This window comes from Glycine soja, chromosome 8, assembly GCF_004193775.1.
Source record: "Glycine soja cultivar W05 chromosome 8, ASM419377v2, whole genome shotgun sequence".
In the NCBI taxonomy this organism is placed as follows: Eukaryota; Viridiplantae; Streptophyta; class Magnoliopsida; order Fabales; family Fabaceae; genus Glycine; species Glycine soja.
This window is the reverse complement of record NC_041009.1, coordinates 38,971,818-39,043,906: the sequence shown is the minus strand read 5'-3', so window position 1 is coordinate 39,043,906 and position 72,089 is coordinate 38,971,818. Positions and strand designations below refer to the sequence as shown.

Here is a 72,089-nt window from a genome sequence, read left to right as displayed (position 1 = left end):
GGATTACAATGACAGATGGACATGTAGAAGACATAATTATGTACCTAGATTGTTAGACACAACTAATTACTATAGTTTTGTAGTTAAGTGTTCGCCCCCACTCATGGTTCACTTCTTCTTCTTTTCTTTTCTTTTCGAAACACAGAAGTGGGGTTGTGTGTGTTACCGGCAAGGGCACTGGATCGTCAAGTATTTTAAATTAAAACAAAGTGATATGAGTATCTGATGCAATCCTACCCCCCCTCCCCCCCCCAAGGGCATTGGATAGAAGACTCCAAGAAGATTGGGCCAAAGATGCAAGAGAAGGCCCTAGGATTCTCATGAGCCTTAGGGTAGATTTCGGGCTCATGGGCTAAGTATGAGCCCACTTATCTTTGTACATATTAGACTAGGATGTCATTATATTTGATCCTTGTATTTAGGACTCCATATTGTAGGTAGGGTATCCTAGAAATATAGGATTTTTTTCAGCCCTTGTATTTTAGGGCACCTAGACTAGTTTTTGTATTAGGGGTAGTTTTGTAATTTCACATGCACTAAGTGGATATTTTATGTGTGTGGTTGGAAATAAATTTTAGAGGGGGAGGTGAGCATTTGCTTACTACACCCCATTGCCACATCATATAGTCACACTTTGTGCATGTCCTTCATGTTTTTCATGCCTCATGACACCTAAGCACACTTAGTGGAGAATCTTGGAATTGATCTTGTATTAGTGGGCTGAACCATAACTAAAATTCACTAATCATAATTAGTGAAATTTTGGCTCCAAAGTTTGGCTCCACAAATTCAATTTCAAATTCAAGTGAAATTTGAATTTCTCTCCAATTTTGTGTGACACTTAGGCTATAAATAGAGATCATGTGTGTGCATTTTTTGGAACTTTGATCATTTGAGTTTTAACTTCAGATTTCAGAGCTCTTTTAGAGCACAAAATTTTGTGCTCTTCTCTCCCTCTCCCTTCATTCATCTCCTTCTTCCTCCAAGCTCTTATCCATGGCCTCCTATGGTGGTGAGCTTCTTCTAGACTCATCTTCTCCTTGAAGTGGCATCTCCTCTCTCTCTTCCTTCTCCATTTCGCTGCCATTTATCTTCCAAGAAGCAAAGGAATCCATTGATGAAGAAGATCCTAGGCCTACAAGCTCCAATGGAGCGTACATCATGTGGTATCAAGAGCATCTTCATTTAGGTGATGTTCTTTTGCTTCCTCTATCTTTTTGTTCAGTGAATTCTCTTTAATTCCTTGTTCTTCATCTTATTCTCCATGTATATCCTCCATTGTCTTGTGGTTTGGTGCTGTTTAGAGTAGATTCAAAAAATAAATAAACTGATTAAATCTTAGATCTACATTTGTTCTTGTAGTTCTATGGTTCAAATTTTGTAGATCTACTCTTGAATCTTGTTTTTGTGTTGATTTTAGGTTCTATCATTTTTCATTCATAATATTCTTGTGCTGAACTTTAGATCTAAATTTTCTTCCAAAATATTGATTAGAAGAAAAAACACAAAAATCTAAGTGTAAATCACTTAATCCATGTTGTCTTAGAGTCATGTTTAGTCATAGTAATTGTCACATTATGTTCTAAGTTTGTGTTGAATTTTTATTTTGTTGATTGAATTCTAGATACATTTGTTCATGTATTCTTGTCATTCTTAGCCTATCTTTTTTATTTTGAGTCTAATTCATGCATGTTATTTAGTTCATAACATGTTCTAAATCAATTCCTAGAAGTAGTCTTGTTCTTGAACTTTTTTTTTTGTTTTCTAAGTTTCCTACATGATGCCTATGATGAAGTTGAGTTGTGGTGCTGAGTTGTGGCTAGATTTGTGAATCAAAATAAGTCTTAAGCTCTCTTGAATTGTGTTATTCAAGATAATTGAGCATAAGCAAACACAAATTGTAACTATCCAAGCCTTAAGCAACATAAACACTACTCTTGATTCTAGGTTGAAATCGCTGGTGCTGGCAGCTTGAACATACGAACTTGTAAAAATTACTGGGAATTGGTCACTACGTTTTTTGAGCTGAAAGTTTTACTGAATTTTCTAGACATCTGGAACAAAATTATCAAAAAAGAACCAATCGATTTGAATTAAAGGAAAAAATAATAAAAATCACACAAATTGGCAGAAAAATCAGTGTCCAGAAAAAAAAGGTGAAAGGAAAGTGTGCTTGTTGTTTTGGCTCAAAATTTGCTCTATAATTGGTGCCTATTTTATACCAATCCTAGTTCTGAAATTTCAATTGAAAATTATTGTGAAAACAAGTGCCAAAACTAAAGGTTTCTTGAGTTTTTTTTTTTAGTTTTTCTACTCTACTCTAGATCCATTCTAGATTTCTCTTTAAGTCCTATCTTGCTTTTTTGTGCTTTTCATTGATTTAATTGTTGAATAATCCTTGAAAATTTGTCTTTTTAAAACTATATTGGTTTAGCTTTCATTTCATTTTTTTTTGTCTTTGGTTATTGCTTGTCTCTTTGTTTCCTTACTTGTGAGTTGCCATATATGGAATTGGAGAGGAGGATTGGTGTCATATCTTGAAGAATTTGAGTCAAGAAACAAGGGGCCAACCACCTTAAGAGCTATTGGACTAAGAAGCACTCCAAATTTAGTGAAACACTAAAGAGAGAATAGCCACCACAATTGAGGACTTTTTTCTTTGTATTTTTGTAATTGGCAATTTGTTTTGCTTTCAAATTTTGTAACAAAAAGGTATTTCATTGGAAGTAAGTTGGGAGCCTCCCCTAGGTCACCCTACTTCCATTTGTGTGCAATAATTTTAGGCAATTTTCCTTTAGGATAGTGAGTGTTTTTTTGGGAACCTTAAATGAGGTCATCCAAACACTCTTAGGATCCGCCTAGTTTGCATTTCTTGCACTTTAATTTCTTGCTTACTTTCATAGTTTATTTCCTTTACCCTCCATTCTCAAACCGCCTAGATAGCTTGCCTTTTACCAATTAGTTTTTACCTTATCTTTCACACCACTTTTAGTGTTTATTTTGGCTAGTTTCAACCATAGTTTCTTTTACCTTTTGTTTTCAAACCCCCAACAAGAAAGAACCATAACTTAGGAACCAACATGAGTCTTCATTCTTCATCTAGTGTTAATGGTGAGGGTTCTACTCCTAAGGACCCCTTGTATAAGATATTAGATGAGTTGAGATCCCTTAAGTTGTGGAAAGAAAAATAAGAGAGAAAAGAAAAAGGTAAAAAAAGAGTGGAAGAAATAACTCAAGATGAAAGAGAGAAAATAAGAGAGGAAGAAAGAAGAAAAATAATGAAAGAAATGAAAAGAGAAAAACATGCCTCCTATAGTAGTCATGACTCTTGCAAGAGTTTAAGTGAAGAACTTAGCGACTATTATAGAGGGTGCCATTTCACTTTGTTCTCTGGGTGCATACTTGAATGTGGCGAATAATTAGATTTCACTGCTTTCATGTCGTGTACTTGGAGACCAATGCGAAATGCTGTCAAAATTTCGTCAAAATTAACAAATAAACCGTCATACCCATGCGTATGAATGTACTATAAACAATGTCTTCCTAAATGAGATAGTGTCACACCTATAAGGAAAAAAAGTGAGGTTTTCATGCATGTGGGATAACTTACTAAAGTTTCACAGCAAAAGGGAAACATGAATCGAAGTTGGATGAAAGCATCACGTATAAGTGAAGATTATGAGAATGGTGTCAAAGATTTTCTGCAGTTTTCTCAATCTAATGCACCATCTTTACAGGGGAAATATTTATGTCCATGTGTCAACTATGAAAATGGGAGACGCCAAACAGTAAATGACATAAGATCTCATCTTATATGTGATAGGATAGTTCCAAATTACACAATATGGATATGGCATGGGGAGTCACCGAACATGGCAACAGTCTCACAGTCTGAGCCAGTTAATGCAAACATGGGAAATCGTATAGAAGATATGATTCACGATCTTGGGCAAGAGGGTTTTCAACAGGCATATGCACCCTTGTATCACAAAATAGAAAATGATTCAAACAACCCTTTGTATTCGGGGTGCACATCTTTCACAAGGTTGTTTGCGGTGTTAGCTTTGGTTAACTTGAAGGCATGATTTGGATGGAGTGATAAGAGCTTCACTAAGTTGCTTGTGTTATTGAAAAACATTCTTTCACAACATAACATGTTGCCGAAGAATCACTATGAGGCAAAGAAGATTTTATGTCCAGTGGGAATGGAGTACCAAAAAATTCATGCATGCCCTAATGATTGCATTTTGTACAGAAATGAATTTGAAGAAATGCGTAATTGCCGCACATGTGGGGTGTCACGCTACAGAGTGAACGACAGGGAATGCAGTGTTGATGCAATCGCAAACAACTGGGTCCAGCAAAGGTGTGTTGGTATCTTCCAATAATACCAAGGTTTAAGTGATTGTATGCTAATGGTGATGATGCAAAAAACCTTACATGACATGCACACAGTAGAAAATCTGATGGATTCCTCCGACATCCGACTGATAGTCTGCAATGGAAGGAAATCGATTGCTTGTATCTTGATTTTGGGGACGAGCCAAGAAATCTAAGACTTGGTCTAGCATCGGACGGAATGAACCCTTTTGGAAACTTAAGCACTAACCACAATTGCCGGCCTGTTTGGCTGCTGATTTACAACCTCCCTCCTTGGTTGTGCATCAAGAGAAAATAGATAATGCTTTTTATGATGATAGCGGGTCCGAGGTAGCCAAGGAATGATATTGATGTGTATCTCAGTCCGTTAATTGAAGACTTGAGGAAATTGTGGCAAAAGACTACAATGTCTTCATTTACATTTCAAAGACTTTTATGTCTTCACTCATTTACGCTTTCAAAAGACTATAATATCTTCATTTACATTTCAAAGACTTCAATGTCTTCAGTCATCTACGCTTTCAAAAGACTACAATGTCTTTATTTACATTTCAAAGACTTCAATGTCTTCATTCATTTATGCTCTCAAAAGACTACAATGTCTTCATTTACATTTCAAAGACTTCAATGTCTTCAGTCATTTATGTTTTCAAAAGAGTTCAATGTCTTCTGTCTTTTACACTTTATAAGACTTCAACATCTTCTATCTTTCATGGGACTTGATGCCCTTGTCTTTGTGCTTCTTAGGACTCAACATCCTCTGTTTCTATGCTTTGAAAAAAAAAACTTCTTCAAATGTCTTCTGCCCTACAGGATTTCAATGTCCTCCATTTTACATTTTATAGGACTTCAATGTCCTTTTGTTTACATGTTTCAATTCCATGGTTTTTGCCAGTTGCCCGGTCGAATAGCAAGATCGCTCGAATGAAATCAGTGTCCTTATCTTTACTTACCTTTTCATTTCCAATAAAAGATAAGTAAAGAGGGGCAACTTTTAGACCCTAATTTCGTCCGGGGACTATCATTCATTGATGTTTTGATTCTCGCTAGCTGAACTGCGTTGTTCGACGCCAGTTACTGCACAAAATGAAGGATCGTTCAATGTTTTGATCAAGAATGCAAAAAGGTCTTTTCATTGAGTTTCCTAGACCCTAGCTCGCCCAGGCTAGCCTCTGGCTCGCTTGGGCCCCCAAATTACTTAAGCCTGAAGGAACCAGCTCGCCTGGGTGAGCTGGAAGTCCACCAAGTGCCCTTTTTTGTATAAATAGGCATGAAAGGGAGCTGAGGAAGGGGTTCCAAGGTTTAGTAGTGAAGGAAATTGAGAGAAGAGAGAAAGAAGAAGAAGAAAGAAGAGGAAACGAAGCTGAGGCGCCACCGAATCGCGACTGTGATCAATCTCTACGTTGTTCCCTGTTCGGTGTTCTTCATGCGACCATCAGTTAATTTTGTTGTTAAGATTCGAATGTGATCTATACACCCTTAGGAGTCCCCCTTGTTGTTTCATGCATATTCATCTCCTCCTTCTAGCATTGGTAATCTTATTTTCTTGGTAAAGTTCAATCTTAACCGATCACTAGTGTTGTAAAGTTGGCTTTAAAAATATTGAAAGTTAATAAACAAAACCAAGATCAAACCAACTCATAAATAACTTCTTTTTATCAAAATATCACTTGAGATCGTTTCAAGGTCCAACGTCTTAATGATTCTCTCCACTTTTCAAATTTAAAAGATCGTTTCAAGGTCCAACGCCTTAATGATTCTCTTCGCCTTTCAAAATTTAAAACATCGTTTCAAGGTCCAACTCCTTAAACGAATTTTTGTTCGCAATTAAAATAAATCTTTCAAAAAACATAAAGTCAATTTAACACACAAACATTCAGACTTAAAGAACTACGTAGGTCTAAATTCCTTATCGCACCTGAGGATATGTAGGAGCAAGGGCAACACCCTTATCGACCCCAAAAAAATAAAAATATAAAAAAGGAAAATAAATAATATTGAAGTCACGTTTTTGCACACTCGATTAAAGGTTGTCGTCTCTTGTGACGAGCGCGTGGGGTGCTAATACCTTCCCCATGCGTAAACAACTCTCAAACCCTTCTTTTCAATATTTACAAACCCTTTTTTGGTTTTTCTAACGTTTTTCTCGAATAAACGTTGGTGGCGACTCCACTCGTTTGCTCCCTAGGAGACGAACGCTTTGGCCCATTTATTTGGCTTTTTGCCCGCACTCCCGTCGAAGGGTAGGTTGCAACATCTATTAAACACTTCAAAGACCCAAACGACCCTTTGTTAAACACCCATTTAACAATCCAAATATTAAAAGTTTTGCAACCCAAACAATTTGGACACAATTTACATGAAATAAAAAAAAAATTGTACTTGTTGATCCTAGGGGTTACACCTATTGGGATTATATGGATGCCTGGACCAAAGTGTTTTGGCATCAAAACAACAAATACAAGCATTCATGGCTCATTTACTTCAAGACTAACACAGTCTATAATTTTCCAAATTGGTTCTTTCAGTGGTGGGAATTTTTTGGTCCAATTCCAGAAATATTCCTAGAGCAGGTTCAACATGGATTTGCTCAGTTCAACAAGATGTTTAATTCTCAGGAATCACAAATTCTTGCAAATTTAAAATATTTTTCCAGTTTTGCTTTGTCTTGGATATTTTCCTGGCAATACAAATATAGCAAGACGAAATACAACAAGCAATTTCCATCCCTTCAGCGACATGCATTTGTCAAGTGGTGGAATCAATTTGATGCATCAAAGGCCAAACCAGATAAGGTGAAAATCTGGTTTAAAGCCCATCCAGAGTTCCTGAAAGCTGCTGATTTGGAAACTTCCTTATTCCTCAATCAGAAGTCCCAACTAGCTGCTTTCCTGGCAGGATCCAACTCCAAGGAACATCTCACCAAAAACTTAAAAGAAGTTTTGAAATTACTCCAAAGTCAAGAAGAAGGGAGTTCTTCCTCAAAGAAAGAAGATATCAATTCTTCAAAAAATGATAATGATTTCTACCAAAACGAAGACGATTATTTTTGTATTTGTTTGGATAATGTATAAAATTTACTGGTTTCTATAGACATAGTTTCGATTTTGTTTGCTACTCTATAGCTACAATACCCCAAAATTTTCTATAAAAGGAGTCTTCAACTCTATTGTGAGACACCCTTTCAGATAGAAATAGTTAGACATATTGTAGAGAGAAAAGTTCTAGAAAACAATGTTTGTAAGCTTTTCTTTCGTTATCAAATAAATTTTCAAGTTTCTTCGTTTATCTCCCTTCTCCCTTCTTACTGATTCAGTGCGAATTACTGTCGTTTCAGTTTCTTCTCTTCTTTCTCCTTAACTGATTTTGCAGAGATTACTACCATTTCGGTCTTCTTTTATGGTTTTATTTACTCTTTAAGTTTTTATTTTTCTTTAACCGCATAATTTACCTGCATAACTTATCTGTTGTATTTTATATTAAATTGTGTCTTATTTGATAAGTTTTTAAGAGAGTTATATTGTACTGTGTTAGTACATTAAAGTTTGATAAAAACACGCTTTCTAATAAAATCTTTACTCTCATAATTTCTATTGCATTTCAAAGGTGCATGCACCACTATTTTTTTTTTACTAAAATGGATAATTCTGTAAAATTATTTACCAATATGGGTAATTTTGAAAATTATTTACCTATAATGAGAGTATTTTTTATCAACTAAGATTTTGGAGTGGCAAAAATCACCCTTACACGTAAATAATTTTCTAAAATATCGATACTGATACATAGTTTTGTAAAATTATCGATTTTAGTAAAAAGAATCGTGCATGCAAGGTGTCACCCGAACATCTCCCATGCGCAAAGCAGAAACACGCTTTCTGTGTCATTTGATACGAAGCTTTCAGTGTGAAATTTATTGAAGGATCTAAATGGATTTGGGAACTTCGTCCTTTTATCCGGTTATTTTCAGGTGCAATGCTAAAACCAGCTTCTAGTGGCCAGCAACTCATCACGTTGCTTTGCTTGTCATGACAGTAGAAACCTTTTTCCGCACAAGAACAAAACGAAGGTGACGATAAAAACGGATCAGGAAAAAGGAATTAAAAATGACGGTTATCTTGTACTACTCAGAGCAGTATGAAGAGAGGAGAAGACAGAAATTAACAAGGATATTTCTATCAACATGCTGAAGAAATCTATAGTCAGAGACAACAAAATCCATAAGATCAAAACCAGCTTTTTAACCGCTTGGTTTCGAGACACGGAGACAACAACCGCGACACGTTGTAACCTTGATGGAATATACTCAAATTTTAACATCCTCAATCACTTCTCCGTGAGAGTAAAATTTATTATAAAATTTTAAATTTACTATAAAAGTTTATTTTAATTCAAAATTATTAATGGTAAATTCATAATTATTTATAAATTTTAATTTAATGTAAAATCAAACTTATAAAATTATATTTAAAATCAATTCTAAACGTATAATTAATTTTTCAATCTCAAACCAATCTACCATTACAACTCTCCTACACCAGATAAACATGTTTTTTTCACCACTTATTTCCTAATTAAGAATCTAAGATGGAATATAAGAGATTGCGTTTTTTTAATTAGAATAACATAAAGTAGATATTAAGAGCATAAGAAAAATAATATTTTGAATAGTGTTTGATACAAAAAGATACAAGACAAGGTGAAAAGTAAACAAATTTAGGATATATTAAATAATTACAAAATTACATATTTTTAATATAAAAAGTAAAGTCTAGGTAACTTTTTTTATATATAAAAATGGGGAAATGGGCCTATTTGTTTGCCTTGCCTTTTTGTTTTAGGTTTGCATGGATCGCTTTAATTGCTTGCCTTGCCTTTTTGTTGTAGGTTTGCATGGATTGCTTTAATTGCGTTGTTTCCTATTCTCACGTTTGAATCGGTTTGATCATCCTAACTGAGACTATGCTATTCTTTTATTTGATTCTCCCTATGGATAAATCCCTATTGTCATACTCTATATCATTGTTAAGGAGTAAATTTCGGTTACAAATTCTTCTATATTGTTATATTGTCATGCTCTAGTGTATATTCTCTTGTTTGAAACTTCCTTACTCTTACGAAGATCAGTGACAAATTTTCTCCTCAAATAATATGTGTGTCACATGAGAATGTCTGTAGAAATTTCTGGAATGTAGAAAAGCAAAGAATAAGAAGAAAAGAGAAATAATACTAGATATTATCATTCTCTTTATAATGTTTTTGGGTGAGTATGTGAAAATTACAATAATTTTCTCTTTCCTTCTTTTTCTTTTATTAATGATTTGTAATTATTTTTATTTCTCAGTGTATCTCACTCTCTCTTACCTCTCTTCACTTAAATAAGTGAAACATATTAATCTTCTCAAGTCTTTACTTCACATAAAAAATGAATCTACAAAATCTAATCTAAAATAATAAAAAGACAAATAAATTAATTAAAAAAGATGAGAATGTAAAATAAATGAGAAAAATTATTCATTGACACCATTGTACCAATCTACACTTAGAGGAAAAAAATATAAATATAATAAATGATATAATAAAAAAATAAAATAAAAGATGTTACGAACATATAGTACTCTATTTTTTTTATATTCGGCCAATCCAATTAAATTATTTACTTATTCAATTTCAATAATTGAATTCTTAAGTTCATCCAAGACATATTTAAAATTTCAATTGGATAAAATCTTTTAGAAGTTTTTTATTTATTTTTTTCATTACAAACAATATCATTTATATTCTTTATAGAAGTCGAACTTGAATCTTATTTACATTTCTTTTTCTTTCAATATCATCACTTTCGTATTTTATGAGTAGATAATTTATACTTAACATTTTTTACCTACTTTTTTTTTCCGGGGTGAAGTTTTCCTATTTTTACACCCAGGGCAATATCAGTGTTGCCTCTTCAATTTCTGTCTGTCTATCAGTATTTATGTCTCCATCACTCATACGAATCAGCTTTTAATAAAATCCCTGTGCATGCTTCTGATGTATGTCATGACTGCTAAGTGACCCTTTCTGTGAAAATCTGCAACCTATTTCCTTTCATTGGCATTGAAGACATGCAATATTGACGACATGGTTTATTAGCTTATAGCGCCTATCATCATCGGCAGCATATCCCGGTTTTGCTGATTTTGGTGAAGAATTGAAGATACGATTTCACTTTCATTCTTACAGTAATTCTTAACTACAATTCCCTGATCACATTTTTATTATATTAAAGTATATATTATTATTTTTACTAAGTCCATTTATACTTGCGTGAGACTTTAAACATATACTTAAATTATTATAATTCAGTTAATAATGAAGGATTTGAATATTTTTCTTAATGTTATAGGCTTAAACTTTATTACCACCACGTAGTAAAAAGACTTAATATGTTTTTCTTTTCATGAAAGTTAGCTCTTTTTTTTTTTTCTTTCGAGTTCATTTTTTTAATTATAGTTCATGAGTTGGGGGTTTTCAATTTTAGTTCGCAAGTTTTTTTATTTTTTTATTTTAGTATTGGCAAGTTGTACTATTTTAATTTTAATCTCTTTCAGTTTTAAATTTTTTTATTTATATTCTCCATAAGTTCATGTGTATGGATCAAAATTTTAAAAAAATACAAACTTAATTAAAGTAAAAATAAACAAAATATCTTATCGGGATCATAATTAAACAAAATACAAATTTACAAAGACAAAAGATGAATAAATTTTTTTACAGCAACCAAAATTTAAAAAATACCAACTTACAAAAATCTAAAACATATTTAAGCGTAATAAAAAAAATTATTGATACCATGATTAAAATAATAAAAAGTTTGGTATTTTTTTAATTACATTATTATTATGAAATATTCAACCATTTTATCAACAATTAATCACTTTTTAATAAAATCTTTTTTAATCCGAAATCAATCTTAATTAAAATTGAGTTAAATTTCACTCAAACTAACAAGAAGGGTGATACTTTAAGTTGACAGTCAGAAATTATGCTGATACTTTAAGTTGATAGTCAGAAATTATATATAGCATAGTATATCCGTGTACAGCTCTTTTACTATGAGAAGATATCCCTAAATTCATTCCTAAAGTATTGTTTTATTTCTTAAATAATGTCTAAAATAAAATTAAAATTATATAAGTAATTCTTCAAACATTAAAATTTAGCAGTCTTTCATATTTTGAAAATTCTATTAAATTGGTCTCTAAACATTGGTAAAACGTACTAACTTAAAAATTAAACTTATGAATCACTACTAGAAAATTTATTTTTAACATTGTTAGAATAACATTAGTTATGAAAGTTTGGTAGCATAATCGTAAATAACGTGAATTCGTTAATATCGATTTTCTGAAAATTCGATGTTAAGTGAGTTGGTTAACATAAGTTTTTCAAAAGTCGATGTTAACATGACTTATTTAACATCGATTTTTTACAAAAATTGATGTTAACCAACTCACGTTAACATCGGTTTGAAAAAAAAAGGACGTTGTATTATCCTATTTATCATATTTTTCGCACTTCTAGCATCTCACTCGTCTCCCTCACGCTTCTGGTAACCTCCAACCCTTTGTCACTCTCACTCTCACTCTTGCGGCGCAGAAACCACTATCGGCACTATCGCTTATGGTCTCACTCTCACTCACGATCGTCTAGGTCTCAGTGTCACTCTCGTTCTTGGTCTCATTCTCGCTATCGGTCTCACTCTCGTGGCACTGAAACCAGTGTCGACACTATCACTCTCGGTCTCACTCTCGCTCACGGTCTAGGTGTCACTCTCGCTCTCACAGTATGTTTTTCTCTCGAAGCTTTGTGGATTGTGTGTATCTTCCTCCTTCTGCACTGTAGGAGAAACTTTTAGGTTTTCTTTAGTCTGTGATTGTGGTTGTGCTGATTGTTGAACCTGATTAGTAGTAGGTGGTCATGGCTGAACAGTGTTGTAACCACCAGCAGCATTATCACTGCCACCTACCGATGGTGATCAGCAGTAGTAATATTTGTCTTTGATTTTTTTTTTCTAGCTACCATGACTACCTATTTTGTTTGGTGAATGATGAAGATTTGGGAGTTAAAGAGATTGATTAATGATTGTTAGTATAGATGTATTGATGTACTACCTTTGATATTTGGCCTATTTTTGTCCTGCCCCAACATGTTTCTTAGGTAAGACAATTATTTTCAACTATTTGACAATTTTTTGGTACCTGTATCATTGGGCTTTGAAGCTTTTTACTTCTAAATGTTCAATCAGATTGATGGGTTTTGTAGGATATTAAGGATTAGAAAGAACTAATGGGAAAGTATTGTTTATTTTTAGCTTTTGCAGCAATAGTTAGTTAAGAAAGTTACAAAAAAGTTGCATTAGACAAGCCTCTGTTAGTTTGGAAGTTACATGTATAAGAATTTTTGTATCAATTACTTATTGTTTGAGAGAATTCTCTTTATTCCTGTGTCTGTGCTAACAAACTCATATTGTTATGTCAAATCTATCATGTATTGGTATCATATTGTTATGTCAAATCTATCATATTATATTAGTTGCATGGAATAAGCTTCTAGATAAACATAGTGCATAGTCAGTTTGTGCATGGATCTATTAGTGGATTTAGTTGGTTTGACAAAATCTACTTAATGTCATGTTTATATTGTAAATGGAGTTTAGAAACGATGAATGAAGATCAACAGAACTTGAAGAAAATGGCTAACATAATAATGAAGATTAACAAAAAAGCAGAGGAAATGTTCAACACTGTTTATATTATGGATTAGGTTAGAAATTTCAGGACTGTTCTAAAATAAACATGACATGATATAACACATTTACTTATATTATTTTGCTTGTTAAATATAGCCTTATGGTGAACTCAGTAGGTCATTTGCTTATATTACAACCAAGATTTGGTGAGCCCAGCTTTACTAGTTGGATGGATAGAACTCAAAGATTTCTATGGGCTCACCGGAAATCATCAAGTGATCTTGACCCACTTTGGATACAGTGTTTTCCTCCTCACCATCTTCAAACACAACTCTGAACCAAAAGCTTACCCTAAATGACACTCCTTGTACCACCAACTTCCTAACTCAATCACTTTTAAAGTTCTGCTGAGTGAGTACAAAGTGACTTGCAATAATTTGATAAATAATTAAGCACTCCTCTGTATGTCAAATTTTAAAATCATATACATATCTAACATGAATTTAATGTTAATTTTAAGATGTCCCGAGTACTATATACTCATTTATGAAAGTTGCAGGATTTATCCATCTGAACTTGAAAGGGATTACGGAGTGTATGATTGTTTATAATCATTGGAGGAAGACTGCAAAAATTGGAAATGGATTGAGGAATTTTACACAATCACAAAATTTGCAAGCTAGAACTCAAATTATATTTGAGTTTCCAGATGCAACTTCTAACTTTGTTTTATTTTGGATTTGTGTGCAATTAAAGTACATTATACCATAATATTATCAATTTGTAATTTTTTTTATAAGTCTTGGAACATCTTGGACACATTTGTGGGAAACTTTTGTTTATAAGTACTCTTGGTGCATGGTATATTTTGTTTAGAACTCTTAGTGATATATTAATTTGTGTAAATTTTTGTTTATAAGTCTTGGTGATATATTTTGTTTATAAATTTAGCTTATTTTTAGTTTTATACAACTTTGAATGATAAGTTGTCATATGAATACTTATAGGTTGGTAATTAAAAAAACAAATATGATATTAAAAAATCCAAAAAACATTAGTTTTTAAACAATCGATGTTAATGTTGATACTTTAACGTCGGTAGTTTCAACATCGATTAATAACCAATGTTAAAAGTCCTTAATAACCGATGTAAAAAAACCTATTTTTTAGTAGTAAATATTTAATACTTCAAAGATTATTTATATAATTTATTAATTTAGGGACTACATATCATAGCTAGATGATAAGAATGAAGATAATATTTAAGGAACTAAATTGATAATTTATTCTATTAGTATATTCTTTTAGTTGAAATATGTTTTAGAGTATCAACTAATTAAAAATAGAGTTCAATGATTAAATATTGATAGTGTAAAATAACATTGTCATTCAATCACAAATCACAATTTAAATTATTTTAAGACAATCATATTAAAAGTCAACAAATTTATCATACAGGCGAGTTGTGATTGAATAACTGTGTAAAATTAAGTTAACATAGTGGTGACTAAAAATGGTGACTATTTTTTTATTTAAAAATAAAAAATCACTAAATAAATGAAGAAAAGATGAATTTGAAACCATGGACAACAACAATCTTCACTCTTATATTATTATTATTCAATCTAATAATTTAATAACAATAATTATTTCATTCACCAATTATTCTGAATCATAATGGATAGGGGCTCCTTCTCCTTCCATCGCTCTACCACTCACCATCAACCCAAAAAGACCACTATCATGCTCCCACTTTCGTCTCCGCCACAATCTCCAAACATAGTCGGAATTGCCGCCTCACATAATGACAACAACCGTCTCATTGTCACCGTCGGCAACAACGTGTTGATGAAGACAAAGAAGAAGATCGACAATGCCCGGTTGTGGATGAGGTTTTACCGATCAGGCGAGTAAAAATCATCTTCTAATGAAACGCACCGTTCGACCCCTTTTATGATGTTTGTCTTAGCTCAGCTTAATTGTAGATGTCAAATGGAAAATTCTTTACTTGCTCAGCCCAACTGTGCGTGACAATAGAAGTCTTGCTCATAGACCTCACATAGAGCCACATTGTGACTTCCTCGTTCAAATCTGGGTTAATTAGCGAGTTAGAGTCATATTTTGTCTTTTGTCGAAGAGTTCCTCTTACTTTGATCTCCCCTACTTCTTCCATTTCCAATAACATAGTTGAATGAAAGATTTTGGTTTTTTAGTGAGGAGTATAAGAAATTTCAATGGTTCAAGTGAGATTTTGTGTTGACATCGTTCAATCTGTATGATATTGTATTTTTTACCTTTTCAGATCTAGGAGAGGTTAGAGACGACAATGACTTTTTTAGTTATTTATTTTTTTTAAAATAAAATAAAAATAGTAGCGATTTTTAGCAATCACTATTTGCTTTGGTACATTAAATTTTAAAAGTTTTATTCTGGTCCTTTATGTTTTTAAAATTTATTATTTTAGTTCTTTTTTAAAATTTAAAAGTTAATAGAACCAAAACAATACATCTTGAAAACATAAAGGATTATAATGAAATTGCAAACTTTCCATCTGCATTAATGATAACCACTCATTTATAAAAACAAATGAGTTTGGCTAACTAGTACCCTTAGGATACTAGTTCATAAACTAAAATGAGAAAATATTTATTATAAAAATCATATGAGAGTGTAAAAAGTATAATTTTCTGTCTCGTAATAAAATTATTTATATTTTAAGTTCCTTAACTAAAAAAAAAGAGAGCACTTTCATTTTACTAGTATTTAATAATTTTATTTTTACTAGTATTTCTTAATTAGTTTAATTTTAATTTTATTTGTAATTTAGTTTAGTCCAATTTAAAATGATTTCTACTTTAATAAAAGTACAAATCTTAATTATATCTGTTTCATTTGAAAATAAAAACTAAATATATATAAATATAACAAGAATAAATTTAGAATATTAAATCATTTTTTTAAAATATTGCACAGTGTGACGATTTTATTTGTATTTCAATTCATATTAACGAAAATTTACGTACAATAATATAACATGTTATTCATGCATATTGAATGACCAAATCAAATTTGTATGTGCCCAAGTAGCCTCAGCTCAGATTGAATTAAAATATATAAAAAATGAAAATTTTGTTAAAAACAACTTTACATAAGGTTAGTTAATATACGTAATTCTTTTAAGTGAAAAACAATAATTTTTTTAACAAACTTCTTGAAAGATTATACTCATACACTAACATAATAGCACTTGTGCTGACAAAAAAAAAAACATAATAACACTTGCCACTACTCAAACTCAATGAATGCTAGCGTGCACAGCAGCACAACAGAGCTCATTAATATCCGATTATTATGTAGCCAACAAAACCCATCTTCCAAAAAGAATTATATTAGGAGTAGTACGTACGAGACAAAATAATACTATCATTATTATCATAGCCTTCAATTAACCTAAATATTTTTTTTTTATTTCTTGTATCTTAAACTACACCCTTTTATAATCAATCTAACTCAGCTATAATACACGTTAAATTTGTGAGAAATAACTTAGATTTGATCTAAACAAAATATACTTTTGAGAATAAGTGAGAAGTTTTAAGTGTGAATAAAGTCTGAATCGAGTGATTATGGTTATTGTTAATAAAAAAATTAACTTTATCATCATTATTCATTGTTGTTTTTTGTTGTCAATATCATTAATATTATAAGGGATATAAGTGAAAAAAGTAATTAATGTTATATTGAAAAACTAAAATGATACTCCAAGCATTCCTATTATTTATAAAAACCAAGTTTGAAATGATGTTTATTTTTTTTATAAGACTTAATCTATAATGTTTGTTACGTTAATTATTTTTAGACCAGAAATACCTAACATTAATTATAAGAAGAAAGACAATATATTGACAAATCATTAGGAGAGAAAAATATTAATTAATGACAAGGATAGTTTTGAAAAAAGTTATAAATTTAAGACAAATCTATTATTATCAACTAAATTAACCATTTTTATTAATCTTGATGAATTAGGTAATTGAATTTTATATATAAGAACATAGAGAGTAATTATTTTGGGATGATTTTTTCTTCTTACACAATAATTATAATGATACGAGGGAGTATTTAATTAAGATCTCTTAATGGAAGTTTAAGGTTTGATTCCCAACTTAAGAATAAAGTCACGATTGAAAATATTATACTACTAGAAAAAATATTTTTCACGACGGTGGGTCAACGACGGTTATACAAAAATTGCCTTAAAAAAATGTGCAGTGACATTTTTGTAATTAACTGGAGTCATTAACGATGATTTTTGGAAAAATCATCGTTACGATTAGTTAGTTTAAGACAATTTTTGGAATATCGTCGTTGAAACTAGTTGGTCAAGGACAATTTTTCTAAAACCTACATGGTTTTCTTGTGTAAAATTTAAAAGGTTTTCATTATCAATCATCAAACTTTTAAGTCTTACTCTAATGCCCAAGCTTTCCTGCCCTAAAACACGTCACTCTCGCACCCAAGCCTTGCTGCCCTAATACTCGTTAGTGTCACACTGTCATGCTTTGTCACTTGTGCCTTTGCGCCATGCCACCATTGTCATCATCTTGTGTCGCCATCAATTATCAACGAACAAGTTGTGAATCCTCACTCTTGCTTTCGCCTTTATCACGCTACGACATCGAATGTAAGAACCCAAAATAGAATATTGCGTAAACTAGGTAAAAGCCTACAATGATATATCTTCCGTAATTTTATGCTTCTGTGTGCATGTATATTTTGTGAATATATTCTAAGTGGAAGAGTTCATTTTTTCTTGACCATACTGTATCTAAATATGTATACCAAAATCCAAAACTTATCTAAAGGCCCTACAGTTTCCAAATTAGTATGGGTAAATTGTATCCGCTCTTTGATTTTTTTTTTTGTGTCTTCGCCATTTTGAGCTAAATAATTGCAATCGTAGTTTTCTTTGGTGAAGTTTGTGCAATGCTTTCTAATTAAGAACTTTTAGCAAATGAGCATACATAACAACATAGTAGTGGATAGTTTACATGAAAATAATGAAAGAAAAAAACAAACATATAAGTGTTGTGGTGGAGTGAAAGTAAGGTCCTGTTCAAGGGCACTTTGATACTTAATATTTGCTTTAGGAAGTTTAATATGCATAGTACATAGAAATGCATATATACAACACAAAAAATTTGTTTATAGACGAAAGTGGCTCCTAAACTAGTGATCCATTTATGATCTTGTCAGAATCTTAGCAGTGTTAGATCTCATTATTTTATAGCATTATCTTTCACTTTAATTATTGTGTTATATATTGGATAACAAAGCAATTAAGAGAAGCTTGCTTAAGAAAGATACAAGAATTTCTCATTATTCTAACGCACTCCGCTCAACAAAGAAGATTAAAGTGAACACTTCAACAACACAAGTCTAGAACATTACATCTATAGAGATCTCCAATTCAACACTTTCGATCTTGCCCTCTTCTGATGGAGCTAGTCCTTCATGTTACAGTACCCAACCTCTTCCTAGCATAACACAAATTCATATATACATATCCTTGATGTGTTCCAACTTTCAATTGGCTTTTATATGATATGTCCTACTCTAATAGAAGCAATGAAACAACAAGTTGATCCTTCATCAAACAATTTTCTTTTGGTGTATTATTTGTTCCCATGCTTGTATTTTGTTTTGGTAATATTTCATAATTAATTTTATTTTATTCTTTAAATGAAAATATTAAAAAATAACAACAAAATTATAGTTCTGACAATGATCTTTTGATGTGCATGTATGCTCAAGTGCATGTATGTTATTACAATGATAACTCTCCTACACTATATAATATGCTACTAGGCAGTAGCCACCTCATCCATATCTAGAATCTTCTTTTATTAACTTACCAAAAGAAATCAGAAAGAAATGGGCATAACAAAAACTACACCCTATTATACTATAATACACATGCAAACAACACATAAGCATTATTGTACAATATTTGAAATCAGTCAAAAGAAGAACCCAATGTTATGGAAACCACAAAACTGCTTATAGGTATAATCATTTATTCACTTATTTTTTTGAACTGTAGCATTCAGCCAAGGGATTTTTCATTTTATATACTTAATAATTTTTAAGCTAATGAAAATAGTACATGAAAGAAGTTTTTTCTTTTTACTTATAATCGAAAATGTTTCCACAACTCATTCAACAAGTGAAAATATGCCTATACCTTGTCCATATATGACCACTTTAGTTTGCTTCTTGTGCAAGAAATACAATTTCAATTTCCTGAAGTGACTTCCCTTTTGTTTCCATAATATATTTCTTCACAAAAACCACCACTACCAAACAACATGAACCAAGAATATTATACAGGAGTTGTGCCCCAATTAGCTCCTTATCATGTTGTTCTGCCTGCTACATAAAAATTTCAGCATGGTTATCTATCATAAGTTTTGCTTACATGCATTTTGGATCTAGTTAAAAGCAACTCAATTAGCAAACTCCAATAAATTAGCTCTCATATAAACAAAAGTATAGATACCATCAACTGTGTCGGCTAATGTTTTTATAACATAAAGGATGTATAAGGCCGAGAAGTGTACATGTTACAGTTTATTGGTTTTTTTTTCTGTTTAATTTTATTTCAAGTGGCTTAGACTGTATTGTTTAGTTGCATGGATTTAATGTTGCTTGTCTCACTTTGCAAATTATATTTTGGATTGATCAACTTCTACTTTCTTAATTTTTTATCATCATCATTGTCATATAGTATACCAGGTTCTGCACTACAATTCAAGTCAGTTTCTACTTGTTATTATTTTCATATATAGATGGTTTGATTGGTATGTACTATTTATAATTGGTAATTAATGGTTTATATTTAATGCGTATTGTTTTAAAATAAAGTTTTGTGCCTTATGAGTGAACCATAGTTTCTCATTTGAAATTGAATACATGGATTAATATGGATAGTTTGGGTTAATCATTGTATTTAATATTGAATTGTCCATTATGAAAATTTGGGAAAATTATTTTTTTTCTACATGATTATTATGCATAGTTTAAGCTCTTTTGTTAGATTTGATAAAATTTTGGTTTAGTGCATTTTGTATTATTCTTTGGTTGCATATTTGATTGTGGTGAAATTCATGTCACTATTTTTAATTCGTATACTTGGATACCAATGAGAAGTGCTAGCAAAATTTTGTCAAAATTAACAATAGGAGACTTAGCCTATACGTAATAATCAAGTAGAAAAAAACATTTTCCATAATGGGATAGGACCACACCTTTTATGAGAAAAAGTTAGATCTTTATGCATATGTGTAGTAACCTTGTGAGCATGACAGAAGAGGAAACATAGATCAAGGTTGGTTTAAAGCATCATGCATTAGTCACGAGTATGAGAGGAGGATTGAACAATTCTTGCAATTTGCTGCACAAAATGCACCAGTTGTAGGTCGTAAATTTTTTTGTCCATGTGTCAAATGTAGGAACGGGAGACAACACTCAGTGAATGACATAAGATCACATCTTATATGTGAGGGGATCATTCTGAATTATACAGAATGGATATTGCATGGTGAATTGCCAGACATGCCAACGGTGTCTCACATTGAGCATGTTGATGTAGACATCGGAGATTGTATAAAGGACATGTTACATGATCTTGGGCAAGAGTGTTTCTGGCAAGCAGATGCACCTTTGTATGGGAAATTACAAAGTGATTCGAAGAAGCCTTTGTATCTGGGGTGCATAAGCTTCACACGATTGTCAACGGTGTTAGATTTGGTCAACTTGAAGGCAAGATTTAGGTGGAGTGACAAAAGCTTCATTGAATTGTTTGTCGTGTTGAAGAAGATGCTTCCTGAAGATAATGCGTTGTCAAAAAATCACTTTGAGGAAAAGAAGATATTATGTCCTATGGGTATGAAGTACCAGAAAATACATGCATGCCTTAATGGTTGCATATTGTACAAAAATCAGTTTTCCGAAATGCACAAATACCCCACATGTGGGGTATCACGATACAAAGTGAAGGATGACGAATGTAGTGATGATGCAACCACAAATAATGGTCTTCCAAAAAAGGTGTGTAGGTATCTTCAATTAATTATAAGGTTTAAGCAATTGTTTGCTAATGAACATGATACAAAAAACCTTACATGGCATGCAGATAGTAGAAAAAGTGATGGATTACTCCAACATTTAGTTGATTCTCCCTAATGGAAGACCATTAATCGATTGTTTCTGAATTTTGGGGAGGAGCCGAGAAACTTGAGGCTTGGACTTACTTCAGATGGTATGAATCATTTTAATAACTTAAGCACTAACCACAGTTCATGGTCTGTTTTGTTGATGATTTATAATCTCTCTCCTTGGTTGTGCATGAAGCGAATATACATTATATTGTGTATGATGATAGAGGGTCCAAGACAACTAGGAAATGATATTGATGTCTATCTCTCTGCCTTGATTGAAGACTTGAGAAAATTATGGGTAGACAAGGTTGATGTGTTTGATGGGATCTCTAGCAGACCTTCAGGTTGCATGCAATGATATTTTGTACCATTAATGACTTTCCATCATATGTGAATATAAGTGGATATAGTGTTAAAGGACATCACACATGTCCTATCTGTGAGAAAGAGACAAGCTTCATCTAACTAAAACATGGAAAAAAGATAGTATATACTAGGCATCAAAGATTTCTCAAACCTTATCACCCGTATTGGCGATTGAAAAAAGCTTTTAAGGGAAGCCAGGAGAATCAAAATGCATTAAAACCCTTAGTTGGAAACGAAGTTTATTATCGAGTGAAGAACATCCTAACTATCTTTGGGAAGACCCAAAAGAAGGATGCATCTGAGAAGAACATATGGAAGAAAGGTCAATATTCTTTGATCTTCCATACTGATCCGATCTAGATGTTAGACATTGTATAGACGTAATGCATGTGGATAAAAATGTCTATGATAGTTTAATTGACGCCCTTCTTAACATTACAAGCAAGACAAAGGATGTTTTGAAGTGCCGTCAAGATTTGGTTGACATGGCTATAAGTGAGTAGTTGCATCTGATTTCACAAGGTCGGCGAACGTATTTGCCCCCAGTGTGTCACACAATGTCAAAAAAGAGAAAAAATGTTTTTGTCAATGTCTGTGGAGTGTGAAAGTCCTACAAAGATACTCTTCAAATATCAAGAGCCTTGTATTTGTGAATGACTTGAAATTGGTTTGATTGAAGTATCATGATTGTCACGTCTTAATGCAACAACTCTTGGTTGTAGTCATTCGAGGTATCTTTCCTAACAAACTTAGGGTTGTGTTAACTCATTGGTAAGTGCACCAAATTATCCCAAGTAGTAAAGTACTCGGAAGTCTGAGTATCGAATCCACATAAACTTCGTTTGTACTTAGATTGATGTAAACCCAATTTACAAGCAAGAGATAAGAAATTTAAATGTAAAATTTAAAGAAAGTAAGAGATAAGAAGGATAAGAAATTTAAAATAGAAGATTAGGAGATAAGATAAAAATTTAAAGAGATAAAAGATATGAAAACATTAAGTTCCTACCACTATCTCTCATTTTTTTTTCTCTCGCCTACTCAAAGTCATTTTCTTAGTTCCTGGTGGAATAAGCATTCTTAACTATGGATTCTCTAATCCTCTCTTCGCGGTTTGTTCGAGAGCTCTATGTTTGGACGAACGAACGTGAACCTAAGAGATCTTAGAACAACATTGCAAGAAACTAACAAAGAGATATAGATAGGTGAGGGAAGTTTATTGTTTGTTTATAACTTTTGATGCCATAGTTGGGGTCAGGGAACCTAATTATGGGGATGTATGTTTGTCCCTATGCATGCTGGTTTTCAAGAAAAACAATATTTTTAACTAGTGGGATGTGATATATTTGTTATTGATGTGCATGCTAGTTTTCAATAAAAAAAATTGTTTTAACTAATGGGATGTGATATATTTGTTATTGATGAATGAAATTGTTAATGATGTTGTCATTGTAATGATTGAAATTTTTGGGAAAAGTCTTAATTACATAGGAGACTCTGCCCCAAATTTTATATTTGTTCTTCTATTTACTTCTTTATTAAATTTTAAATGGGCATAAGAGTTTGTCTTGAATACCATAGTTTTCCTCTTTAATTTAAAATTTTCCTTAAAATATCAGTATAATGATATTATGGATGGTTGTTGTATGAGGTTTATGTTGTCTGAAGACCCGATAATGTGAATCCTAAGCATGCATTTATAAGTATGTATGTGGAATGTGATTGCTTGTCATGTTGATGATTATATTGATTTGAGATGATGTTGATGTTGATATTGATAATGACATTAAGATGAGATGATGTCATTATTATGATGTATGTTGTGTATGTATATGAGGGGTGTAGTGACCATGTTGGATATCCCTAGAGGGGAAAATAGAGTGTTTAAAAATTTTTAAGCATCCTTGGAGAAAGAAGGGGATGACTTAGAATCTTTAACTATCCAAGGTCAGTGCATTGATGATGCTCATGTTTCATACTTCATATTTCATGTAAATAGTATAAACTTTGTCAATAAGTACTCGTAGTTTTCCATGAGCAAAAATACTTGTACGTGGGGGCATTTCACTCGGTTTGGAACTTCCTTGAGACTCAGGTTGGTCACCATGGGGGGGGGGAGAAGTTGCCTGTGCACGATAGGGTGACCTTGACACTTGCTGCCTAGTTTTCCTAAGTGAGAGTGTCATGTGAACATGTTTAAGTTATTTCCTGATGAATGGTATCACATTGCATTTTAGAGTTTAGTCAGGTGCTTGTCATTGTGTGTCCTAGGAACGACCTTGTTGTTTGGTTATGTTCCTTGCTTAAGAATCCGCAATTAACAAGTTTTAAATTATAACTCATTTACTCTATTATTAGCATGGATACGTAAATCTTTTTATCCTTCTATATACATTGATGTTTATTTTAAACCAGTGCATTGAAGAGATTAAAGACTAGTTTGGATGGTAAATCTGATCAACTTACACCTCAGTGGATTGAAGTAAAGATTAGTCATTTAATCAACACTTTAATCCGACAAGTGGTATTTTGTAACTTATTGATTATAGGATTTAAATATATTTCATACTGAATTTAGAGTCATGTTCAAAATGGAGGCTATGAGTGTGGTTATTATGTCATGCATTGGATGTGGAGCATATTCATAGGGGGTTTCAAGAACGAATGGACTATGGTATATTTACTTTGACAAGTTTCAATTATTAGTTTACTATCACTTTATAATCAATTTACATGTACTTGACTAATTTGTATATTTTATATTTTATAGTGGTTTGGTGAAGGAACACCATTAGACATGGAGACCATAACAAGAAATGGGCAACATACTTTTTAGAAGTTAAAAACATGCGATTTAGAAAAATTTAGATGATATGTGAGGAATTTATATATTGTATTAATGTTTATTGTAAACATTATAATCACTTGTTAATTGACTTTGTATTCTTTCCATTTATTTTCAAAATTCAAATTGACCCTTATGGCCTTCTCATCCTAACTATCTTTGTAAGCATGATACTTCTTCTCTCCATTGTTTCATTTTTGTTTCCAATTCTTCAAGTGAAAGGAATATAGGAACTTGAGGTGATGAAAACAATCGAATGTTAAATGAAGCTTTGATGTCAGGTGAGGTTTTAGTTGTTTGAATCTGTTAAGTTTGCCTTTGGGAGCTAGCTATGATATGGTATAATTGCAGTCAAACATAATCTGACACTAGGCCTAGTTTGCATCACATCATAGTGAATGATATGATGATATCTGAGGAGGTGACCTACAGGCCTTAAGCCGAAGTTGATGGGCTTCTTCCAAAGGATTCAAATGTAATGTCTATTAAATAAAATCGAGTTTGATATTCCAAACTTGTGCAGAAATATGATTTCATCTAGATCTTGTGACAGATGGTTGTTGTTGTTACTATTGGATTTGTCAATGATGTACACTATGTTGATGATTCAGGTTTTAATGTTTATCATAAGAATCGACTCATTAAGCTAGGGTTTGTTATGATTAACAATGATAAGCATAATTATGTTGTATGTGAAGCTTACCTTCTTTCTCCCTTTCAAAATTTTTGTGGCCCAAGTGCTTCTGAGATTATGAAGAATATCTTTTCTATTAACCTAGGTTTGTTGATTTTAATTTGTAGATTGAACATTTGTGAAGGGTACAAAGACAACAAATGGATGGTTTATTGTACATTTGGTATGGACTATCTCTCCATTTGGTTTGTATTTTTCAAATTGGTTTATTGTTGTTGTTTTATTAAACTTAGTGGCAAAGTAGATTTAGTATCCTAAATAAATGCCTAATAAGCACGTGCTAGATTTAAATATCATTTGTGTCTTTTGTATGTACAATAATGTAGCAAATCATAATGTCTTGAGTATTTGCCAAAAGTGTTTGCGACAATGTTGTTTGAATGAATTTGCACAAGTTTCCTCTTTCTTTTAAAGCTAAGAAATGAGCATAAGGGTATGTTTACTTATGTTTGCAATTTTTTTTTCACTTTTAATTACAAAACTACCACCTTGGTTTTAATTGTTTCCTATTTTCAAATACTACATTTGTATAGGAAACATGGAAAACCAAAAAAGTTAAAAAGTTGTTTTCACTGTTTCCTATACAAATATTTGAAATCAAGAAACAAATTGAAAACAAAGTGACAATTTTGTAATTAAAAGTGAAAATAGGGAGTGAAAACAAAAAACCATTTCTCAAAGTAAATGTCCTTAAATTTGAGGTCCTTTAGGGTTTTATATGTATTAGCCTTGAGGATATAATCAAGTCAGGTTTGGAGCATGATTGGCTCACTTAAGCCTGCACTTGCATTGGGTGGGTTTTTGTTCCTCAATTGGACTCTTTTAAAATATCCTTATCAGATGCGGAATACAAATAACAATTTTTTTTTACATAATAAAAGAAGCAATATATACGGTTTTCTCTTTTAACACTACAAGGTCCTATTCATATAAGTGTTATGTTATGCTAACCTTGGCATGCTAAAACTAAATTTTGAAGCCTTCTCTTGGATAAGTTAACCTGAATGTAGTGAACAGATCAGACATCCATCAAATTGGCTCTTGGATCCTTTTTTTCCTCTAATCCATGATAGAATTTCAGTGTATTATCCACTGAGTTAAATTTACTAGTTGTTTATCTTTCTGCAAATGTGTTTGATATCTTTTTCTGACAAGTTTTATGGATGCTTTCTAGATGTTTTGAAGTTATTGCTAATCAAAATTTAGTTTCATAAAATGTTTATAGAATATTTGTTGTTTGTTGTCTTTTATTGTTGTGAAGTGAATAGTGCTTTAGTGTTTATCCTTGTAATATGCTGGTATCCTTCATATGTCCTTTCTTGGATGAGTCCTCTATAATGTTCATCTAGTCACCTAAAGTTCAATGACAAATCCTAGACCTTAATGGATGGTACACTATATTGAGCATGTTTAGTAAAAAAAAACTTCAAGCTGCAACACAAGGCATTATATCCTCTCAAGTCTCACAACCTGAAGATATATTGGTTGACCAAGACACCAAAAACAACCTCTTTCTAACATTTTTTTTACTTTGTTATATTTGTTGCTAATTGTTGACCCAGTGGAACTATTTCTCCTCCAAATTTTACATAATTCAAACTGGGAAAATGCTAGACATCATTGTTATTTCCCCATTTGTTCCATTAGAGTATGAGCTTATAAAAACGTTATGACATGGTTGTTATGCTGCCACTTTCATTTGAAAAAGTATCCCCAATAATGTGTTTGGTTTAGAGGAGAGAAATAAAAGAGAATTTTTTGAATTAAAGTATAGTGTAAGAGGTGTGGATCCCACATAATATTGTACAAAATTTATTTGGTATATTATTTCTCTCTTTCTAAACACACCTTAAATTTTGCATAGAAATCTATTACATATGGTTGTTATAAGTTCCTAACTAAAAGAAAATTGTGATGGCAGTGTTTCTCGTGTTCAACTTTTGGGAAGTTCACTATCACCACCATTCAATGTGGATATTTTGTAGCCCTCTAAAATGTTTGCATTGAAGAGGGACCAGTTGGCTGAGCATCAATCTGTAGTGATATCTGCAAATGAATCTCAAGAAATTTCGATCGAGCATAGAGAACTAAGAGATTTCCAACATATTATGACTATATTGTGTGGACAAGCATTAGGAATCGTGGAAGATGAGTGGGATGAGGAAGAATACGATGTTGATGATTTTGATCCAGAATATGTCCTCTTATCTTTGTTGGTATAAAGTACTTTTATAATCCTCCCCCTCCCCCTCCCCCAATAAACAAAAGGAAAAAAAATCTCCCCAGATGAGGCGTGATTGCATTCAAACCAATTTTCCTATTTTTTATGTAATGGTTGTTACCCTTAAAAAATTTGGTCTTTCTGTGCTTTGGCCACTAATTTGATTCCTAAGTATTTACATCCTTCACTCCTGTTTGTAAAACAAAAAAAAATAACACCCTTTCTGAGACATTTATTTTAAAAATCATCTTAGAAAGTCTCTACTTTCTAAGACGGCTTTTTCGACAACCGTCTTAGAAACATCTTTTTTTTAACATTTCTTTAAAAAAGAATTAAATTCTAAGATGGTTTCGAGAACAACCTCTGTGGAAAGAAGAAATCTAAGATGATTTAAAAATCGTCAAGGAAAGTCAACACTTTCCACGACGACAGATTCAAAGACAATTGTAAACCGTCGTGAAAAGCTACAAAGAATCATCTTTGAAAGCGAATTTTTTAGTAGTGTTACTTCATATTTTATTTCAAGATAGGTTGATCTAATAAAAAAATTAGTTGGGTGTCAAATAAAAATTATAGGTATCGCATAGTGACAACAACGAAAAGTATTCTCTCATTTCCTATTTATAAGAGTGAATTACTTAATTCATAATAATTAATAAAAGTGGTTAATTTAGTTTACAATAATAAGTTTATCCTAAATTTTTATCTTTATTCCAAAATTACTCATGTCATTAATACTTTTATTTCTCCTTTTTTTGGTATGAACTCTTTTTTGTCTTCTAATTAATAATTTATTTGTATAATTAATTAGAAGAATTTTAGTATAAAAATAATTAATACAAAGGATAATATGGATTGAATCTTACAAAATATTTAATAGTTTAGAGATTTATTTAATAATAAAAAATAGTTTGAAAATATAATTTTAAAATAAAAATGACTTTAGATGAAAAAATAAAATTTAAATTTCATTTTATTTGATCTAAAGTTATTATATTTTGGAATTATATTGTGAAACTATTTTTTTAAAATCTTAGAATTGTTAATCATTTTGATAGAAAGAGAGAGATTCAATTGAAGTGAGTTCATAAAATAAATAGGAGAGAAAAAATTATATCTTTATCATAATTATAATTAATGCACTAATCAAACTAAGGATAATTATTTCAGTTCAAGTCTTCCTGGCTTCGCACATTTCAGGCCCAAACTTGGTCAAGTGTGCATCTTGCAAAGAGATAGAGAGACACCTTCAAGGATCGTCAGGCGACATAGCATGGACAGGTCAATGATTCCATCAGTGGTTAAGGATTCTATAGGTGGTGGCTCTTTAAACCACAAAGGGTTGATTGCAGCATGCTTGTTAGAAATGTATCCAACCAACAAGGTCTTGTCTGTGGTGAAGATGACGAAAAAAAAAAGGGGAAAGGGCTAATCTGACTTGTGGAAAACAATTCAATCATTAGGGATTACTGGCAATGAAAGACACAGACTCTTCATGGCATACCTGAAACACTTGGAGAATAGGGATATTGAGGTGGAAAGAATCAAAGAGGGAAATTCAGGGGTGGTCAAATGAAGATTGTCTCTAAACATTAGAGGGTCAAGAGATAGACTCAAGAGAAGAAGGGTCAGAACGCTGGGAGTAACTAATAAGGTCTATTGCATCCTCTTACCAGAAACAAAATGTGAGTCTTTATACAAGTGGGAAATCAGAGAATTACGGGGAAACACTGAGTGCAAGTGGTTAGTGAGGCCTTCGATGGGTTTATCAGGGGGTGGGATGTAATTGGAGAAAAGGTTGTTTGTCTTTGCGATTTAAATTTTAAAGGGTAGGCTTTTTGGGGATGGGTTTTGAGTAGGAGAAGTTGAAGGAGGTGTGCATTTTGGCCAATATTTATGCACCTTGTTCTTTAGAAGGAAAATGAAAAATGTAGGAGGATTTAGTGATGTCTAAGAGAGGTTTTTGTTTTGCTAAGGCGAATCACAAGGTGAACCACCAACCAAACCACCAGTCAGGTTTGCTTTCACTCTCTCTCTCTCTCTCTCTCTCTCTCTCTCTCTCTCTCTCTTCAAATTTCCTTTTTTTATATGACGAGGGCGCCACCATCAATAGAGAAGCCATCACCACTGCCTTCTTTAGTCACCGTCGCAATCCTCTTTTAGCAAAAACTCTTTTTTTCTCATGCATACTCTCACACCCATATTTTCTCACACAAAATAATAAACACAACACAACACCAACCTCAATGGCACAAAGTGATAACAATTCAAAGAAACAAAGAAATACATAGACACAAATAATGGCTGGTAGATTCTGTGAGCTGAGGAAAATGGGTTTTTGATATGTAGTAATCATTTTTTTGTTTCTATGTTTTCATTTTCCTATTATATTTTCCATTTTTATGTTTCAGTTTGATGATCTATTATATGATTGCTTTTTATTATATTATATTATAGGAGTATTTTACTAGTCTTTATTTAATTTAATATTATCTATATTATCGATAATTTAGTATTTTGTTTTTTATTAACAGTAAACATGGCTTCCAATAATTCTAATGTTGGTAGTGGAAGTGATAATTTTGGTGGTGATGTTGTTGCTAATAGGAGTGGAAGTGGGTCAGTGTCTTCTTCAATATCAAATGAAAATGCAGCTCCTTTGTGAAATTTTGTTACAAAATTGGATAAAAGGAGAGAAGTAGGAGGAAGTTGGAATTTTAAGTGTAATTTTTGTGGTGAATCTAGAAATGGAAGTTATTCTAAGGCGAAGGCTCATTTACTTCAAGTTAAAGGTCAAGGAATTGTTATTTGTAAAAAAGTGACCCGACAAAATAGAATTGAAATGACGAGCACGAAAGAAGAATTTGAGAGGAAAAAGAAGGAGTTGAAACCTAAAGATGTTCCTTTACCTTTCCAATCTCAATTTCAATTGGAACTTGATTCCTCCTCTAAAAAATGAAAATATGATTTTCCACCTATTTTGATATCATTTGACATTCCTACTAGGAACCAATTAGATCAAGAACTTGCAAGAATGTTTTTTATGGGTGATTTGCCATTTAATCTTGCAAGAAATCCACACTATTTGAGGTCTTATTCTTTTGTGCACCACATTACTTCATCAAGAAAAAACCAATGTTGAGTTGTCGCTACAACCAATCAAAGCAACTTGGAAAGATAAAAGGGTTACAATTGTGACTGATGGTTGGAGTGATCCTACTAGAAAGCCTCTCATTTCATGGAAACTTGTGGAAAAGGTCCAATGTTTTTTAAAGCAGTGAATTTTTTTGGGCAAGTAAAAGATAAATTTTTCATTGCCAATTTGATGAAAGAAGTGATTGATGAGGTGGGTCATCAAAATATGGTGCAAATTGTAACTGACAATGCAGGTAATTATAAAGGGGGTGGGGGAAATAATTGAGAGCATGCATCCTCACATATAATGGACACCATGTGTTGTTCACACTCTTAACCTTGCTTTGAAAAGCATTTGTGCTGCTAAGAATATGGAGGGCAATGAAGAAACATTAGAATTGTGTAATTGGATCATTGACATTCATGGAGATGCCATACATATCAAGAATTTCATCATGAACCATAACATAAGGTTGTCAATCTTCAATTGATTTACTCCTCTTAGATTGCTTTCGGTTGCTAATGCTCATTTTGCCTCCATTATCGTGATGCTAAAGAGGTTTAAGCTAATCAAGAAAGGTCTTCAAGCGATGGTCATTAGTCCAGAATAGGGTTCTTATAGAGAGGATGACACGGGGAAAGCAAACTTTATGAAAGAGAAGATTGTGAATGATGATTGGTGGGATAAGGTAGACTACTCATTGATTTCACAAGATCAATCTATGACATGATTGGGTTTTGTGACACCGATAGACCATGCCTTCACTTGGTGTATGAGATGTGGGATTTCATGATTGAGAAGGTGAAACTTGAGATTTACAAGAAAAAAAAACTCCCTCACTCGGAGAATTGTCCATTTTATGATGCGGTATATCAAGTCTTAATAGCTCGTTGGACAAAGAGCTATACTCCTCTTCATTGTCTAGCCCACTCATTGAATCCAAGGTATATATTCTTTAAAGTTAGATTTCTATGTTAATAAAAATTATTCATTTTGATAAATGTGTAATGATTATTTTTGTTTGATACTTAATGAAGGTATTATAGTGATGGATGACTTCATGAGGATCACTCTAGAGTTGCTCCTCTCCTCATAGAGATGTCGAAATCTCTCGTGAAAGAATGAAGTGCTTTCAGAGATTATTTCCTAATAGTGATGATTTTGATAAAGTCTATGATGATTTTGACAAAGAAATACTCTTCAGATTCCAGGAATTGGTGGGTTAATTTTGGTGTTGAGACTCTTTTCCTTTAATCTTTGGCTTTCAAGTTGCTTAGAAAATCAACTTCTTCCTCTTGTTATGAGCGAAGCTGGAGTACCCACTCTTTCTTTCACTCACTTAGGAGGAATAGGTTGAATCCAAGTCGTGCCGAAGATTTGGTTTATATTCACAACAACCTCTGTCTCCTATCAAGAAATTTCGATCAATATGAGAATCAGAAGACCAAAATGTAGGATGTTGGTGGTGATGCATTTGATTCAATGAAGGATGTGGAATTTTTAGAGTTTGTAGAACTCTCTGTTGGATCAAGTGGCCTCAGAATAATTAAGAAGGAGGGGTTGAATTAATTATTAATGAACCTTTACTAATTAAAATTTACCCTTATTAGGCTTTTACTATGTTGTTAAGAAAGTAAAGAACAGAAATATAAACTTAACCAAAAGTAAAAGCGGTAATTAAAGTGAAAAACGGAAATTAAAAGAGTAGGGAAGAAGAAGACAAACACACAAGAGTTTTATACTGGTTCGGCAACAACCCGTGCCTATATCTAGTCCCCAAGCGACCTGCGGTCCTTGAGATTTCTTTTCAACCTTGTAAATTCCTTTACAAGCAAAGATCCACAAGGGATGTACCCTCCCTTGTTCTCTTTGAACAACCTAGTGGATGTACCCTCCACTAGAACTGATCCACAAGAGATGTACCCTCTCTTGTTCTCAGTCACAACAACACAAGTAGATGTACCCTCTACTTGTACCACAAAGGATGTACCCTCCAATGTGTTAAGACAAAGTTCTCAGGCGGTTAGTCCTTTGAAACTTTGTGAAGGGGGAAACAAAATAATTCTCAGGTGGTTAGTCCTTTAAAATCTTTTGTATATGGGAAAGGGAAGAATCAAAAGAATTCTCAAACTGTGTCGTTTTGAATTCTTTGACAAGGGAGAAAGGAGACACAAAAGAATTCAGGCAGTTAGTTCTTTGTTCTTTTGGAAAAAGGAGAAGAGAGACACAAAAAGAATTCAGGTGGTTAGTCTTTGGCGAATTCTTTTTGGCAAAGGGAGAAGAGAATGAAAAAGATGAATAGCACAAGTTTTATTTTCAAGGTTTGGAAAATCAGAAAACTTAAGAAAGCTTTTGCAAAGGAAGAAGAAGAAGAAGAAGTTCAAAGAGATTCAAGGGTTGTAAAGGATTGTAATGATTGTTCTGAATGAATTGAATGAATTTATAAAATAAAAATCAAGGTCTTGCTTTTATAGACTCTTCATGTCTGGTCAAGAAAACAATTAGAAGAGTTATGACCTTTAGAAAAACTTGAAAACCATTGGAAGAGTTACATCTTTTGATTTTTGTTCAAAACTTATCACTGGTAATCGATTACCAAATCATTGTAATCGATTACACAAAGCATTTTTGTGAAAGGATGTGACTCTTCACATTTGAATTTGAATTTCAACGTTCAAACACACTGGTAATCGATTACCAAATTATTGTAATCGATTACACCATTTTGAAATCAATGGGGACATTGTAAATTCAATTGAAAGCTTCTTGAAAACAATCTTTGCTACTGGTAATCGAATACAATAAACTGGTAATCGATTACCATAGAGTAAAAACTCTTTGGTAAAAGGTTTTGTGAAAAATTCATGTGCTACTCAATGTTTTGAAAAACTTTTTAGTACTTATCTTGATTGAGTCTTTTCTTGATTCTTGAAACTTAAATCTTGAAACTTGATTCTTGAATCTTGAAATCAAATTTCCTCTTCATTCTTGAAGAGTTCTTGATTCAATCTTGTACTCATTCTCTTGGGCTTTTTGTCATCATCTTTGTTATCATCAAAACTCCTTGAATCAATCTTGATTAAACATCATGAAGCTTGCTTCTACACTCTCACTCGATGAGCCAGAATTGGAGAACGAGTTGATCACCAAGAATGTTGACAATGCTTGATGTTTTATGTTATTTGTTATTTTAGACATTGAACTAAGTTTCTTGTAGTATTTTTTAACGTTAATTTCGCACTTTACGCTTTAATATTTTATTATGATAGATCATTGGATTATTTATGTTTATAATATGTTAGTGTTACTACTTATTTCTCATGTTTTTTTAATTTTTCAACTTTTTTTAAATAATAAAAAACATTAAAAAAAATCTTATTGTTTCTTAACCATACTCTGTATCTTGAAATTTTTAGATTTATTGTTTTCTGTTTTCCTGTATATGTCCTCCTTCCATTTTTGGTGCATCCTAGATGGTCATTATGGTGGCGAGCCATATAGAGTTTTGAAGAGCAAAATGCTGCTAAGGAAGACTAGGTGTCAAGGTGCATTAGGAAAAGAGTAGGTGATGAACACTCTACAAGCTTCTGGGAGCACAAATGTATTGGGGAAAAGCCACTAACACATAAGAGTGGGTGATGGACTGTTATAATGAGGCAACCCAGCACAGAAGAATTGCTAGCAGACAAGAAGGAGACAAGCAGGCCACACCATTTGGACGATTTTGTAACTGATTTTGCTCCTAAGCGCTGAGCTGACACCTTAGCATTGGACAATTAGAATATTCTGTCTACTGGAATATATCTTTCTGTTAGGATATTTCCAAAATCCGTTATTGCTAGCCTCCCTCGTAGGACCTGTAGAAGGAACTAGAATAAGCATTTGATGCCTATAAATGGACAATCATTGTAATAGAAATGCAAGCAATAACAATCAGTAAATTTCCTCTCCTTAATCCCCCTTTTTCTGGAGGTCTCCTAGTCCTCGAATTTTAGGAACATAACAACTGGTGCTTTCATTGAGTTGCTATGGCAGAATCAATCCGTTCACAATCTAATCTGGATCGCATTGAGGAAGCTATTGCCAAGCTTGCCTCTAATCCCCTCCATGTCACCTCCAAATTAGACGAGCTACTCCAGTGACTGACCACCTTGCAGACCACTCAATAACAACAACAACCCCACCACACTCCTCTTCATCTTCCTCCCCTATGCAGTCATCGCCACCAGCCGCCCCCATACCGACCACGCCTCCCATGCTAACTCCACTTCCACGACCCGAAATCATGCAGCAACGTTCCACATCCTTGTCGGCTCCACTTACCATCAGAGGAGACATTATGGGGAAGCTTGTAGCACCACTCCACCCTACCTTGCCTCTTGAGAGCGACAACAACAACCACCGTGGTACCCATCTTCCTCTTTACATGCTCAGTGTAGGTAACAGAGTACCGTAGACCATCCTTGAGAAAGTTCTTAAGGACTCCACGAGCCTAACAGCGAATCCTGAGTTTCATAATGTTTTGCATGTTGTCGCACAACACCACCTTGCACCCTTTGGCTCCTCCCTTGCCTCCCTCCCACGACCACTGTATCTGCCGTCGTCACCTCCACCACCACCATCGAAGCCACCGCCTCCACCACGACCATGATCAGCGCGGGTTTGCGCTTCGTGGACAGTGATGTTCGGCCGTCAAGGTCTTGGTCATGCAAACCATTGTTCACAACTCTCGCTCCCTCTTATTGCTTCTTTACTTGTTGGATAAGGGGCCTCTATGAAGATTGAAAATGTTGGTAGTTTTTTGTGTATTGCAGTTGCAAGGGGAGATTCATATTATCTTAAAAGACTTTTATCCAATGGCATGGATCCTAACTTAAAAGATTATGATTTCCAAAGTCCTCTTCAGATTGCTGCAGCTGAAGATTTATATTTCATGGCAAAGTTGCTATTAGAAGGAGGAGCTAGTGTTTTTACCAAAGACAGATGGGGAAATACGCCACTTGATGAAGCTCAGATGTGTGGAAATAAGAACCTGATCAAGCTTCTAGAAGATGCAACATCTGCTCAATGGTCAGAATTCCCATCCCAAGAATATACACACCAAAATGCATCCAAAGAAGTGCCCAGTCTACCTTTCTTCTTTCTATACTCACCCCCTATTTCAGCTTGATTTTTTATTGCCCACTTTTTCTTTTTCTACACCTCCATCTTTCCCATAACAAGCCCAAATCACCATGGCCCAAATTTCACTCACGTGTTATTTTTTTCTCTTTTCTAAACCCACCTCGTGTTTTAGCTATTTTGTTTTTGAATTGTGCCACCAAGCTGTCTCGGGGTCTGGAATTGAGGTCCCAACACCTTGAGGACAAGGTGTTTTTGATGGGCCAGAAAATGTTATGATGAGGCAACCCAACACAGAAGAATTGCTAGCAGGTAAGAAGGAGACAAGCACTAAAAGGAAATCAAGCAGGCCATGCCATTTGGACGATTTCGTAACTGATTTTGCTCCTAAGCACTGAGTTGGCACCTTAGCATTGGACAATTAGGATATTCTGTCTGCTGGAATATATCTTTCTATTAGGATATTTCCAAAATCCATTATTGTTAGCCTCCCTCGTAGGACTTGTAGAAGGAACTAGAATAAGTATTTGGTGCCTATAAATGGACAATCATTGTAATAGAAATGCAAGCAATAACAATCAATAAATTTGCTCTCCTTAATCCCCCTTTTTCTGGAGGACTAGCCCTAGAATAAGTATTTGGTGCCTATAAATGGACAATCATTGTAATAGAAATGCAAGCAATAACAATCAATAAATTTGCTCTCCTTAATCCACCTTTTTCTGGAGGTCTCCTAGTCCTCGAATTCTAGGAACATAACATGGACACTCTACAAGCTTATGGTAGTGAATTCTTTCACTGTGGCCGCGACATACAAGCTTTTAGAAGGACTACAACAATCTGAACAAGAGGGTCAGCAGAGTGCAAACTTGTTTTCCAAATTCTGGTGTGCAAAAGTTCCAACGAAAGTACTTGTTTTCTCTTGGAAATTACTCCAAGATAGGCTTCCAACAGCACAAGCGCTCTAGAGGAGGGGAGTTATTATTCAAGACTACAATTTTTCATGCAAACTGTGTGGCCTTGTGGTGGAAACCAACAATCATTTGTTCTTACTATGTCCGGTAATTAACAGATTGTGGGAAAGAGTTATGGCATGGGTGGGAATGGATTTACAAATTCCAAATCATATCAACCAGCTGTTCGGGATGATTAGAGAGAATCTATTGGGTGCTAGAAGGAAAAAAGGTAAAAGATTGATTTTGGCATGCTACTTGTTGAACAGTGTGTATTAATAGAAATCATATTGTGTTTAATTAGAAACATATAGATGATTTTGATTTTTTATCAGATTAAGTTAGTGTCCTGGAATTGATGGATGTATAGAAGTTTTGGGGGAGTTACTTTCTCATATTCTTGTATTGACCCTTGGGATTGTGTTTTGAACAAATAGCATCGTGCAACATACACAAATGGGATTTTCTTTTGTTTTGAATCTTGTTATAGGATTGCTTTAGGTGATTGAAAGCAACAGGGGTATACTTTTACCTATTGCAGAACTTTACTGGTTCTGCTTATTGTACCACTTGTACATGTTACTTATCTCAATACAAATAGATTATGACTTTAAAAAAAAAGTTAGTTGTAAATGGGGAGGTTAAAAATGCTTCTTTTTCTTTACTTTCTTGACCTGTGTCCTAAGCATTTACTACCTTTAAGTAAAATATTTCACGTGTAATTACTTCTAACTCAAAAGACATAATAATTCGCCCTCATCTAACATAAATGAGCACCACGAGCGCTAATGAGTTAGCACAGAAACAGATAAAAACACACATATAAATTACTCCTACATACATTAACGGTCCAAACTCGAAGAGTGTTTGGGCCAGTAGTGTTTCACTTTCTCAGCTTAATGTGCACCTTTTCAATGCACCCTAGCATTACTACCATTTGCTAGCTATATACCTCTTAGAGATCCAAAAATGCCCAGGCAAACCCTACTAGTCTAAAACACGCTACTACCTCTGATTTCCAGGCTAAGATAAAAGCTCAGCATTCTTTTTGGTCGTCACTGCTTTGTGGCAACGCGCGGTACTATCACTGTGGACTCTGCCTGCACTCCACACTACCCCAAACAACCCCTTTTAATTTTTCTGTCTTTAACAGTCAATATACTAATTTGTTTTCATTCCATCTTATTTATAAGATTTAAATTTAAAATGATATTTTTTTATAAGATTTAATTTATAATATATTTTTTATACTAATTATTTTTATATTAAAAATATTCTTTATTAGAAGAAAAAAATATATTAACAAATCATTATAAAAAAATAATAATAACAAGAATTCATTGTTATCAAGTGTAAGAGTAATTTCTTGTCCTATCTCAATTTCGAATAGCCATTGATTATGTGTGATCCCATGAAGTGACATGTAACATACTACTACTATTACCTAATACCCATTAGATTCTAGTTGTTCATTAGTAGGTACTACTAGTAGTGGTAGAGTATTTGATTTTCTTTTCCTCAAAAGGTTGCTTTCCCGAAACTATAATTCAACATTGTTTAAGATATGTGTGGTTCGTTGTCTCAACGTAAGTGGAGTAGCTCTGCTAGCTGCTACATACATGATTGAAATTCTAAGGTAGCAAGTTCTGTCCACCTGTGATTGAGTTGAATCTGAATGTTGGGGCTTACGTTAATTGATCTTTAAAATAGTGTGAAATACTAGAAGTAACTAGTAATAAGTAAAATCGTAAATATTATACTCAATATTTTAAGAGAAGATATATATTAATACGGTTTTTCTAATCTGTCCAACTTTTTTATAATCTCTCTTTTCACTGAAAAATAATAATTAATTATTTTTATTTCAGGAAATAAAAATAAAGCATAATAAAAATTTCTTTTATAAGTATTTAATTCATATTACGTTGTTTCTATAAGAAAATAAAATAAATATACATAGAGATTTACTTTTCATTTTATGTTTTTTATTCTATTAATTAAAGTTGTGTAGCAGTTGACGAATTCGTTAATTTTTCTCCTTAATTATAATATTATATTAATAAACTTTATTTATTGCTTCAATCATGTATAAAAAGTGTTAATAAAATTTACTGCTTCAACCGTGTACTTGTTTAGCTGTATAATATAAAAAAAATAAAACATATAGAACTTTTTGTTTGCGATGAGTTTTCCAATGTTTTGTTTTATGGGTCTTAATCTCTTTCCATATTATTACTAAGTTTGTGCGATACTAATTGATTTTTCAATGGAAAGAGAGAAATTATAAACAAGTGATTCTATAAAATAAATAAAAAAGAAAAATAATAATATTTTTAACTACACATAATCAATGAGTTAATCAAAGTTAATTACAAGTGGATAGCTAATGAGTCTTAACCTGTATAAAGTTGTACAGGTTAAAAATTGATAATAGTATAATGTTATGCATTAATTATCAATTGACATTGAATGACTCCTTATTTGGTTTTGATTTGAGTCCGTAATAGGATGGTATGCGAGTATATATAGTAATAGGATGGTGAAGGTGGGATAGAATTTTTTTCTTCTTGAAGAAGCTAAACCGAATATCATTAAAAAAAATCAAGCTAAACGCAAACAATGTTTTAATAACAAAGGCCACTTTTTCGGAAAATGGGTAAAAAAATATTTACATAAAAAAGGTGTAGTATTTTTTTTAACCCTTCAAGTTTATCACGAAAAAAAAAAAACATTGGTTAATCTAGAGTCTGACCAGAAGATAAAGTAAAATATAGTCAAGAATTATTTTTATTAATGATTGAACTCAAATAATATTCGAATGATTTAACTTAATGCACATTAATCCTTTATGCCTAATCACTTATTTATAAAAAGAGATTTTTTTTTATAATATATCAATTGTAGTTATGCCTAATATATAAGTGATTTTTTATATCGATGGTGAATAGTTTTCTTACTACACTATTTAAGTAAATAGTTTTTTTTCCCTATATTTGTAAAAGAAAATTAGGCATAAGTAATGTTTTGGATAAATAGTTAAATATGTGACTAAAAGTATGAGATACTAACAAATTAGTTTTAAAATATGAAAAATTTAAATTGTCTCTAAATAGGTAAAAAAGTATGACAAATTAATCCTACAGATAATTTAATGATAAATTGAACTTTATACTTGGTAAGTGGTAACTTAATGTTAAATTAATCATAAAAAAATATTTATTATCAAATTAATTATTAAATATTATAACTTAATAATAAAATAATTTCACAATAAGACTAATTTGTCCTTTCAAAAATTAAATTTATATTCTATATGACCAAATTTTTGCTATACCACACTGTTGGATAAAATTTGATTATTTTTTAAATGTTTTAGTTTTTGGTACGGTCTTTTTTTTACAGATAAGTAATGTTTTATGACTTTTTTCAATAAAAAAATTATTATTTTTTGGATAAAAAAAATTAAAACCTTTAGAAGAGACAAGTATCCCCATATACATCAAGTGACTGTATAAAAAAAATATACATCAAGTATGACTGATGGACTGCTTTTGTGTATGCGTGCGCACCAGCTTCTGATAGTTTTCCAGCTCACACTCGTTAGTCGTGTGTTCCAAAAATATTCTGCCATACGCGAACGCTAGAGAGATGTATCTAGAACGAAAATATGTGCCCACGAGCTATATGTAGATGCAACATAAGGTTATGAGGGAAAAATTTGATTATTATAAGGATTAAAGACTCATTTGAGATTCTGAATCATAGAATTATTTATAAAAGCGTGTTTATTTTACACACATCTTATAATTCAATGCATGTTTAACCAATCGTCTTCAGCTAATAATGGATTGGTGTTCATGAACTAAAAAGTGTTTTAAATAAACCCTAATAGTTAAGATTATAACATAAATTTACATATCACAAATCTAAGACATAAAAAGTGCATGAGAGTTCTTATTGTGAATTTTTTTAAAAAAAATTAACTGTATATATAATTATGTACATTGGTAAGTGATTAGATGTCTAGGAGATTTTTGTTGGGATAATGATCTTATTCGGAATAAATAGAATTAGAAAGATATTTTTTTTATTGCCATAATGATTTTATCCAACAAAATAAGGATTATTTTCAGTAGATAATGTCTGTGATTTTTATATATATAAAAGAGGGTGCAAATTAAAGATAAGATGTTAAATGAGCTTGCTTTGCAGTTCTTTTTTCCATAATTATGCGAAGTGATGATGCCTATTTGAAAGATATGTATCTACTCAAAAGATAGGGTGCCTTATTTATTTTCCAGTCTTTAAATTTTTTATATTTATGTTTTTCTTTAATTTGTATTGTTAATTTTATATTAATGTATTATATTATATTTAATTTTAATATGTATTTTTATTAATAGATTATCTAAATTTTAAATAAACTCAAACATTTAAATAAAAAATATTAAAAATATATAATATATTTTAAATAATAAAAAATTAAAATAAATCAATAACATATAAAATAAAACCATAAAAAATATAAACCATATTAAATAAAACTATTAATAAGTAAACTTATAATTATTTATTTGACATTTAAATAAATAATTTTTTAAAAAATTTTTAAAAATTAGAAAACAAAATAAAATAACATAAAAAAATTAAAACTTTTTAAAAAAAACACTTTAAACTTAAACAATTTTATTTAAAAAAATTTACAACTTTAAAGTCACAAAACCAAAAAAAAAATGATTACAACTTTAAAGTGGAAAAAAATTAATTGAAATTTTGTAAATAATTTTACGACTTCAATTAAAAAAATAAAAAATTGTAACAGGTGTTACAATTTCTTTCTAATTTCTAACTCAGATGTTGTCACGACTTATCCCCTTTTGGATAATTATTTAAAATTGATCTCATTTGAAAAAATCACAAAAAAAAAGGTCCTAATGAGTAAAAAAGCCTACTTCTCCCCTAGAGATAAGAGTGTTTAGTAGTCCGGGTTAAGTGATGATCCAATTTGATCTAATTAAATTGAGTTGGATTTTTATATGTTCAAATTGAATCTGATCGAATTTAATTAAGACCCAATTATATAAGGGTTGGATAATAAGTTTTATTTTTTAAATATAAAAATACATTAATTTTTTGCTCACATAGTTTATTAAATTATTAAATTAAATCACCCATAATATTTTTTCTTTTTTAAGTTGTTGTTTTTATCTTTGTTTTGATTTTGTTTTACTTTTTCTCATGCTAATATAATAGTTTTTCTATATAGAATAAAATATTGTATTAGCATTGAAATTATTAATTCTTTAATCAAATATTATTACAATTTAATTTCTTTTGAGTGCATTTAGTCATTATATATTTACAAAATTCTAACAAAAAACAAATTATTATTTTAAAATAATTTAAATTTTATAATTTTCTTTTATATATTAATACCCGATAAACCCAATCCGTTAATGATTGGATAAGGTTGAGTCGGATATGTAATTTTTTTTACAAATCCAACCATTTTTTTTATTAGATAATAGATTTAACCAAATCCAAGTGAACCCATAAACATCCCTAATTAAAGATGCATAGAAATGTGCATTACAACAATTTTTATGGGTTCCCAAACAAGCACTAAATTTTATATCACAAAATCCTTCTCTATTCTATATTATATAAATCGTATGTCTCACATCTTTTACCCTTTGTTCTATTGAGATGAAATTAGTGAGAAAGGAGAAGATATTTTTACTATTTAATATGGATCCAACATCTTTACTGCACTACTAAAATTCAAATATTTTTTTCAATTTCTTTTTTTCATTCCATTTCACACAACCAAAATCATACCTCACAGATATGGAAAAAATTTCTTCTCTAAATTTCATTGGTGATTTTTTTTACTTGTGCATTGATATTAAAGTTTTTTTTTAACATACTATTAATTTAATGAGAAAGAGAGACGAAGATATATATAACTTTAAAAAAATTCAAGAAATGATGAATCTATAACAATGTTCATGTATTTTTTTAGGATAATTATCTATGCTTGGAAAAGTGATGTAGATGTTTAATTAATATGCCGTGTTAGCGTAAAGAAGTTTTACCCTTAATTTTTTGTATGGAAAGGTGCTTATCATATTTCATTCAAAAACTGATAAACAATACAATAAAAAAAAATTGAGAGCCAACATATAATGTTTGACACTCTAGCAAGACCATGAGTGATCACATTAATTTATCTCTTTACAAAACTCACCAATAAGTTAAGGAATTATTTTGGAAAATATCCACAATAGCTTTGCAATCAGTTTCCTTATTGTTCCATTTCTTTTCATTTCGTGGGCGCCAAATACTCCAACAAATGATCGTAGCGATTTTACTGCAAATGTTTTCCCAGTTACACTGAATTTAGAAAATTAAAGATCAGCTCTTGTATACCTTCTGCTTGTTCTACCTTTCCATGAATATGGGTCCAAAGACCCGATTCTAGCCATATTTCCTTGGCTCTGGCGCAAACAAAGAAAATGTGCCATGCATTCTCTATATTGTTCTCACAGAAGCCGCACGTTGTAGGGCATTGGATACCCTTCTCACGAAAATGTTCTTAGTAGTATTTGTGTAAGTTTTCTTAGAATGAAAATTTTATGTGATATTTTTACCGAATACTTTAATACCAAACATGAAAAATTAAGTTTCCTAATTTAAGATTCCCAAGAAATTAAAATGTTCTCCCCTACCAAACGTCTCCTAAGAGGAAAATATGTGTCTAAATTTGATAAATGTTAAGTTACCAAACTTTCATCAGCCATGTTTTATAAAATTTAGAAAATAAAAAAAAATACAAAAGTTCTTTGATTAAGCATTAGGCAACTAATTTTCTATTTTAACTTTACAATTTTAAAATTCTGCAATAATGGATCATTTGATTCCTTTTATTTGGTTAATAACCAAGTTTCTGTCAATTTATTTTCATTTTTTGTCATAAAAAATAATTAATAAATTTATTCAGGACCGATAACTGAAGAAACAAGGAAGAGGAAAATGTAAATGGGCCTACTGTGACGAATACAAAAACAAATCCACTATACAAACAAAAGCAGTACAAAATAAAGTCGTTTTGGGTCATGCCCCAAATTTTAGGGTATTACTATTAGCACTACCCCTTTTAGTATTGAAACTACCCATTCCTTTTAGCTGTATTCCCAAATTTCCCCTTAACCGAAACAAAACAAAAATGTATTTTCATTGCTTAAATGGAGCTGTGAAACAATTTATCAACGGAAACACATTTCCGTCTGTTATACACTTGCACAATATAATAGTGTTTGTTTCTGTTGTTTATTTAATGGATGAAGAAAAAAAATTAAATAAGAGAAATCCGATTCGGTTGGATTTAATTTTTTTTCGACCATACTTACTGAAACGGAAATACGCTTCCGTTGAGAAGGAGAGAAGACGAAAATGAGAATCGGGTGGACAAGCACCTGAACACATCCCAAACAAAAAACGCAACAACAACAACACAGATTCAAACCCAAGCAAGATCCCTTCGTCTTCATTAGAGAAATTAAGCCACAAGATCACTGCATCCCCTTCGCCTTCAACAAAACCAAACCGTAAAAATCCCCAAATACACGACTGTGCGCAACCCCTCCGCCTCTGCAAACAAGGTTGTCGCACCTTGTGAAAACCCATATGCGTAAATCTCAACTACGATCTGGTCGGATCTATGGTCAGGGTGGGGCGGTGAGACGGTGCTTGGAGAAGGGGTTAGGGGGTATAGGGATTTGGACTTGTGGGCAAAAAAGACATTTCATCCTTCTTGGTATTGCCAGGCACTACTGGTGGTGAGAATACTAATTTCCTATTAGTAATAGGTTGTTAACCCAAAAGATAGGTATCCGATTGGTTTTTATAAAAAAATATATTAAAGTAACACAAAAATATCAGGTTAGTCATTAAAATGCTTAAATATGATTTTATTTCCTTATAAAATAGGATGTTTTTGGTTGTAGCTTTTTAAAGTTTTTTTTTTAGTCTCTAAGCATTTCAATCTTTAAAGGAGTAAAATAAAATAAAAACATCATATTTTATAAGGACCAAAGTTGTCATTAAAATGACTATTATTTTAATCCTTGGTTTTTAATATACTTCTTAGTATATTTTGTATTATTCGTTAATATTTTTTTAAAAATTATTAGTTAAACTTATTAAATAAAAAACAAATTAAAACTTCTACAAGATCGTGTGATCTTCAATAAATTTAGGTAAAAAAAAAAGAATTTAATGACAATATTAATCATATAAAATAATTTTATGTTGTCATTTAGTCATAACTTATATATATATAACCATTAAATTCAACAAAATATTGTTAAACACGGCCTTATAGGAGTATTCAAGGAGCGGAAGCCTAGTTCTAGAAAATATCAATATAACCCTTCAGTGCCTAAAGTGGTTTTGGTTATTATCAATTTATCAATGCTGTTATGTGTTTTCATTGCAAATGTTGAATAATGAGATATTGTTGTGACAAGGCATCTTATCCATCAAGTTGTGCATGCATACTAAATTGCAAGTTGAGACCCACAGCAAAGGTAGGGTAATTGACATCCACTCGAATGTCTGCCATCATGTGTGGGTCCGAAAAGCATTGGTGTTTATTGTTTAGGGGCCAAACTTTGCGTCATGATTCAATGCAACTCCACACAAAAGAGAGAAATTCGATGATCTGATATGATTTCATGTTGCCAGTGGTTGAAGCACATAAACATATATAGTATACCAAATCCAAAAGAGATCAAAATGTAGGTGGGGGCGTTAGTTGAATTAATTATCAAACCCGTGATATGAACAGAAAGAAAGCACACAAACTTGTGTGTTGCATATTGATCCATATTTTTATATCACATTGCATCATGGGTCTTATGCATATGAGCAAATCGACTTTTCTCTCCATCTCCATAATTTGCTTCTATTCTTTAATAAAGTTCTTCAACCCTGAAGGTTCCTGAAGACCCTTCTTAAGGTTTGGTCTCCAAATACATGTATGTTGCTACATCTTATCTTATTCGTTGGAAGAGTCACTAACTTGGATAGTAATTTTGTAACTAGTAGTTGAGCAGAGTGTGCCTGAGTAGTTGTAAATTTTCTGGTATTTGAATTTCCTGAATCTTGAAGGTTCTTCGAGACCCTTCTTAAGGTGTGGTCTCCAAATACATATATAGCTATGTTGCTACATCTTATGCTATTAATTGGAAGAGTCACAGGCTTGGATAGTATTTTTCTAACAAACAGTTAAGCGGTGTGCCTGAGTGGTAAATTTTCTGGTATTTGAATTCTGTAACAAAAGGTGGTACTATTTGTATGTTAGGTAGTGCAGGAATTGGAGAGCATGGAAAGTGACCAGAAAGTTCAAATGGCATCTAGGAGTGAGGTCGTGTCAAGTGTTGCTGGGGTGGAGTTTCAAGGGGCTCCTAATTTGGGACAAGGTGGTGGTGGTGGTGGCCTTCAGAGACAACCTAGTATGACCAAGAGCAATTGTCTTTGTTCTCCAACCACACATGCTGGTTCTTTTCGTTGCCGGCTTCACCGTGCCCCTAGCCTCCAGAGGACCAAAAGCATGGAATCAGAGTCCCTCAGGGATCAGGCATCTACGGTTCATTCTTCAATTGTTGATGCTGTTGCTGTTGCTAACAAGGATCCAGTTCATTGATCTTCTGATGAATTGAATGTTAAATTGTTACTAAGCTGCTATATGATTACTTGTGTTTAGGCGCGTCATGTTGTTTACTTTCTATCTATTTATAAAATGAGAAAAAAAAAATTGATGAATTGACAGTGTAAAATTTTTTACAAAGTCATCTAATCATAAACCAATGGTAAGTTATAATAATTGCAAGGTGTAGAGATGTATGTCATGTAAGTAATTTTACTCTATACGATTGTCACGTTAACAATTTGGGATCATTTAATTTCATTCCTGCTTGATTGTCCTTTCAAGTGTATGTTATTAAAAGTTGAAATACCCGTTGTCTTTTTACTCTTTTCACATCCCCGTATTTTTCTAAGTGTCCTTTCCTTAACTTGATCACTAAATCTAGTCGTATAAAGTGTTCTGTCATTTTTTCTGTTGTCTTTGTGGTATTGTATTCATGAAACATAATAGCATCTCATGTGAAGCAATACACCATGTACATGGATTAATTGTGAAGGTCTATGTGCTACGATAATCTATGACTACAGGGAGTGGTTCCAAAACTCATTAAGTCTCTCTGCTTCATGAACAAGAATCACTTCATTGATTCTGAAACTGAAATTTTGCAGTGGACAAAACTTAGTACAGTTGCTTGAGCATCGATGTTATTTATATAAAGCTACAATTTTAATTGATGAAGAATACTTAAAAACATAAACTACTGTCCATTTGGCAAAATCTTTTTTTGATTTTGTCAAAATTTTCTCATATTTGATGTCTTCGAGTTGTTATATAATAATAGATTCAGGTTCCCGATGAATCTAGATATAGCAAAACATCAAAGTTTATGTATACAATATTATTAATTTGTTATAAAATTTGATCTACGCATATGTTGCCAATTATAAGATTCAACATGAACCAAGTCTAGCAACAAAATTTTCCCCTGACATCGTACCCTGATGATGAACAACTACAATCTCATTCAAATTTGTGAGTTGGAACTACATAGAAGAAACAACATTGTGAATCATTGAAACAACCACCTGCACCAACATTGCCTAGAGATGAAAACAAAAATTGATTTACCAACATGGCCTAGCACTATTAGACTCGAATAGCACAAACGAACTTGGAATCAACCATCATAATTGTCACTTGCAGGCGATTAATTTAATGACCAGTAAAATTTCCAATTACTTATACAGACACATTATTGGTGTTGAGGTGTGTTATGTGGGTAGTATATTTTCGATAAACACGTTCAGAAGCAAGCTTCCACGTCATTTCCTTGCATAAATTTGATTTCGTATCTCTAACCTCTAAATAGTTTTTTTTTCGATTCCAACTTTTTAATAGTAAAAGTGGAGCAACGAACCATTGGAAAATAAAGAGATCCACTAAGAATTAGGAGGGTACATTCCTATTCACGCACGCAACTTCTTGACAAATGACTGGTAAGTAGTTTGAATTGAAGTATTGAATTAGAGAAGAAGCAAACAAAATATCAAAAGGAATGTAAACAGTAATGGTTCAAGTAAGTAGTACAAAGAATTGTTGTAAATGCTAATCATACCTAGTAGTACTAGTAAATCAGTCATTGATGTCAGGAATATTCATGCAGGCATGCTCTCAAAATAGTTATTTAGTCAAGGTCAAAGAAACTATGATGACTAGTGATCATGATTGCAACAATGATGATGACGACCACCACAGCCAGTCCCCCACTATTTGATTCCCATATATATATATATATGCTTTTTATGACTTTGTTGAACCTAAAAAATTTAGAAAAGTATAATTCTTTCACCGCCTCCAAAACAGTGAGAGGTCGGTCTAAGTTTGTGAGATTGAACTAACTAGTTAGTTCTCTAGGGACATAATTCGTCTCATCAATCCCACAAAAATCCAAATTAATGATTATAATTAGAAATCTGAGAGTAAAGGAGGTTGAAAGTGACCTCCATCAAATACACCCAGCGCAATTAAGAAGTCAACTCAATACCTAAATAATTAGTTGATATTGAAGAAGCCTATGATTTCAGGGCCTCAAAACTTGTTACACATATTTCTCAGTAGTGCTGAAAAGGTTTGGCTTTAAATGGAATACCCATCTTTACTCTTCAATTATTTTTTGCTTAGAATAGTAAATGTGGATACATGGAGGTTTATTGTAGGGATGGAACAATGCTGAGTCATGGGTATTAAACACAACAAGTGGTTTTAAGTTCAATAGTTGTCGTTGTTTCAATAATACCACTTAGAAGCAAACATATCTTACCAATGCTGGATCTTATTCTTTCTTGTTTATTTGTGCTACTTTTTGGTCGGTATTCATTGCAACATCATTTTGTTAACCAAACTAACACACTAGATTGTTCCACCGCATGATATATTAATGACAAATCTCTGCTAACAAAACACCAAATGTCCAACCTTAATTATTTGCAACAAATCCTATCCATAACAAGATATCAATTCAATAAGGGACGACATTATCCGCGTGGATACAAAATAGATATGAGGAACATAATCTGATATTACACTATTAATTGCTTTATGTTAGAAGCATGAAAATATCAATAATTAATTTTTATCAACAGAATCAGGACCCATTTGAAGTGAACCACCAAAGATGAACATAGCCACGTGTTTCAGATTCGTGGACACAAACGGCACCCTTGACCCTACAATTCGTCACTTACACCTAAGGTTCCTCTTCCTCAATCATCATCCAATTTTTCACAAATGTGATTTTTACCAAAGAGATTTCCCCCTTTTTGAAAAATCTCATTTCTCATTATTATATAGGTTACCTGAACAATGCACATTTTTGGATTCATTAATTTTCCCTAGATTTTACATTACATTACAACTTACATATAGTATATGTTACCCTCTAAATTCCCCATATCCCCATCATGAAAAATAGAAAAATTCACTCAATTCTTTTCAGTGGCACTTCTATTTGTAGACCACAACTTGCTAAACATTTTTTTGGGCTGAGTGGGAAGACCAAGAATACCCTTAAACCTAGAAGTTCTTCCAATCTCATCACGGGGCACAACATTTTCATCCAAGTCATCCTCAGCTAGCTTCATTCTGAGAGTAGGGTTCCTAGTTGTTGACTTTGATGACTTGAATCCAGAAACACTCCAATTGTCATCAACATGAATACTAGTTGTGGTGCTCAATGGTGCTGTGTGCTTTGAAGGGTCAATGCCATTTGCAGTGAGCAATGCCTTGATGTTGCTTGGCATGTCACTCACTTTGCCACCAGCTGCTGCTGCTCTTACTTGCTCAAAGAAGAGAACTTGCACAACAACTCTTAGGGGAAGAAGCTCATTCTGTGCTGCATGCATGCATGCTTCCATAGACAGCTTTTTGCAGTCTAGAATTCTACATAGCCTCTTCCTTTCACTCTTGCTGAGTTCTGGATGTGCCTACATTTTTCAGTTAAACAAAATTTTTAGTGATACTAATGGGGTTCTTTCTCCCAGTAACATATATTACATTACAAAAGAGTTTAGAGTTCTCTTTTTGTAAAAATTTTGCTTAATGGAATGAACACATTTATCATGGAAAATGGGAAAAACACACTACCAATCATGTGAAGGACTAAAGAACATTTATCTCCTTTTCTTTTTATCCCTATCTAATGAACACAACTAGTATAAATAAAAACTCATTAAGGTCGTCTAAGTAGCAGAGAATTTGAATATTTTGCAGGATGTCCTAAGTTCAAAGTTCATTGTTGCCATTATAGAGAGAAGAACAAAAAAACTAGTACCAATAAAATAAAACTCGTGTGTACCAAAAATGTTCTTTCATAGTTATCACTGACATTTTTTTTCTTTCTTGTTCTAACCAAGTGAAATGACTAACTGCCAGAACAGAAATTAGAAACTGCGAGTGTTAGTCAGAAAGTGGCCACATTCACACCAAATTTCTGGTGGGTCATCCTACTATACCTAAACCACGAAAAAATGTTGAATGAGACAAGATTTCAAGGTCGAGTTGTTTATCCACCAATTCTGTCCCACCATTGAAACATGTTCTTCAACCAGAGCCCCCCAGGAACCCCTCTTTGTTGGCCATTTTTTTTTTCCTACCATGTACAACATGAAGTAATTCTGAAAATAATAGAAATTTCTTAATCAAAACATTACCTTGAGATAAATGTCAATAGCTCTGTACAGATCATCATGATCATGCCTTGCAAAATCTGGTATAGTTTCAACAATAGCAATGAATTTTGAGAGAGGCAAATTCACATCCCTGGCAACCTCCTGAAGGTATCTATCCACAAGCTTTGCCACCTTAAGTTTTGAGCTATGAGAAGCTGAGGAGGACCTCCTACTCTCTTGAAACTCAAGGTTAATATTCTCGGCGGAACGAGACCGCCTTCTTTCGACGGCAAATCTTGATCTTGGAGGGCTGGTTGGAGGACTCTGACCTTGCAACATGAACTGTTCCAATATGGTCATCACCAAGTCCACTTCATAGATCATATCATTAGTACTCTTAGACACCGAGCGTATCAGAAGATCGTTAACCGCTGCTTCCTCCAACTGAAGTCCTACCCTTGTGGCCAATTCCACCTTTGAAGAAGAAGAAGCATTGAGAATATTGGCAGCCTTCAATAGCTTAAGAAGGAAGCTGCAAGAAACAGCACCTTTCTCTGCTGGAAGCAAGCTCACTATTGATTCCAAAAGTAGTCTATGTTTTGAATTCACTTCACTTGCAGAATCTGAATCTGAGTCTGATTCAGTTTTTTCCCTCTTGACATGATGCACATTCTTCCTTATATTTGGTAGCCATCTAGATGCATAGATTTTCAATGCATCACCAATGAGATTTGAGGGTGTCTTGCCACCAGATTTGATGGCTATCATGGTTCTCCAATACAAGTCTATGCTCAAATCTGCTAAATCCTCAGCCCACCAACCTCTGCTTGTTGATTTGTGTCTCAAGCTTTCGCTTCCGGTGCATGAAGACACATCATCCCTCACCCTCCGGGAATGGCTGTGTGACAAACTCACCTTTGATGGGTGGCTTAAGGCCTTTGAGGCAATTGCCTCAATGCATCTGCTTGAAATTGCTAAGTCCTCTGACCACAAAGGCAATGCCTTTGTGGTTTGTAGAGTCACAATGGAATCCTTCCAGCCATTGAGGATGCATGAGTTGAAGAAAACATCAAGCTTGTAAATCAAATTCCCCTTCTCAACATCCTCAGTCATCTGCAAGTACTCGGCCGCGCATCGCGCGGCCACGATGTTGTAAGCACTGAGAGTGATTGTTATGCCATAGCAGAACTTGGCACAAAGCTCAAATGTTTCCACCCCGCCAGGAAAATCAGGTAGTTGGACTATTTGGTGCTGTGGAGAATCAGAACTCTCTGAGCATAGCCTTTGCAGGCGAAAACATTTGGACAGTAGTGGAAACTGAACAACATCAACAATTCAACATGAGCCAATATGTGACAAAACAATAATGAATGAACAATAAAAAAAAAAAGATACAAAAAGTTTCTTAAAATATAAAAATGGACTGAGATAGAACTTGAAGAGTTTCTATAATTGGTAATTTGGTATTCTCAAGTGTAAAAGTTTCAAGAAGCATACCTTGTGAAGAAGGTATCTAGTTCCTTTCACTTGAATTATGAAGTCACTTGAAACTTCAGAAGAGATTGTCCTGCATACAAAGAAAAAGGAAAAAACTCATGTTACTCACCTGAAGCTGATACACATTAATCCATTAATCATCTACAAATAGAACCAATAAAAATTGATCTATCTATGACTTGCCTTACAGACTCTGCAGTGTAAAAGGTGTCCGAACGAGATCCTAGTTTCATAAACTTCATGATTGTGTGTCAACAATTTCTTTTATGCTAAATCATGTAGTTATTTGCATAATTCAGAACGGCACAAAACACAAGTAGTGCAATAAGAGCATATAGTGGTGAAGAACATCTACATGAAATGCTCTTTCATTATATTGCCAAGTGGAAAATGAATCAACAGAACTCATAAAGTTTCTGGAGCCTCAATGGAAAACTTCAAGAACTCTCAGACAGAAAAAGAAAGTAAAGAAGATCAAGTTTTTTTGGGGGGAGAGAGAGGATGTGAAGAAGTTCCAATGGAAAAGGAAAAACAAGAGGCTTGCTACGGGAAGAAATAATACAAAGCAGTTTAAATAAGTAGGAGTGACAACAAATATGGTAAAAAGGAACGCAACTTTGATCACATTCATTCAGAAACAATTTTGTTATTTTGTAAGAAAAAAAATGAAATTATAAATGAAATTCGTCAAGTGTATTTGAAAGATTACGTAATTTTTTTAGTACTAATGTTCAATCATTGATAGAAAGTGTATTTGACAGATTACGCAAAGAAGTGTGTTTCTAACGCTGTTCAATGGTCAATCGACATAAATTGGGAGCATCTAACACTACAAAGTTATCAGTGAATTGGACATTTTAAAGAGAAAGGATCAAAGGGCAATGCAAATTCTTCCCGATTTAGGAAGATATATATAGATTACACAGGCGTGCTCTAAAATAAAACGACTATATATAGCTTAGCAGCACAACACCCAAAGAAAATGCAACAAAACCAAAAACAAAATTGCAATGAAAAAATGATTATAAATTGAACAAAAGTAAGATCTTTAAGTATGGTTTTCCAATAGAAATTAGAATTTTAACTCAATAATCTGCATAATAAAAATTTACATTGAGTGCCAACACATATAACTAAGTTTTTTCCTTACAAATCTTTCTATTATTTTATAAAAAGAGAATAATCATAAATCATCCTGCAACGTTCTTTTCTTAATCCCCTTACTTCTTTTGTATGATAAGTTTTGAATATGTTTTTGATTTAGTTACTCATTTAATCTTTATATATAGTTAAAAAATAAATTAATTTTAGTCTCTATACATACTATTTTTAATCCATTTTAGAGATTAAAAATAGTTAAAATGATAAAAAAAGATTATATTTTGCAAGCCATATTATATCTTTTTATAAATATTTTTCTTATTTTATAAAGAAAATGTTAAATAATAAATATATCTAATATCTTTAAATATAAAACTCATTAAATATTTTCAAGAAAATGTATAACAAGATTTAAAATTATTCATAAAAGAACAACATCGAAATACAACATGAAATATATACTCAGCTAAAATAAAGAATGCAATTCAGACGTGAGACTTTTACAAGCTGAGGTAAGACTTAAGAGCATCTGGATAGTGGATACCCAATAATGAAACTGTCAATCATTCATTGACCAATTCGACCTAGGAAAATTGTGTAACTTTATTATGTATTTATATTTTTATTCTGTTTTGCTTTGTTACTTAGTAGAAACACTAAAACTATAGCATGTTGTGCTATATTAACAAATAAAAAAAATAAAAAAAAGGAATACGATGTTGTTGTAGGCTGTGTTACTTTTTACTATGGAGACAAGCCATTGCCAGCGTGCAACTCTAAAGGCAATTTCCACGTGCTTATCCTGCGCCTACTAGTGCCCTTCCTTCTCATCATTGCCACTGCAAAATTCCAATTTTCTTTTCTTTTTCTTTCCCTGCATTTTTTTAAACTTTGAAGCAGCCCCTCGGATTAGTTTAGTCAAACATTATTTTACTTTATATGCAACATGAACATGTTACAACTTACACTCCTCTCTCTCAAAAAGTGAATAGAAAATAATTTAAGTATAATAACACCGTAAAAGGGTCCTGAAATTATTTTGGTAAATGAAATAAAAAGAAAGAAACAGGAAAGTTACAGAATAATGCTGAAAGTAACCAAAGGATATGTGTATCAGTATCAAAGGTGCCTTTCACAATTCCAATGGATATCCTCCATCCATATATTAATTAATTTCATCTTATTATATATAAACGTGCATGAGTAAGATTGCCCCTATATATTACAAAAATAACCAAATTGCCATATTTTTTTTCTTTTTTTTGTTTGTCTTTTAGATTAGATGAGCCTTCATTTTCATTTATTGCAAATGGTCCAGGAGATTGAAACTACGCATATCACGAGTAAAACTTTGAAAACTTGGGTTGTCCAATGTTGGTTCATGAGATGTAGAATTTTACATTATTAGGTAAAATTAAGTTTTTTTTTTTCTGGTTGAGAATTTTGGCTGTAACTGCTGGAATTGGTTAGAATGTGTTAATCTTTCACTTGATGGTTGTCTTTTACTTTGTTCCCCTTAGGATTCTAATGAGGCAAATGGCGCGAGTTGAATAACAGAGGAGATTAAGACAGGATGGATCTTAATATCACCACACTTTAAATCAAAATTTTATAAATTTAAATTTGTGAGTATTTTTCCTCTCACTTAAATGCCACTTAACTTTTTTATTTGTATATAATGTTAAATTTTATCTTCATCCTAATCTAACGTGTGATTTTTTTTTTGTCTGGAATTCTCTTACTTTTAGTTTTAGTTTTATGACGTCATATCAACATTAATTGATATAAGTGATAGTGATTTGTGTCTCTTAGTCAAATAATTCAGGATTTGAATCCTATTATATTCTTAAGTATAAAATAAATTATATTAAAAAAATTTACTCATTTTATGTGTACTCATCATCTTTGATAAAAATTAATCATGACTTTCAAAAGAGACTACATTATATCAATATTTATATCAATATTATAGTAAAAAAAAAATTGATAACCTCACATCAATTATTAAGCAACTATGATATGATGGTTGCGGGCCCTTTATTGGTAGGAAACAGAAAAGGAAAAACAGAGTTATATGAGGGTATGATATTCATGATTGGTTCCATATAGTGATGTGTCAGTATGATTTGTTCAATGCTAAAATCACATACATATATAAATTTTTGTTGGCAGAATTATTAGAAAAGTAGTAGAGGAGAGGGGAGGGGTCAGGTTCTATTTTAATTATATGCTTCATCAATCCAAGCTTTAAGAACCCCCACCCTCATAGATTCCACTGTAAAGTTTGAAAACACTTAGTCGCGTAGTAGTCCTACAATGTTCATGATGTATCATCTCAAAATAACAATAAACAAAGAAGCACGATGGAGAATTTAGCTCCACAAAATTATTCTATTACGTGGTAGTGTAAACAGCTATGATTCTCATAATTCGATTTTACGGCATTAGTCATTTGCTAGACTAAAGTTTTCTCGTACTTTAAACAGAGTTTAGTAGCATTTTGGTTCCCTTGTTCGTGGTGGCTGGATGGTGATGAAACAACGAGCATACAATGATTTGAGATGTGTGTTAGAGAGACTATTCTTAATGATTTATTTGTGTAGTGTATAAATCTTTCTAGATTTAACAGGTCCTTCTTTCTCGTAGGAAGGACATCAGAAACTGACATGCTAAGAAAGAGATGAGAGAACCCAAAGAAAAGAGAAAAAAAAGTGATTTTCGGTGCATCTAAAGAGAGTATGAAAGATGGTATTTATAGAGGAGGAAAGGTGCACAAAAACGGTTAAGAAATCAAAAACCAAAAAGGTATTTAAAACATTTTAATTATAAACGATAAAGAATAAAAAAGAAAATAAAATAAATGAATGAAAATTTTCATAATTGGATTAGATTAAAATATGTGACATTAAAAAATTCATTAGACGATTTGCACTACATCGAGCTCACATGACCCAAAACATTAAGGCTCGGATTTATAGGTCTTCTTACTTATATAATGTTCAACCTTCTCATTCTTACTTAATGTGGGATTTCACATCACCCTTGTATTCCAACAATCTTCCCTTCAAGTGTGAGTCTCTTCCACATGATAGTTTTTCTTTTAAGCAAAAGTCATTTTCAATCCACAAGTATCCAATGGTGACCCTTAGAGCTTAACCGTGGTTGTTCCAGCTCGTCTAACCATTGTCATCAACATGCTCTAGTACCTTACACCGTCCCAACACCTATGAGACCTGCTATCTGGCCTCCATGCATGGACTCACCCAACAGAAAGACTTTCAATACAAGAGATCCCCATGTCTTGGATCCACCATAGTCATCTACTCGTTTGAGCCGATTACCAAGTTGAACCATTAGCTCTGATACAATTTATTGGGAAGGTTGAGCACCATATAAGTAAGGAGAAGATCCATAAACCTAAGCTTTAAGATTTTGGATTAAGGTATGATGTTTGGTTCACTTATATGATTGCTCGTGACCCATTGATGAAAATCTCCCTGTTGTTTATCCTTTTAGACACACAACAATTGGTATCAAAGCTTATGGTTCGACTTGGTAATTGGCTCAGATGAGTAAGATGACTATGACAAATCCATGGACATGGAGATCCCTAGTATCGAAAGTCTTCTTGATGGGTGAGTTCGTGCATGGAGGCCAGGTAGCAGGTCCCGCAGGTGTTGTAATGGTGCAAGGTACTAGAGCATATTGGCAGCAATGACTAGACGAGTTAGGGCAATCACAGTTAAGCTCTAATGGAAACCATTGGATACTCTTGGGTTGAAAATGACTTTTGCTCGAAGGAGAGACTACCATGTGGAAGAGACTTACACTTAAGGGGGAGATTGTTAAAATACAAGTGTGAGGTGAAGTCTCACATCAAGTAGAAATGAGAAGGTTAAGAACCATATAAGTAAGGATAAGACCCATAAACCTGAGTCTTAAGTTTTTGGGTTAACGTGTGGTGTCAAGTTCACTTATGTGGTTGCTCATGACTCATTGGTATAAATTTCCCTAGTTTGCCCCCTCGGTTGCATAACATATACACTTTAAGATAGGCTAAGTAGGACTTAACACACAACATAGTTGGTGTAGTAAACTATATGAACCAAAAACACTTTATTTGTTAGTGGTCTATTAATACATAAAATAAGATTGTGCAAGGACAAGTGTATCCTATGTAATAGTATCATGGACTCAAAAGTTCGAATATCGTGGCCTAAAGGTTAGTTGTGTTCCTGAAATAACTCAATTTGCATAAACTAAATCATTTTGGAGATTTTTATCTTGAGTTTGAAAATTGTTAAGATCACATATTAGTATGTTATTATGATTAGATAGTAATTAGTGATATAGTCGTTATTAGATTGATCCTATGTAATCATTATTGATCTTATTTATTCATTATAATAAGGCTGTATGGTCATACACAACACAAAACATTGCATAGTAAAACATTGTTATATGGTATCTAAAGCTTAGGTTATTCTTGACAAAGGAATAACGAAAGTCGTTCTCCACTAAAGACCTACTATCCCTGATGGACCTCTTTACTTCGTTCGTATTTAGGCTCTAGGGACCCTTTTCTCCTTCTTCGACTATCTATTTTTGAATTTCAAGCAACTTTTTCGATCACCGTCGTCGACCATCGTCGTTGTCCATTGTTCTAACTGGGAAACCCATGGTTTGGATCACCCATCACTGATCTATCCAATGCCATATATTGTGCCTCCATCGGAGTTGACATGTGACCCCATGTGTCTCTTTTCAGAAATCAAAACAATGTCGTTTACCAAGCATGTAGGCGCGTACGACATTATTCCTAGCCATATCTCCAACGACTATGTCACCTACCCAGTCCTTTTTCGCTTTGAGCATGCAATATTTGTGATGAACAGTGTCACATTCTCAACCACTATTTGGCAGCCACCCCATTGCTCTGTCACATCGTCTACATGCGCAACCAACTCAAAACACTATTACACGCAGCCCCACATAGGACTTTGGTGGGTAAATTTCATGCACATCTTTGTCCAACATCACACGAATTAATAGGATGTTGCATTCTATTAAAAAAATAACTCAATTGGGAGACTAGCTCATATTTCAAAAATTACAAATATAATTAAACCTTTATATTAAAAGTATACGATGTTCTATTAAGTTATATTTAAATTAGATAATATAATGTAAAGCTTATGAGTCATGAATTAATAGGTGAGAGATTAAGAATTCTTTATATATAATAAAGTGAAAAATGAAAAATAGTAAATAAGGCAGGATTACGGAGTTTACTTTTTGAATATTTAAATTATTTTAATTAATTTTGAATTTATAATTGTTAAAATAGTAGATTTTCTTAAATAAAATTCATCTAAAAATAACACCTTATAAAATTATTATTTAACGAAAGCACCCACCTTTATTAAGTTAGAAAAATATTACTTAGGTAGCACTAAATAAAATCTTTTAATTCTAAGATATAGATATTGAATGATCAATTATGAATATATAATAAATTTAAATTTATTTTTATTATTTATATTTTTTTGTCATTTTATTGTTGGGGAAAAATATTTATAAACTTTGTTGGTAATTAATGTATGTTTGAGAGTCAAACTAGCTACCTTAATTTAGTGGATTTTCTTATGGTTACATCTGTTTTTATCTATAAGACTAAAATTCAAGATTTTATTTAAAAAATATGAATTTAATTTCACTCAAACCAACGACATGCATTATATTATATTATAAAAAATATATATTTTTAGTCTCTATACTTTCGTGAAATCTTGTTTTTAATCCTCCAAGTTTAATATCACCAGAATTAGTCCCTATATTTTACAAAAAAGAATTGTTTTTAGTTTCTCCACACAAACTTCTCACAAACAACATTAACAAGTGTAACATGGCACCCATGTGATTAATGATGTGAGAAAATGTTTTATTTTTTTTAAAAAAAGAATTTATTAATATGTATCCCCCGAAGACATCGAACCATAACTTTCAAATGCTCCAATTTTGTCTTTGTTTTCATTGTCATTCTTTAACAATTGTTGTAGATTTGTTGTTGCGTCTTCTCCTACTTTTATTTGTTTCTTAAATGACGTTTCCATGAATTTATACGGTAAATAGGAAATGTAATCTATTTGTCATATAGAAAATAACGTCAACACCATTTGTGAGGAGTGAGTATATATATTATATTATATCTTAATTTAATGGGTAAAATTCATTATAGATTGAAAATAGATAATTAAATAGATATTTACTTATTAATAGGGTGAGAACAAGTAGCAAGGAATGTACCATAATTAAAATTTTGACTATGGATTGCTCTGACTTATTTTTAGTACGCCTATATAAATACCAATGTATGGGGGACTATTGTTCATGCTTGCCCTATTCTGTCCCGTCCCATCCTGCCCCAATCCATTGTCATCTCTCTCTAGCCAATTCATTTGCTTGTTCAATTTTTTTATATTTCAAATTTATTTTAAATCTATAAATAGGAAACATTAATTTAAATCTTTCATGAAAGAAAATTTGACACATGGTTTTTTAGGTCTTGGATCATAAATCATAGGTGTCTCCTAACTCATTAGGTCAAAAACTAATTATGTTCATCGCGCATGTGCTAAGTCAAAAGACATTTATATCTTAAAGACGAACAATGACTCCTAATTATTTTGATTAGATGGAAATAAAAAAAATGATAAAAGTTGTGTTTGATATGCTATTAGATCATACTCTATTTGTGCATTTGAAGTTTCAAATGATGCACTCATAAGATGATTTGATATAGCATTTAAGTGGTACATTTAAGATTTTCATGTAAAAAAGATTCTCCTAGGATTTGTCAAAGTTCAATGAAAAATAAATGAATTTTACAATCTAGAAGACGATAATCCTCATCAAAAGATGTGCTTTGTTGTTACAAACCTACTATGATGAAAGAAGTGACTTCGATGTTGAAGTACAAGACACACTAGCCTATTAACATAGACTTTGCATGAAGAAGGGACATGTTGGGGAGATTCGAGGGGTACACCTGTGGACCACGAGCCACCACATAAGGAGACCTAACACCACACTCTAACCCAAAACCTTAAGGCTCAGGTTTATGGGTCTTCTCCTCACTTATATGGTGCTCAACCTTTCCACTTCTACCCGAAGTGGGACTTCACCTCACACTTGTAACCCAACATATCTCCCCCTCAAGTGTGAGTCTCTTCCACATGGTAGTCTCCCCCTCGACTGGAAGTCTTTATCATCCACGAGTATAGCCATGGCCACCTGCGGTACTTGCCTTGCCTGCTAGACATTCTGGCCACCTGCACGCTACGTCGTGCGCTACTATCTTACTTGTCTGAGCTGGTCACCAAGTCGAACCATCGGCTCTAATACCACTGTTGGGGAGATTCAAGGGATACACCTGTAGACCATGAGCCACCATATAAGGAAGCCTGACACCACACTCTAACCCAAAACCTTAAGGCTCAGGTTTATGGGTCTTCTCCTCACTTATATGGTGCTCAACCTTTCCACTTCTACCCGATGTAGGACTTCACCTCACACTTGTAACCCAACACATCTCTCTCTCAAGTGTGAGTCTCTTCCACATGGTAGCCTCCCCCTCTAGCGGGGGTCTTTTATCATTCACGAGTATAGCCATGGCCACCTGCGGTACTTGCCCTGCCCGCTAGCCATTCTGGCCACCCCACTTCACCTGCGGGGCACGCTATGCCGCTAACCATTCTGGCCACCTGTGGTACTTGCATACTCGTTTGAGTCAGAACCTGGTCGAACCATCGGCTCTGATACCAATTGTTGGGGAGATTCGAGGGGTACACCTGTGGACCACGAGCCACCACATAAGGAGACCTAACACCACACTCTAACCCAAAACCTTAAGGCTCAGGTTTATGGGTCTTCTCCTCACTTATATGGTGCTCAACCTTTCCACTTCTACCCGATGTGGGACTTCACCTCACACTTGTAACCCAACAGGGACATACATTTAATGCAAGCATTAAATGCTCCAACGCACTCAAGACTTCAGACAAAGATTAGAATAAAGAATCCAACTCTTGTGAAACAACAAATACTTGGAGAAAAAGACTATATATAGAAGAAGCTTTGAAGAAACAAGACACGAACAATCTACATGAATTATTCTTTTCATGTAAAGTTTTTTTTTTGTAAATTTTTGTAAAAACACCTTGTATACCTTGAGAGAAAAGACTAAAAGTGTTGAGATATATTTGTCTGTAAGATGATCACATATTTAGTTAGTGTGCAATCTTCCAACAAATCTTATTGATTTGTTTAAAGCTAACAATTAGGGGTGGGAATAGGTCAGGCCAGACCAGGCTTTAAAAGGCCTGAGCCTAGCCTACGATTAATTTTTGAGGCTTGAGTCTGGCCTATAGCCTATCAAAGACTTTTACTTTGGCTCGGCCTGGCCTTTTTAAAAGCCTAGCCAGGCCTGGTAGCCTATTTAAAAGTCTTCTTCACATTAAATCTTTAATATTCCTAGTTGTTTTTACCAAAAAAAATAATAAATAATACACCTTCTATAATAGGCTAAACACAGAATGTTAATTACCTCTATCAAAAAGCTTGTAGTGAAAAAGATATGATTTTTGTTTGGTTAGGAACGTAATAGGAAAGTTAAAAAAAAAAGGAAACCTGATAGAAAAAGGATATGATTTTTGTATAGGAACGTAGTAGGATATGATAGGATATGATTTTTGTTTGGTTAGGAACTTAATAGGAAAGTTTAAAAAAAAAAGGAAACCTGATAGAAAAAGGATATGATTTTTGTATAGGAACATAATAGGATATGATTTTTGCTCTAGAATACAGGAACGTAGTAAAAGAAAAAGGAAACCTAATAGGAATAGAAAAAGGAACTGTTAACAGAAATATGAAAACTAATAAAAATAATGAGAAATATAAAGGAACATCTGACTCACACATTGTAATTAAAATTTTACTTAATTATAGGAATGGAATCTGCTAGTTTTTTAAAAAATAATATTAATTATACCCAAAAAATAATATAAGTATATATATAGGTCGGCCTATCAGGCTTATAAGGCTTTTTAATAAGCCTAAGCCTGGTCTATTTAATTTAATAGGCTTTTAAAAAAGCCTGAGCCTAGCCTTTTAATTAAATAGGCCAGACCAGACTTTATGTAGGCCAGGTCGTAGGCCCCTGTAGGCCGGCCTAGCCTATTCCCACCCCTACTAACAATGGTTTGGTAGGACAAAGAATATTGAGTTTAAGTCAAGTTTGGGATAGAGCTTGCAAGTGTAAAAGTCAGAAGTGACAGTTAACAATACTTGTAACTTTGATAAGTTAGTGATAGCCAAAAAATGGACGCATTCTCGGGTTTAAGAGGAACCAATATAATTCTATGTGTGCTTCTCTCCTTTGCTTTAATTGTCAAAGGGTTTAAACTTGTTTTTAGATTTTATATCCTATTTTGTATTACAAACAAAACTATTTTTGTCATTATCTAACTTAGTTTGATTTCTTGTATTATTTTCTTCTACAGTGTGGCTCCTGCTGACCCAATGTAATTTTGCATACGGAGATAATCAAATACGAATTTTTTTACTAAATATATTGTTCCTCCATATGTGAACACAACATGATTTTATATCACTACATTAACCTTATGTGATAATTTGATAGCATGATTGAAGAATTATATAAGAATAATTACAATAATTTTTTTTTGGCAAAACACATTCTTAAAGAAATGAGAACAATTAATTGGAACTGAACTTTAGATTAAAGATTTGTATATATCAACTAATGGTGTGCATTACATTAACAAATTTATTATATTTCACTATATATGAGCTATTTTAAAACATAGGTAAAAGTAACAACGCGACCATGCGCAATCATCTATCTTGTTAGTTCAACAAAACAAAAGTGAGACTCAATTTAAAATCACAATGTGATAACTGCTAAATAATAGTGAATTAATAGTGGAAAATCGGTCTGAAATTAACTTAGAATTAATTATTTAGCAGTTATTTATGCATTAATTTGGAAACATTTAATTAATTTTGAATTCTGATTGCAGATGTGAAAAAGGGAGGTACAACAAGCAAAAAGGAGCAGAAATGAAGAAAAAAAAAGAAGAAAATCAGAAGAAGCCCAGCCCAGCAAGGCGCTAAGCGCAAGGCACGCCCAGCGCGCAAGAAGGTGAGGCGCTAAGCACAGGACACACGCTAAGCGCGCAGTGGTGCTGAGCGCGAGGTTTCACGCTCAGTGAGACTACGAAGGCCCAAAGCCCAATTTTGCACCTATAAATAAGAGGGTCAACCTAGGAAAACAAACACACTTCCTCAAAGCTCAGTTCTCAGACCTCTGGCACTCAATTTTCTCCTTTTCCTTCCCTTTTCGTATATTTTTATTACCTTTCTTTCACCCCCCCCCCCCCTTCTCATTGTAAAGCCCTCATGACTATGAGTGGCTAATCCCCTAGCTAGGGCCTGGCAGGCCTAAAAAGCCAATGATGTATGGAGCATTTCAAGAGTTATCAATAAAAAGAGGATTTCCCTCCAAGTTCTTTTATTTACCGTTCTTTCTTATTTATTCTGTATCTCAGTCTTTATTTTCTGTTAGTCTTTAGTCCACTCGGGAAAGGGTAAAGCCTAATTAGGGGTAAAGAATGAATACTTGAATTTGTTTTAAGGGTTAGTCCACTCGGGAGAGGGTAACGCTTAATAGAACAATAAAAGGAAGAAATCATCGGGTTATCATTTAGAGGGTTTCCTTCCTTGTTCTTTTATATGCTTTTCTTTCTTATTTATCCTGCATCTCAGTCTTTATTTTCTATTAGTCTTTAGTCCACTAGGGAGAGGGTAAAGCCTAATTAGGGGTAAGGAATGAATGCTTGAATATGTTTTAAGGGTTAGTCCACTCGGGAGAGGGTAGCGCTTAATAAAACAATAAAAGAAAGAAATCATAGGGTTAGCATTAACCCAATGCCCATGCTTTAGCAAACATCTAGAATTTAATCTTAATGCATCTTAGTTATTGAGTCTTTGCAAAGGACATTTGGAAGATAGGTAATTAAGGTAGGCTTCTCATCATGAGGCATCAGGGGCAAGTAGATGGATAGATGTGGGGCAGAATTAGTTCGCTAGTATTGATAACAGACAAATCCTGAATCCATATATCTAGGCTGATTAGACTTGTTAGGTTTTAGCAAATTTATTATATAGATTTTATTCCCTATTTTATTGTTTAAAGTTTCTTTACTTTAGAAGTAGTTATTCCTTATTTTATTTATTTGGGTTTCTTAGAAGTAGTTATTCCTTATTTCATTTTATTATTTGGGTTTCTTAGAAGTAGTTATTCCTTATTTTATTATTTGGGTTTTCTTAGAAGTAGTTATTCCTTATTTTATTTAGGAGTAGGTATTTAGGCTTATTAGATTTTAGTAATATTTTATAGACTTTATTCTTTATTTATTGCTTGATTTTTCTTTAATTTAGAAGTAGCTGCTTAGATTTAAATTGCCTCTAATTTTACAAACTAAATTTACAATTTGTAAACTGAAAAGTATTTCACATAAGGGCAACAAAATCTCTGTGGTACGATACTCGGATTACCGAGAAATTATTACTACGAGCGATTTGGTACACTTGCCAAAGAGCTAACAGGTTTTTGGCATCGTTGCCGGGGATTTTGTTTTCGCATTTAAGTGCCATACTATCAGTTTGTAATTTGTTTCCCTCTTGGCCATTCTTTCTATCACCACTCCTCTATCCCTTGGCCATTCTCTTGGCCATTCTTTCTATCACCCCTCCTATTTCCCCATTCTTTTCCTTCTCCATAAATGACACGGGTAGAACCTTGTGTTTTTATGCGAGGTAGATCTACATCTAGAACCGTCGTACCCATTGATTTAGAAATCGAAGCTACCTGTCAGTGTAACAACGCTGCAAGAAGACAAAGGGAGCAAGACATAGATACTTCACCTCCTCTTTCTCTGAATCACGTTCAAATGGACGGAGAACCAGCACGTAGGGTTACATTAGAGGATTTCTCTCATACTACTACTCCTGAATTCTTCACAAGTATCACACCACCGGAGGTTCAAGCGCCTAATATTTTGTACCCTCATTCTCTCATTCAGCTGATTCAGGGGAACCTCTTCCATGGTCTCCCGAGTGAGGATCCCTATACGCATCTAGCCTTATTTATAGAAATATGCAACACAGTTAAGATAGCGGGAGTTCCAGCACAAGCGGTATGCCTCAACCTCTTTTCTTTCTCGTTAGCGGGAGAGGCAAAAAGATGGTTGCATTCCTTTAAGGGCAACACCTTTAGGACTTGGGAAGAAGTTGTAGAGAAATTTCTGAAAAATCACTTCCCTGAATCCAAGACAGCTGAAGGGAAACTGGAAATCTCATCTTTCCATCAATTCCCAGATGAATCCCTTAGCGAAGCCTTAGATCGTTTTCACGGATTGTTAAGGAAAACGCCCACTCATGGATATAGCGAGCCGATACAATTAAGCATCTTCATTGATGGATTACGACCTCAATCGAAGCAATTACTGGATGCATACGCGGGAGGAAAGATCAAATTAAAGACACCCGAGGAAGAGATGGAACTCATTGAGAACATGGCAGCTAGCAATCAGGCTATCCTTCGCGACCGTTCTTATGTCCCAACAAAGAGAAGCCTCCTAGAGCTTAGCACACAAGACGCAACTCTGGCACAAAATAAGCTGTTGTCCAGACAAATAAAAGCTCTTACGGAGACTCTCAACAAATTGCCCCAACAACTGCAAGCAGTGAATACTTCTCATTCCCCTGTCTTGCAAGTAGAGGGATGTCCCACATGTGGAGGGACACATGAGCCTGGACAATGCACAATCCAACATGAGCCCTCTCAAGAAATAAATTACATGGGCAATCCTAATCGCCACGGGTTCCAAGGCTACAACCAAGGAAACCCGTCTGGATACAATAACGGACCACCAGGATTCAACCAGGGAAGAAACTTTAACCAAGGCTCCGACTGGAGAAATCAAGGAAATCAGTACAAGGAGCCTAGGAATCAACCACTGTACCAGCACCCTAGTCAAGGTCCGAGTCAGCAAGAGAAGTTGTCTCTCAGTATATAGGAAATGTTATTAAGTTTCATCCAAGAAACAAGGGCAAGCACTCAGGAGACAAAGGCATTCATCCAGGAGACGAGATCACACCAAAAGAGCACAAATGCAGCTATCAGAAACCTGGAGACACAACTGGGTCAGCTAGCCCATGAAAGGGTTGAAAAGCCCACAAGAACTTTTGGGGCTAATACGGAAAAGAACCCAAGAGAAGAGTGTAAAACAGTAATGACTCGAGCACAAAAGAACGCTCAAGAAGCGGGAACGATGACAAAAGACGATGGAACTGAGGATAAGAAAGAGGAAGAAACAAAAGAGGAAGAAAAGCTAGAGGAAGAATAGAAGGTGGTCTCACCACCTAAAACCAAGAGTCAAAAGGCAAGAGAAGCTAAGAAGGAAGAATCGCCAGTCTTGCCGCAGGATCTTCCGTATCCTAAGGTACCGACCAAGAAGAATAAAGAGCACTACTTCAAGCGTTTCTTAGAAATATTTAAAGGACTGGAGATCACCATGCCATTCGGGGAAGCCTTGCAACAGATATCATCACTAAGAAGGGGAAATATATAGATAGCGAGAACATTGTAGTAGGAGGCAACAGTAGCGCGATCATTCAAAGGAAGCTACCTAAAAAGTTCAAGGACCCCAGAAGCGTTACCATCCCATGCACTATAGGAAAAGAAGCGGTAGATAAAGCCCTCATTGATCTAGGGGCAAGCATCAACTTGATGCCCTTATCAATGTGTAGACGAATTGGGAATCTGCAAATTGATCCCACTAAGATGACACTTCAATTGGCAGACCGCTCAATTACGAGACCATACAGGGTGGTAGAAGATGTCCTGGTCAAGGTTCGCCATTTCACTTTTTCGGTGGACTTTGTTATCATGGATATCGATGAGGACACAGAGATTCCCCTTATCTTAGGCAGACCCTTCATGTTGACTGCCAACTGTGTGGTAGATATGGGGAACAAAAGCTTGGAACTGAGTATTGACAGTCAGAAGATAAATTTCAACCTCTTTAAAGCAATGAAATATCCACGGGAAGGTTGGAAGTGCTTCAAGGTAGAAGAGATTGATAAGGAAGATAATGTCAATATTCTAGATACACCATATACTTCACTGGAGAAAGCAATGGTAAATAAGATGGATTGTCTCACCAGTGAAGAAGAAAAGGATCTCAAGGCTTGCTTGGAAGACTTGGATCGGCAAGAAGTCATTCCTGAGAAATAAGCTTGTTTTGAGATATTAGAAAATGAGGCTCTGCCCGAGAAAAAGAAGGTCGAATTAAAGGTATTGCCTAAGCATTTAAAGTATGTGTTCCTGGAAGGTGACACCAAACCTGTAGTAATTAGTAATGCACTAACACAGGAAGAAGAGAACAGGTTGGTGGACATCCTGAGGAAGCATAAGGAAGGAATCGGATGGCATATATCTGACTTGAAGGGAATCAATCCTTCGTACTGCATGCATAAAATAATGATGAAGGAGGATTACAAGCCTATTTGACAACCTCAGAGGCATCTAAATCCAGCTATGAAAGAAGAAGTAAGGAAGGAAGTGCTTAAGCTGTTAGAGGCTGGACTCATATACCCTATCTCTGATAGCGGTTGGGCTAGTCCGGTACAAGTGGTCCCCAAGAAAGGTGGAATGACAGTCGTGAAGAATGAAAAGAATGATCTAATACCCACACGAACTGTCACTGGCTGGCGGATGTGCATTGACTACCGTAAGTTAAACGAAGCCACCCGGAAGGACCATTTTCCATTGCCCTTCATGGATCAGATGTTGGAAAGACTTGCAGGGCAAGCATACTACTGTTTCTTGGACGGATACTCAGGTTATAATCAAATCGTGGTGGATCCCAAGGATCAGGAAAAGACGGCCTTTACATGCCCTTATGGTGTTTTTGCTTACAGGCGAATGCCATTCGGATTGTGTAACACACCAGCTACATTTCAGAGGTGCATGTTGGCCATATTCTCAGATATGGTGGAGAAGAGTATCAAAGTTTTCATGGACGACTTCTCGGTTTTTGGACCCTCGTTCGACACTTGTTTGGAAAATTTAGAAAAGGTATTACAAAGGTGTGTCGAAACCAATTTGGTATTGAATTGGTAAAAGTGTCAATTTATGGTTCGAGAGGGTATTGTTTTGGGTCACAAGATCTCATGTAAAGGAATAGAAGTTGACCCAACAAAGATAGATGTCATCGAGAGGTTGCCACCACCACTAAATATCAAAGGCGTCAGAAGTTTCTTGGGGCACACTGGCTTTTATAGGAGGTTCATTAAGGACTTCTCAGAAATCGCCAATCCCCTAAGTAATCTGCTAAACAAAGATGTAGCCTTTAAGTTAGATAAAGAATGTTCAGCAGCGTGCAGACACTGAAGCATAGGCTCACCACGACACCAGTAATGATTGCCCCAGATTGGAGCAAGGATTTTGAATTGATGTGTGATGCTAGCGACTATGCAGTAGGTGCAGTTCTGGGACAAAGGCAGGACAAGGTTTTTCACGCCATATATTATGCCAGCAAAGTCCTAAATGAGGCGCAATTAAATTACGCCACTACAGAGAAGGAGATGTTGGCCATTGTTTTTGCCTTGGAAAAATTTCGGTCTTACTTGATAGGATCAAGGGTCATCATCTTTACTGATCATGCCGCCATCAAGCATTTGCTAGCTAAGGCAGATTTGAAGCCGAGATTAATTAGATGGGTCCTGTTGCTACAAGAATTTGATATCACCATCAAGGATAAGAGAGGATCCGAAAACGTAGTGGCTGACCATTTGTCCAGATTTAAGAATGAAGAGATCACCAAGGAGAAACCAGAGGTAAAAGGCGAATTCCCTGACGAGTTCCTCTTACAGGCTGACACCCGACCTTGGTTTGCGGACATGGCCAACTATAAAGCCACCGGAATCATTCCAGAAGAACTTGATTGGAATCAGAAGAAGAAATTCTTGCATGATTCACGCTTCTATGTCTGGGATGATCCTCATTTATTCAAGGCAGGGGCTGATAATTTGTTAAGAAGATGTGTTACGAAGGAAGAAGCACGGAATATTCTTTGGCACTGCCACTGTTCACCCTATGGTGGTCATCACAATGGGGACAGAACGACGGCAAAAGTGCTGCAATTAGGCTTTGTCTGGCCCTCCATTTTTAAAGATGCCCACGAGTTTGTGCGATATTGCGATAAATGCCAAAGAACAGGGGGAATCTCACGAAGGAATGAAATTCCATTGCAAAACGTAATGGAAGTTGAGATTTTCAGCTGTTGGGGCATAGACTTCATGGGGCCTCTTCCTTCCTCATACGGGAATGTCTACATCTTGGTAGCTGTGAATTACGTCTCCAAATGGGTGGAGGCCATAGCCAAGCCAAAAGATGACGCCAGGGTAGTGATCAAGTTCTTGAAGAAGAACATCTTTTCCCGTTTTGGAGTCCCAAGAGCTCTGATTAGCGATAGGGGAACGCATTTTTGCAACCATCATCTGAGAAAAGTCCTGAAGCAATACAATGTTCGACATAAGGTAGCTACACCTTATCATCCGCAAACAAATGGCCAAGCAGAAATCTCTAACAGAGAGCTAAAGTGAATCCTCGAAAAGACAGTAGCATCATCACGGAAAGATTGGGCTTTGAAGCTCGATGACACACTCTAGGCCTACACAAGACGACATTTAAGACTCCCATTGGCTTAACACCCTTTCAGTTAGTATATGGGAAGGCATGTCACCTACCAGTAGAATTGGAGCACAAAGCATATTGGGCTCTTAAATTCCTAAACTTTGATAACAGTGCATACGGAGAGAAGAGGAAGTTGCAGTTACTGGAACTAGAAGAAATGAGGTTGAACGCTTACGAATCATCTAGAATTTACAAGCAGAAGGTTAAGGCGTATCACGATAAGAAGTTGCAAAAGAAAGAATTCCAACCAGGGCAGCAGGTATTGCTCTTCAACTCCAGGTTGAGACTATTCCCAGGAAAGCTGAAGTCAAAGTGGTCTGGACCGTTCATTGTTAAAGAAATCAGACCTCACGGAGCGGTAGAATTGGTGGACCCTCGAGTTGAAAATTATGAGAAGAAATGGATCGTCAACGGACAGCGCTTAAAGATTTACAATGGAGGACAACTAAAGAAGTTGACGACCATCATGCATTTAAAAGATCCTTGAAAGAAGCCCTATGTCTAGCTAAAGACATTAAACTAAGCGCTGGTTGGGAGGCAACCCAACATATTTATTTAAGGTATTTGTAGGTATTTATATTTTGTCTTTATTATATTCTATCTTTAGTATATTTTGCATTTGTTATTTTCTATTTCTTTTTTTTTTTTAAAAAAAATAGGGGCCCAACAGGTGCAAAGAACAAATAGGGGGTACAAAAAGCAAAGGCCCAGCAGGTGAAGATAGCAACAGGAGGGGTACCAATAGCAAACTTGAAGTGGGCTGCAGGAAGTCACGCGCTTAGCGCGCGACCTCGCGCTAAGCGCCCAAGTAAGTTTTGAATTTTTGAATTTTAAATCTGAGGGGCAACCAAGGGACGCTTCCCTTGGTGCGCTTAGCGGCCACATGGGCGCTAAGCACGCAAGTCATAAATTCCTGGGCAGTTTTCGAAACTGCCCAACCCCTCAGTTGCCTCCAGGGGGCTTTTTAATTTCAGAAACTTCATTGTTTCTCTTTTCTTCTACGCCTTCAAACTCTCTAAAACTCCTCTTCTCTGCATTCTCTTCTTACCTCCCAATTTTCTCGTAACCTTTTCACGCAGTTTCCACACTAATAGGTAAGATTTGGGATCTGGATTGTTCATGTAATGATTTGCAGGTAGCACACGCTAAGCCTACGTAGAGGCTTAGCGCGAACAGCCAAACATGGAACGAAGGAGGGAAGAGCGTGCTCAGCTGGCGCTTCCCAGACCACGAAAACGATGCACGCGCTTAGCGTGCACCTCGCGCTAAGCGCGCTCATGCATCTGGGTGAACGCGCTAAGCGCCCACCCTCGGCGCTAAGCGTGTGCCAGCAGCAGCGTGTAGGGGGCGCCAAGCGCGGGGCTGGGACTTAGGGCCCATCAGCCCTCGCGCTTCACTCTTTGCACCCCCACTTCTGCTCTCCACACCCCTCTGACTACTTTCTGCATCCCCCTGCTTTCCTAACTGCACCTCCCTTCTACTTACTTTCTGCACCCCTTCTTTACTGACTACACCCCTATTTTGATTACTTTTTGCACCCCTTTATTTACTAACTGCAGTCTGTTTCTGCTGTTTTTTGTTTTCTGTTTTTTTCAGATGGCCTCCCGCAAACGCCGAGCCGTGCCCACACCTGGGGAAGCGTCCAACTAGGACTCTTCCCGCTTCACTTCAGAGATTGCTTGGCACAGGTACCAGGACAACATTCAACTCCGGAACATCCTTCCGGAGAGGAATGTTGAGCTTGGACCCGGGATGTTCGACGAGTTCCTCCAGGAACTTAGGCGGCATAGATGGGACCAGATGCTTACACGAATTCCAGAGAAGAGGGTCGATGTGGCTCTGGTGAAAGAGTTCTACTCAAACCTTTATGATCCAGAGGACCACAGTCCCAGATTCTGCAGGGTGCGAGGACAGGTCGTTCGCTTTGACGCTGACACGATTAACGACTTCCTCGACACCCCAGTCATCTTAGAGGACGGGGAGGAGTACCCAGCCTATTTCAGATATCTCAGCACTCATCCCGATCCTGACGCCATCGCTGCCACACTATGTACTCCAGGGGGGCATTTCATTCTAAACGCCGATGGTTTTCCCTGGAAGCTGTTGAGGAAGGACATGACGACACTCGCTCAGACATGGAGTGTCCTCTCTTATTATGATCTTG

The 72,089-nt window shown here is 33.9% G+C and overlaps 2 protein-coding genes across 2 annotated transcripts; one reads left to right on the top strand and one right to left on the bottom strand.

The window, feature by feature from the left end:
- The first annotated feature begins 46,037 nt into the window (after window positions 1–46,037).
- On the top strand, window positions 46,038–46,639 carry LOC114423103. Its single transcript, XM_028389724.1, has one exon. The coding sequence runs from the start codon at window positions 46,055–46,057 to the stop codon at window positions 46,373–46,375; it is 321 nt and encodes a 106-aa protein (XP_028245525.1). The 5' UTR covers window positions 46,038–46,054; the 3' UTR covers window positions 46,376–46,639.
- Window positions 46,640–48,943: 2,304 nt separating this feature from the next.
- Window positions 48,944–52,847, bottom strand: LOC114423102 (BTB/POZ domain-containing protein At1g67900-like). Its single transcript, XM_028389722.1, has 4 exons — window positions 52,165–52,847; window positions 51,982–52,051; window positions 50,527–51,801; window positions 48,944–49,800 (listed from the first exon to the last, which is right to left on the bottom strand). Exons 1-4 carry the CDS (start codon window positions 52,221–52,223, stop codon window positions 49,300–49,302), a joined length of 1,905 nt encoding a protein of 634 aa, XP_028245523.1. The 5' UTR covers window positions 52,224–52,847; the 3' UTR covers window positions 48,944–49,299.
- Between the last annotated feature and the right edge of the window lie 19,242 nt (window positions 52,848–72,089).

Coding starts and splice junctions, on each gene's coding strand:
- LOC114423102 (XM_028389722.1), bottom strand. CDS start 52,223: ATGAAGTTTATGAAACTAGGATCTCGTTCGGACACCTTTTACACTGCA. Junction 52,052..52,164: donor TACACTGCAGAGTCTGTAAG/GCAAGTCATAGA, acceptor CTTTGTATGCAG/GACAATCTCTTCTGAAGTTT. Junction 51,802..51,981: donor CTAGATACCTTCTTCACAAG/GTATGCTTCTTG, acceptor GATGTTGTTCAG/TTTCCACTACTGTCCAAATG.
- LOC114423103 (XM_028389724.1), top strand. CDS start 46,055: ATGGAAAGTGACCAGAAAGTTCAAATGGCATCTAGGAGTGAGGTCGTG.